General features: G+C 43.1%; 1 protein-coding gene, 1 non-coding gene and 1 pseudogene across 2 annotated transcripts; all 3 read left to right on the top strand.

The window, feature by feature from the left end:
• The first annotated feature begins 6,346 nt into the window (after positions 1-6,346).
• On the top strand, positions 6,347-6,419 carry TRNAR-UCU. Its single transcript has one exon. It is a non-coding gene; the product is annotated as a tRNA-Arg (tRNA).
• A 30,448-nt stretch (positions 6,420-36,867) lies between these two features.
• On the top strand, positions 36,868-38,216 carry LOC118905795 (annotated as a pseudogene).
• Positions 38,217-41,863: 3,647 nt separating this feature from the next.
• On the top strand, positions 41,864-60,175 carry LAPTM4A (lysosomal protein transmembrane 4 alpha). The gene is made up of 7 exons (XM_036873434.1): positions 41,864-42,139; positions 51,433-51,553; positions 54,608-54,684; positions 54,792-54,914; positions 57,547-57,642; positions 58,163-58,261; positions 59,569-60,175. The coding sequence occupies exons 1-7, from the start codon at positions 42,029-42,031 to the stop codon at positions 59,641-59,643; spliced, it is 702 nt and encodes a 233-aa protein (XP_036729329.1). The 5' UTR covers positions 41,864-42,028; the 3' UTR covers positions 59,644-60,175.
• The last annotated feature ends 773 nt before the right edge of the window (positions 60,176-60,948 follow it).

The following is a 60,948-nucleotide window of genomic DNA, read 5'->3' on the forward strand; positions in this document are numbered from 1 at the left end:
ACCAAAATATGGGATAAAACAAGAAAGAAGACCAGGGGACATTAACCCAGGAGAGAGGTGACAGGAATCTCCCAGTGACGGCTGTGCATGGGCTTCCGGGGGAGTTTTTCAGACGGGAGCAGGGACTTCCTAGGAAGACTGAATTGGTAGGTCACCACAGGCTTCTGAACATCTTGAACAGAGATTTATATACTTGACACGAAGTTTGGAGTTTAATTAGTGATGAGTACTTAGAAATTTAAACAACACAAAACAAAGACAATGATGAATTTCAGGAAAAGCACAAAAATAAGCGAGAAAGGAAAAGTTACCATGGTACACTGTATAATTCAGCTTGAATATCACTGATACAGTAATAATGTAAACACAAAATATGTTTCTAACTAGAATTATAGTGTAACTATATTTGAAGGGATAGGAAATATGTTTCTGTATAGTGGGAAGGAGTGAAATCATCTTTTATAGTGAAGATTCAATGAATGGCATTTAAAATCGGAAAATCAAACAGGAGTAATACATGTGTAATATTTAGACCTATGGTGGTAAATACTGAAAGAACTGGCTAAAAACTTGGAGGGGAGGAAAAGGTAAGAGCTGGGCCTGGGGACAAGGGCCTTTAAACCGTGAGGGTGATAACAATTCAAACTGAAGTTAAATACATCCCCTGCCCCCGTCCCCATTCAGTCCTCTTTGTGATTTGGCCACAAGCTTATTTCCACGGCCCTCCCCCTCCCCACATACCGATGATGTTTCAGCCTGACTATATCTGCCATCCAGAAGCTGTCACCTCTGTCTAAAATGCATTCCCCCATTCCCCCCACCCCAGCCCCCGTCGGACTCCTGTCAACTCCCTAACAAAGGTCGCCTTAAGCCCTACCTCATCCATCCGAGAAGCCTTTTAAGATTCCATAGACCCCACCCCCGCCCCCCAAACAGGAATCAACTTTTCAGGTGCACCGAGGTCTGGCCTCTCTCTCCACAGTCCGCATGTCAGTGCCTGAGGCTGCCTCTCCACCAGACCGCGGGATCCTGAACGAGCCAGAGCCTTGCCAAGCTCTCCTACAGGGCCCAGCACACTGCATCTGGCCCCCACTGGACTTGTTGGATCTCAGCTCTCCCCCTCAGAGCCAGACGCATATATACGTGGTGGTCCCAGGAGGTCTGGAAACCCAAACCCTGGCCTTGGAGGGTAGCTGACTGTGACCTCCTCCTGCCCCTCCTTCCCCTGCTGGACTGGTCAGCAAGCTCCGCCCCCACCCACTGGCCAATCCCAGCACTCCCGCTCACAGCCCAGCCCTGTGCCCCTACGATCAGAGACAGCCCTTGCCACTCGGCACAAACCTAAGGCAGGCTGGTACAGGAAGAGGCAGATTCCCTCGGAAGAGGCAGAGGGACAATTCCCTGAGACACTAACATGTGTTCTCCCGGTGCCTTCTCCTCCCTGTTATGAGCCTCAGGGAATTTTACAAAGCAGGCCTGATGTGCCTTTAACAAATGCCCAAGGTCAAGGAAGCGCTTTGCTGGTGTCCTGCAGGGGGTGCCTTTGAGAGTAGTACGGAAGAGAGATTTTCTTCCCCCCCAGCCTGAGGGAGATCACAGAGAGGCCTGTGAACACTAGGCCGGCCCCGAGGTGCACCCGGTCCTCCTGGAGCCCGGGGCCTTCCTGCCCTGCCAGATACTCCTGAACTGGGAACATTGTACAGAAAGCACAGCACCACCTGACCTGAAGGGTCACTGCCATAGTGAGCGGGTGTCCCAGGGGTAAACAGTGCAGGCCAGCGATGGACGAGAGAGGGAAGGTCTCTGAAGTTTCCACACAGCCCTGGCAGGGGTGTAAGGGGGCTGGGGGTAAAGCTGTGAGACAGCGGAGCCTCACGCATTACGTGGATCCCAGGATGTGCCTGGATCTGAGCAGGGGCCAGGCTCTGGGGGGGAGTGGGGGGGGGGGGAAGACTCTCTCCTGGGATGGCCACGCCGAACAGGATGGCCAGCCCAGAGCAGACACTGGGTGCCTGGGTGCCGAGACCACTGCTTTCTTTCCTTTCTTTCTTTCTTTTCTCAGCTGCGCTGCACGGCTTGTGGATCTTAGTGTCCTGACCAGGGATTGAACCCCGGTCCCTGGCAGTGGAAGCATGAGGCCTAACCACTGGACAGCCAGGGAATCCCCCCAAGACCACTGCTTTCAACCAATTAAGATTCATCTCTCGAGGCTGGAAAGGGGTCCTTGAATTTACGGCCGCCTGCTACTGACCAAGACAGAAAGGGGGCGCTGTAGGGTAGGAAGCCACCAGTGTCTGCTCACACCCGTTCCCCTGGGTTCCACCCTGAGCGTTCCTGAACTGTGTGGTAGCTGCCATTACGCTGAAAGGAAGGAAAGAAGACGGATGAACCTGTTCTTTCTGATTCTAGAAGTAACAAGAGGAGGCCAGAGGAACATGTCTGCCCCTAAGCGGGCAGCAGCCAGGTGTGGGCCTGTCTGGGTCACTGGTGGGACCGGCCACCAGATATCTGTCTGCCTGGGGGACAGAGGAGTCTCCGGAAAGCATTAAAATGTGAGGCAGAGTGTATCCTCCAGAAGACAGCCCAGACACGACAAGCTAGACTCGGTAAGGACCCCTCAGCCCTCCCAGGGGAGGGATAATTGAAGGTCAGCAGAGAAGATCACCTGTCACTCAGATGTATTCCCTCTCCCAGCGCCCCCTCGTCCTCCGCAGTTAAGTTAATCCCAGAGTGAAGTTAACATAGAATGCACGGCTTCACTACAGCTCTGCGTGACTGGGGCTTTGAAGCCACCTGACAACGTGTAGCACTTTTCCTGGCATAACGTGGTTTTGAGGACTTCAGAGAAAGCAGAGCCACTATGCACCTCACGAGGGCCCTGCTCACAGGCACGGTGGCGTCCTGCGCTGAAGGCTGTGCCTCTAGCGATGGCAGGGGGGCCTGGCAAACGTGGCCGAGTCCACTGGGATCCAGCAGCACATCCCAGGTGGGTGATGGTGGCAGAGAGGTACCTTCATCTAGACTCGATCCCCAGGGAATGTCAGCCCGGCCTCGGCCAACACATACGGTACCTTTGAGAGAATTACAAACAGGTGCCCCATCTGGGCAGATGAACCATGAAAAGGCGCCCCTCCTCTGTTCTGAAGCAGGGCTTGACCGATGGGGCCCAGGCTGAATTTCAGCCCCTCTCCGAGACCAGGCTCTGTTGGACAATGACCCCGGACGTGAGTGAAACACCGTTGGAGAGTCAAATGTGCAGGAATGGGGGAAGGGAATGGGGATGTCACGGCGAAGCCCTCTGATCGAGCAAAACATTTTTAAAATCTAGGAAAGTATAAAGAAGAAAGTTGAGAAACTCATATTCTCAGTATTTGATGTTCAAGCCTTAGAAAATTTGATAGAGAGAAATCAGATCCAGAGGGTCCTTTAACGCCCTTCCTTTGGACAGTGATGTCGAGTCTCACTGGCCAAACCAGGGCCTTTGCTGGATGCAGGACCCAGCTGCCCCCTCACCAGCAAGGCCCCGACCGTGAGTAACGAGCTTACTGCTTCCTCTGCAGCTTGGATGCAGGCATTCCATTTTTCCTGTGACTCAGAGCCCCTGAAATCCCCCAGCCTCTGGAAAACCATTCACTGATTCATTCTCGCTCAAGAATATTTCTTGAACATCTTCTCTACTCCATTCTTACCCTCAGGGGAAAAAAAAAAATCACAGTGTGTAGAAACGAAGAGTTGCCTCTCTGCCCCTCTCCCTGCACGGGCGGCCGTTCTCATTCCCCCGCTGGCCCTCTGCTCGGAGCCCTGCCTGCCTCTGGCAGTGCCGTCATGAGATGCTTCTGCTGCTTGCCAGAGATCTGTTTTATGTTGTTTCTCCCTGGCAGTCATTCCCGATACAGGTCCCATGATACCCCTTCCCTTCGGCCTACCTTTTGCAATAGCCTTTCTTCTGGCTCAGGACTAGGCCCTGCCGTCATCTTAAAGGTCCCAGCCGATGACAGAAAATGATCACAGTAGAAGGAAGGAAAGTGTCACACAAGGAGGAGGTGTATTTGAAGGACTGTGAGGTTCTCAAGAGGTGGAAATGGCAGAGGGAGGATATTTCAGCGAGAGCAGAGCAGATGGACCCTGGGGACTGGCCAAGGGCGCCTCGTGCAGCCTTTCAACACTGTCAGCCCCCTTCGTTCCTTCCTTCCTCCCTTCCTTCCTTCCTCCCTCCCTTCCTTCCTCCCTTCCTTCCTTCCTTCTTTCCCTCCCTCCCTCCATTCTTCCTTTCTTTCTTTTTCTTCCTTCCTTCCTTTCTTTCTTTCTTTCTTTCTCTCTCCCTTTCTTTCTTTCCTTTCCCTCTTTCCTGCCTCCCTTCCTTCTTTCCTTCATCACCAGAAATAGCCCTTGAGTCCCACAAATATGCCTATTATTCTTGGGGAAAACTGCAAAGCTATTAACTCATAAAGGACTGTCTATGGATGTGCTGCACTGTGTCACCAAAGCTCTGGCAATGTGTGTGGGGGTCAGGGGCGGTCACAGAAGGAAGGGGAGAGAAAAGCTCTGGAAGCTTGTAGCATAGATGACAACACTGTACCTTAATTGTCGCTTGTTCCCGAGGAAAAGGGTGATTGCTGCAATAGGAAATATTGCACCGGACCTCTGTGATTTTTTAAAAAGCTTTTTCTTCAGGAATGTGAAAATTCAAAATACATAAAAACCACATCCTTGGGCTTCCCTGGTGGCGCAGTGGTTAAGAATCTGCCCGCCAATGCAGGGGACACGGGTTCAAGCCCTGGTCTGGGAAGATCCCACATGCTGTGGAGCAACTAAGCCCGTGTACCACAACTACTGAACCTGAGCTCTAGAGCCCATGAGCCACAACTACTGAAGCCCGTGTGCCTAGAGCCCGTGCTCTGCAATGAAGAGAAGCCACTGCAATGAGAAGCCCCCGCACTGCAACAAAGAGTAACCCCCGCTCACCGCAACTAGAGAAAAACCCTCGCGCGGCAACGAAGACCCAACGCAGCCAAAAAATTAATTAATTAATTAATTAATTAAAAAACCCCAAAAAACCAAAAGCCACATCCTTGCTGACAGATAATTGCATAACATTGTTTTGAATTAAAAGAACTGTTTCTGAAAAATAAAAATGTTATACAAGTTGCTCTATCAGCAAGCATGAATTAATAGTTGATATGTGTAAAGATATATTGTCAATAAACGCTGTGCATTTAACTCCTCCCCAGGCCGGTGCTCTGCACGTGTGTGGTGACAGCTGGCCACCCTACGTGGAGAGGGCTCGGGGGGGTGTACAGGATGAGCGGAGGGAAGAGGCCGAGGGGGCTGCTGGGAACACCAAAGAACAACGTTCTCTACACTATTTAAAAGAGTTCATAGTCTCCTTGAAACTCATCCAGGGAACCCCCAAGTTAAGAAAAGCAAAAGCTAACACAAAAATAAACTCAAAATGGCTTAAAGACTTAAATATAGGGCATGACACCATAAAATTCCTAGAAGAGAACATAGGCAAAACATGCTCTGACGTAAGTCATACCAATGTTTTCTTAGGTCAGTCTCCCAAGGCAATAGAAATAAAAGCAAAAATAAACAAATGAGACCTAATCAAACTTACAAGCTTTTGTACAGCAAAGGAAACCATAAACAAAACAAAAGGACAACCTACGGATTGGGAGAAAATATTTGCAAATCATGTGACCTACAAGGGCTTAATTTTCAAAATATACAAACAGCTCTGGGACTTCCCTGGCGGTCCAGTGATTAAGAATCCCCACTTCCATGGCAGGGGCAAGGGTTCGATCCCTGGTCGGGGAACTAAGATCCCACAAGCTGTGTGTTGTGGTCAAAAAACAAAAGAAAACATACAAACAGCTCATACAACTCAACAACAACAACAAAAAACAACCCAATCGAAAAATGTGCAGAAGACAGGAGTTCCCCAGTGGCCTAGTGGTTAGGATTCTGGGCTTTCACTGCCATGGCCTGGGTTCAATCCCTGTTTGGGGAACTGAGATTCTGCAAGCCTCATAGTGCAGCCAAAAAAAAAGAAAAATGGGTAGAAGATCTTAATAGACATTTCTCCAAAGAAGACATACAGATGGCCAGTAGGCACATGAAAAGATGCTCAACATTGCTAATTATTAGAAAAATGCAAATCAAAACTACAACGAGGTACCACCTCAAACCAGTCAGAATGGCCATCATTAAAAAGTCTACAAATAACAAATGCTGGAGAGGGTGTGGAGAAAAGGGAACCCTCCTGCACTGTTGGTGGGAATGTACGTTGGTGCAGCCACTATGGAAAACAGGATGAAAGTTCCTCAAAAAGCGAAAAATAGGAAATTCCCTGGTGGTCCAGTGGTTAGGACTCTGCACTTCTACTGCAGGGAGCACAGGTTCCATCCCTGGTCAGGGAACTAAGATCTTGCATGCTGCACAGTGTGGCCAAAAAAACCAAAAAACAAAAAAACTAAAAGTAGAGTTACCATGTGATCCTGCAATCCCACTCCTGGGCATATATCTGGCAAAACTCTAATTAAAAAAGATACATGCACCCCAATGTTCACAGCAGCACTATTCACAGCAGCCAAGACATGGAAACAACCTAAATGTCCATCAACAGATGAATGGGTAAAGAAGATGTATTACATATATACAATGGAATACTACTCAGCCATAAAAAAGAATGAAATAATGCCATTTGCAGCAATATGGATGGACCGAGAGATTATCATACTAAGTGAAGTAAGTCAGACAAAGACAAATATCATATGATATCACTTACATGTGGAATCTAAAATATGACACACAAATGAACTTATCTATGAAACAGAAACAGACGTAGAGAACAGACTTGTGGGTGCCAAGGGGAGGGCAGTGGGGAAGGGATGGATTGGGAGTTTGGGATTAGCAGATGCAAACTACTATATATATTGATAGAACAGATAAACAACAAGGTCCTACTGTATAGCATAGGGAACTATATTCAATATCCTGTGATAAACCATAATGGAAAAGAATATGAAAAAGAATGTGTATATATGTATAACTGAATCACTTTGCTATACAGCAAAAATTAACACAACATTGCAAATCAACTAACTTCGATAAAATAATTTTTAAAAAATCAGCACATCTAAGAAAAGAAAGAAAAGAAAAGAAAAAGCCAGAGTAAATTCTTTCTCCATGGAAAAATCATCATAAATCATTTGCATCAACAATCCTTGTAAGAAAATAAATGAAAACAATGTTTGGTACTCTTGGTTTTAATTAAAAAATTAAACTTTATGTTGAAACGTTAATCTTGTTCAAATGCTGTCACGTCCTAGAAGTGGTGAAGAAAGCAGGAGTTTAAACATCCATCAGAAAGGTCCTCATTCTACCAGGACAGGACATGCGATTCCCCCATCCTGTGTGACAATGGCAGCTGCAATAAGAATTTCTTTCACTGGAGTAGATTCAGCAAAGATTTCTCGAAAAAAAAAAATGTAAACAAACCCAGGTTATCTGATTCCAAACCCTGATTCTTTTTTTTTCCCCATTTACCACAAGTACCAAATTAGGCGGATCTTTAATTATTTAATAACTATGATTACATTGTTGAACTATAATCAAAGGGTATAATTTAAAAAGAAAATCATTGCATTTACATTCCCAGCACTGTGCTGAGGGAAGGCTTAGAAAAAGAACTTTATACTCTGGTCAGGGAAAAGGGGCACAGAGACAGGCAGCAAGTAGGACAGAACAGCCTGTGATGAAATGGAGAGAGCCATAGTTACTTGTCTAAGGGCAGGCCCGGCAGAACCTTGATGGCTTCCTGGAAGAGACGCGGGTAGGACCTTAAAGGCCAAGGAGGGTTGGTTGGCTGGAAGAGAAGTGGCTTTAAGTGTGTCTTTTCAACCTGCCAAGCCTGATGTTTCCTCTCTGGCCCATAAGGGGGTGAGAACAGATTCCTCTGAGGACCGTTCCAACTCTAAATTCCAAGACTGCCCGAGGGGACAGCATAAGCAAAGGCCCTGAGGCTGCATTGAGCCACAGTGAATTGATGGTTCACCCAGGAGTACTGCCTGCTCAGAGCAGTGAGTGTGTCTCAGGAGCTTAGAGGGGAAAGACTCCCTAATGCTAAAGCATGGAACTTGGTGCTGTAGGCAGTGAGAGTAGTAACTGTAGGTCCTAGAGGAGGGAAGTAGTCATACATTTAATTACTCCTCCTCTTGCCACCCCCTCTGCCCATTCCCTCCTGCCTTGCTGAGCTCTGGCCCTGGGGACCTCCAGCTCCACCAGGTTCCTGGGGGGCATTTCCCTCCCACCGTCTCTCCCATCACCCTCCCCGCCCAGCTGCCTGCTGTAGCTATCCTTGGATGTCCTTAACTTTGTATTGCCAGAAAAAAAAAAAAAAAAAAAAACCAGGATTCCCCATTAGATTTGAATTTCAGAGAAATAACTATTACCCGAAAACTGTGGTTTGCCTCTTGGTGGGTGTTGAGCCAAAAAACACAACTGAGCCAAAGATCAGGAGAAGGAAGGATTTATTATTACTTGCAGCAAGCAAGGAGAACACGGAGATCTTTCCCAAAGCAGTGTTTCCCCGAACAGCAAAACTGGGGCAGTTTTAAACTAAGAGTATACATGTATATTCATGAAGGAGCTTGGGCAGCGTGGGCAGAGTTCAAGCTTTAGTTGATTACCATTGAAATAGAACTGGGAGTCTTTACAACTGATTTGTTATCTTTGCTGTGGTTACTTCTCTCACCTGATAAGTTTGTCCTTTTGTTCTCTTAAGATCATTATCACTGAGACCTGTTCCAGGACAAGCATTGTGGCCAGGCTTAGCTCACAAAGTGGCTTAGGCTAAAATGGCTTCTCTTATGTCAAGAAAGTGACGCTTAGTTCTCTTTTTGGGGGGACCCCCTACCCTATCTGCTTATATAGCAAATAATTTTTTAGTGTATGTCCCCAATATCAGAGCTACAAGTATTCATCCTAAAAGAAAAAATCATTTGTTGTTTAGATGAAATTCAAATTCAACCGGGCATCCTGTATTTTTTATGTGCTAAATCTGGCATTGGAATCCCCCGATCCCGCCCACAGGCTGTACTGGACCCTTCATTAGACCTTTGTTGGGGTCTTCCGTTTCCGGCCATTTCTGACTCACGCCCAGCCGTACGCTTTCCACTGAGGCTCTGGGTGCTGCTGCAACAGCAGCAGGTCCTGCCCTCACGGACGGCGGGGTTCTGCCAGCCCCAGCCCCGAGCCCAGGTCAGCGAGCACACGCTCCCTCCTCCTGCGCTCCTCCCACAATGCAGTTTGTGCGAAGGCCCTGAGGGACCCTCATGTCAATCAAGAGGCCAAGAGGCGGGGCTCCCTTCGTGGGGCCGAGCCCGATCTGCCTGTGCCTGAGGAGGACAGCTGAACAGACTGGAACTGCCCTGCAGTCCTGGATGTCTGGGAGGAGACCCTCAGGATGCCCGAAGCATCATGGCCGAAGGTGGCACAGGGCAGCGGAGCAGCCCTGAACCCATAGATGCGAATCTCGGGCTGGGTGGCCCTGACCGCCGCTCTCAGTGTGTTTCCCCATCGCTAACTTGGAGATATACTCACCCCTAGGGTCGTCGGGAAGAATAGGTATGTAAAAATCTTGGCATGTGGAGGGCATTTCAGAACTAGAAATTATTTGTAAATATCGTTCATCCTATAGGTCTGTCTCCCCTGTGAGACTGTGAACACTCAAGGCCGGGAACCGTGTCTTCTCAGCGTCTGCCCAGGGCCCAGCCGAGGGCAGGGCTTGGAAATGTCAAAGGAGTAGGAGTTGGGCCGCGTTCACCCTCTGACAAAGGTCGCAGAACGAGCAAGAGAATGCTCTTTCTCTGAGTTAAGCTCCTGGGAGGGAGAGCTCATTATCAGGGCCAGATCCAGACTTTTCGAGGCCCTGAACCCTAAGCGTGAAGAACAGAGTTAGCGCGATCATTTGCATGATTTTTTTCCAGCTGTCAGTACCCCCTCCCCCAGCTTTTCTGTGCATGTGATCCAGCTTTGCGGCTGCATTAAGTGTAAGCTTTAGCTACGTATTACATGATCCGGTAGTGGGAGCCGGGACTGGGGCAGGGCATTTCTGGGGCAGGAGACCTCCTGCCAGACAGCAGTCAGGCCCTCGCGTAGCCCTCTGGCACCTCCCGCTCCTCGCGAGAGCCAGGGCTGCCCCTCCAGGGCCGCAGCTTGGCAGGGCCAGCCTGATGGCGGCTGGTTTCCCCTGGCTCACAGCCTGCTCACCAGTTCTCGGATGCCCTGGGCCAGGAGCCCAGGAGGTAGATTATATAAGGTGAAAGAGGTCCATTTACAGAGCCCAGAGGTACAGCACAGACACCCCTACTTTTAGGTGACAATGGGGCCTCTGAGGACCCTAGTTCTACCGCTGGGCCAGCTGACTCCTGGTTTGACGTCAGGCTGGGTGTGGGCTCTATCACGGGCCACCCAGCACAGGCTTCATCTGGTCTTTGCAAAATAAACACAGTCGGCAACACCTGGCCACACAAGGCCAGACCCCTCCTGGCCTCAGACCTCCGGGGCTCCCCAGGCCCACATCTCACTAAATTCCATGCTTGGAGCCACGTCAGGCCAGGACAGAGGCAAACCAGTGGAGACCAGGGAGGATCGGAACCACCTTGAAGATTGGAGGGCCCATCCCTCTGCTATGGGGCCACAAGCCAGAGACCCACCCCCATCCGTATCCCAGATGCCCTTCTGCAGGGAGGCAGGAGGAGGGGATGGAAAGCCGAGAATAAGCTGCCCAAGTGCCATCATCTGGAGGAGCAATTTAAACTTATGCATCAGATGAAATCTCTGGAATGGACTAAAGACGTTTTGCTTTTCTTTCTGTTCCTTGGGTGGTAGCTTATTGGGAAGATTGAATCTACCCCCTACGAAATTTAAAAATCTGTTTTCTTTGCAAGTCTGTGTTGTGGTGTGGATCAATTTGGGACCCTGTGGCAAATGGAGAAAGTGTTTTGATAAAGTCAAGAATTACAGACTCATATAGGCACCGAGGGAACCAAGGGTGTTTTGAGGACACTTCCGAGGCTGGTGTCCAGGGCAGCATACTTTTACATCTGTTGTAAAGTGGACTTGAGCCATGACATAGAGATCTTTTGAGTTCTCTTTGTTTGGTCGTTTTAGCAAAAAGCTGTCTCTCTGTGGCCACATGTCAGGGGCCAGAGGACCTGAGCTCAGGGTGTGACTTCAGGTGGCCACAGCTCTGAGGGCAGCTGTGTGTGGTTATAGACCTGCTGGAGGGCTGGAGGGGGTTCTGCTGACCACGGTTGAAATAACCGCCCACACCCAACCCTCTCCCTGAAATGCATCATCCTGGACCCATTCGGGTGTCTGGTGGGATCTTCGAGTGACATGTTTCATCCTTTTTCGAAGGATGGCAAGGACCCTCGCACAGCCCTTGGAGATCATGCAGTCTGTCTCTCCCCTGCCAGTTTAGGAGCTCTCTCACTCAACAGTGGCTGCTTCTCCTACCCTCCCCATTCTCTTGCATCGGTGGTGCTGGTTATATTTGATGACCTGAAAGAATAGACTGTCAGCAAAAATGGGTTTATTCGGGTCAGCAGAGAATTGCAACTCGGGATCTGCAACCAGACCAGCCATGTGCAAGTCCCTGCACAGCAAGGGAAGGAGAACGCTTTTGTAGAGGGGAAAGGAAGGTGGGAGGGCTCTAGTAAGCAAAGAATCCATGGCTTTTCATTGGCTGAGTCCTTGCCAGGAAAGAGGAGGAATCTTTCTTCTTCCTGTTGAGCTCTGCTACAGTCACAGGATGTGAGAGCTCCCCCTTCTGGTCTCCCGACTCTATTGGTTGAGATTTCTGTTTATTAATTTTTTACATATTCCACTTGCCACCCCTTCTTTGCCCTGATCTTCCCTGGGAGGCTGACAGATAGGACTGCATCACCCATGTGCCCCTGCTCCCTCACTTCTGCTCATGTTTGGGAGGCACTAACATAAGATAGCAGGGCAGGAGGAGAGAAAGAACTAGGTATTCATTCCCACCTTACACACACACACACACACACACACCCTCTTTGCAGGTGACACAGTTCCTTCCCCTGGTCCCTTCAGCCTAGAACCATTCACACTTCCTCTGATGCTGGTTCTAGGGGCTTTTTTTTTTTTTTTTTTTTGGAGTATAGTCGATTTACAATGTTGTGTTAGTTTCAGGTGAACAACAAAGTGATTCAGTTATACATATACATATATCTGTTCTTTTTCAGGTTCTTTTCCCATTTAGGTTATTACAGAATATTGAGTAGAGCTCCCTGTGCTCTACAGTAGGTCCTTGTTGATTATCTATTTTGTGTATAGTAGTGTGTATGGCTCTAAGGGCTTTGACATCCCTTTGGCTCTCTTAACTCCACCCACACCTCTGACCGGTCCTCTAATTCTTTGCAGTTAAACCTTTGCAAGTTCCTGCCAGGAAGGCAGCCTCAGAGAGGCCCTCACTGCTCTTCTAACACACTGGACACCCCAGGGTCTCTACAATCGTTTAGGAAAAGCCCCAGGCTAAAGACTGGGTCTCAGCTGTTGGGCAATGTTGATGTTATCTACTGCATTTCTCAGATTGCCCTCCCCGCGGACCTCTGGAGTCCCTGGGTAACCCTCAGCAACTGACTTCAGCTCTGGCCTCTCAGTCTCTTTATCTGCAAGAAGAACTGAATACAAGAATGGATGCAGAGGGCTTCCCTGGTGCCGCAGTGGTTGAGAATCTGCCTGCCAATGGAGGGGACACGGGTTCGAGCCCTGGTCTGGGAGGATCCCACATGCTGCGGAGCAACTAAACCCGTGTGCCACAACTACTGAGCCTGCGCATCTGGAGCCTGTGCTCCGCAACAAGAGAGGCCGCGATAGTGAGAGGCCCGCGCACCGCGATGAAGAGTGGCCCCCGCGTGCTGCAACTAGAGGAAGCCCTCGCACAGAAACGAAGACCCAACACAGCCATAAATAAATAAATAAATAAATAAATAAATAAATAAATAATTAAAAAAGAATGGATGCGGAGAACCTGGCCCCATAAGGAAACGTGATAAGGGCGGGTGTCCAGCTACGTGAGTCCTAGTGTTGCAAATCCTGCACACAGATAGAAGGGAGTGGTGGCCCCCCAGGAAGGTGTCTGGCAAAACAGTAGATGGACTATTTCGTTGGGCTTTGGATTTGCTGAGCGGAGTACACACAGCCCCAGGTTCAGAGAAGGAGGAATTGTACAGAGCGCTCGCTGGAGCAGATTGGTTGGTGAGGAAAAAGGAGGAGATTTGGGAGGTAGAGAGAGAGAAGGAAGGAGGAGCTTCTCTGGGGAGAAGAACTTGGGGGAAGAATAGATTTATAGCAGGTGTTTCGGAGTGCACGCAGAATAACATCTCCTCTTTGCCAGGAGATCCTCAATAAGACTTACCCTGGGCACCAGTGTCTTGGCAGTGGATATGCTATTTAAGGGGCTACAGTGATGAGCTGAGACTGGCCACAAGGGAAATGTGATGAAGATCACGACTGTCCCCAAAGCCCTAGTCACGTTGGACTACATGGGGCTGGGATGATTGGGAAAGGAGTATAGCAGGCATGTAACAGAGAAGCATAACAGCCCTCCCGCCATGGATTCAAAGCCTGGACCATTCGACACCCCTTCTCCCTGGATCATGGCTACAGAGTAGGGGTCGGACCTTGAGTTTTCTTGCAGACACCTAGACTCTTATACACGGGAGATTCTGCCCAGTCAGTTAAGAGTGAGCTTCTAGGTATAGGATTGAGACTTAACACGTGCAATTCCTCCGTATCTGAGTGTAGGTGGCAAAAATTGCTACAGAAAGAAAAGAAGCCAGTTTCACACACACACACAAAAAGCTCATCCAAGATGAGTTAAGCTTTTGTAGCTCTAGGAGGAGGGAGGATGAAGAAATTCCCATTCTGGGAACTCCCTGGCTGTCCAGTGGTTAGGACTCTGAGCTCTCAATGCTGAGGACCTGGGTTCGATCCCTGGTTGGGGAACTAAGGTCCTGCAAGCCACGGCACGGCCAGAAAAAAAAAAAAAAAGGAAAGAAAGAAAGAAATTCACATTCTCAGAAGGCCCTTAAAAGCATGAGTTCATAACGGTTTAATAAGCTAGGTTATTGCTGATCTGAGTGATAAGAAAATGGTTAATATAGATTTAATTTCCATAGGACCTTGGGAAAGTGTCTTGACAATTGAATATAAATACCCAATATTTGGGAATTCCCTGGCAGTCCAGTGGTTAGGACTCAGCGCTTTCACTGCCATGGCCTGGGTTCAATCCCTGGTTGGGGAACTAAAGATCCCATCAGCTGCGCGGTGTGGCCGAAAAAAAAGAAATCCAATATTTGTGTTCCTGGGAATGGTCTTGCCTCAAATCAAATAATGAAGTCACAATGTAGGGCCAACGCAGAAGGGGTTGTTCTACACCATAGCTCCCTGTGTGCCCACTTATCTCCATCTCTCAGACGGTTTCAACACTCTATGATTTCTGTTCACATGATTCATTTCTTCCCTTTGGCTGCTGACTGCTCAAGGAAGTGAGAGGAACAGTAGTGCTAGAGGCAAGTGAGAGCTAACATTCATTGACTGTCTTTCAGGCGGCAGGCACGGTGCTAGGTAAATTGTCCACGTTCCATGTGTATTGCTCGAGGAAGATGGTGTATTGTCCACGGTTGGGTGCAAGGGTCCACATATCAAGAACTGTGAAGGGTCTCATATTTATCTTACTTGCAGTCCAGTAACTTAGCCTGCTACAGTGTCACGGATGCTGACAGGAGACACGAGACTCCTGGATCAGAGACAAAGACATTATCAGTCAGGGCAGAGCAGGCAGCCTGAGTTTCACGCTTATGCCGATTCTTCTTAGCCCTCGAGGGCGATATGAGGCAATCCTGTGGATGCTGGATGTGCAGTGGGTTTGTTTCACAGCTGAGGAACCACAAGTTTAGGAAGCTCCAATGTTTTATTATGGGCTGCAAGCAAACCAGCTCAAATCTTGTCCTGGAGGGAGACATTAACCTTTATTATACTAGACAGTGGACTGCTCTGGAGGGAGACACTGTCTCTGTACTCCAAGGCTGTCCACTACACAGCCATCCTTGAACAGATGTGCAGAACAAAATCTGCACTCACAGGACTTGGAGAAGCATGAGAGACCAATGGAGAATCGTTTCCCAAATACTAGTGAGTATATTAAATCACACTTGTTAATTACTTTTTCAAATCTCTAACATTTTTTGTGCTTGACATATCAACACTTCATGGCGGTGTGTCAAAATCGCTCATCATTATGGCGAGTTTGTTCATTTCTCCCTGTAATTCTATCATTTTTTAAAATATATATTTTAAGGCTATTTAAATAGGTGGTATGTGGGTTTAGAACTGCTGTATCTTTCTGGTAAATTGAACATTTTGCCACTATGTTGTGATCTTCTTTTTCCCTGCTAATGTTTTTGGTTTGAAAATCTTTTTTGGCCGCTGTCAACTTTCTTTTGGTTACTATTTGCCTGACCTATTTTCCCATTCTTTGATTTTCAACTTTTTTGTACCCTTATTCCCAGGTGTGTCCCATGTAAAAAGCATATAGCTGATTTTTTAAATCCAAGTTGATAATCACAATCTTTTAAATGGAAAATTAAGAACAAATAAATTTATTGTGCTTTTTGATGCATTTGCATTTGTTTTTAACCATCTTACTTTGTGCCCCATTGTTCTGTTTTTTTCCCCCTTCCTGTATTACCTTTGATGGCTTCTTTATATACGTCAGAGAGATTAGAAAGAAAATCCCCAAGGAGGATTGAAGAAAGGGAAATAGCCTACAATGTTCGCCAGAGAAAACAATGCTTATTCTAACAAACCCCAACACTAAGCAGGCTGAGTGACTGGTTTTCATTTGATCCACCAAAATACATGTTAGTCTCAAAAAACTGAATCTGCTTATTCACTGTTCTTGTTTAGTAAAATAAGAAAAAGAAAAGAGAAGAGAAAAAATTAAACTTGCAAAAAATTGCAGTCAGCCAGGCGACAACTATTCATTAAGCACCAGCTTTGTGTAAAGCTCTGAGCCAGAGTTTGGGAGCTTCCAAGCTAAGGGGGAGACAGACAACAGACAAAGACACAGACCCGCTATTTCCACATGTGATCAGCAGCACATTAAAGAGAGTGCTTTAGCGAGAGGGACTGGGACCAGGGTGGGGCGGGAAACTACTTTAAAGGGGATGGCAAGAGAGAGTTTCTCTGGGCTGAGATGTGCAGGAGGGGAGGCGACAGCCTTGGAAAGGGTCAGGAGGAAGAGGTGAAGGTGGTCCAGGCAGTAGGAACAGTAGGTCACAGATTGAGATAAAAATAAACTCGGCCTGGGACTTCCCTGGTGGTCCAGAGGTTAAGACTCTGCACTTCCACTGCAGGGGGCATGGGTTCGATCCCTGGTCAGGGAGCTAAGATTCCAGGAAACTATGATCCTGTATGCGCATGGCACAGCCAAAAAAAAAAAGAAGGAACAAAAAAATTAACTTGTGCTGTTGAAGACAGAACAGAGGTAGGGTGGCTGATGGAAAGGAGTGAGGCCAGGAGTAGTCTAGGTGCACTTGGAGAGAACTTGAGAAGGAGGTGGGATCCAGCTCACAAAGGGCTTGGAGGCCATGATAAGGACCCTGGATTTGAATAAGAGACGTAACATGATCTTATCTTTAAAAAATTTACCATTTTGTAGAAGGAACTTTGAACAAGGTAAACAACTCATCCTAGACTACCTTTTAGGATTAAAAGTCCCACGTCCTAGGAAATCCGTCAGGACAGAGAAAACTGGGAAGACTGGTCATGGTAAGTATATAGTAGGTGTGAATCTTGGTTCACATTCAGATCTTGCCTTATTCTGCCTAAAGGCCTTCCTTCCGGACAGGTCATTATTGAGACTTCTTCCCCTTTCAGGACCATAAGGGAATCCTTATTAGGTGCTCAGAAAACTGGGCGAGGGCATCTAGTTGTCATGGTTACAGCAGGTATCCTGACTGTTCAAGACAAGGGTAGTCCCTTCAATGCCTCTGCCCCACAAGTCCCCCTTGGCACCCCAGGCTGCCAAGTTATCTGACCTGGTGACCTCCTTCCCTGGAGCCTTGGCTGGGCTCCTCACTGCTCTCAGGTGCCATGGAACTGTCTCCCTTCCCAGTCTGAGAAAATCTCATCTCTGGCTCTGCTGCTGGATCCAGACACACTCTCTATCCTTCAGAACCTCTAGCAAAGAAGCATCTGTGATTCAGGCTCCCACAAGTACAGACTTTGTTAGGCTGCTTTACAGCTTTCCTATAATTCCAGGACTTGAAAAATGAAATGCAGGGCAGGGGAGTGAAGCAAAGAAGGGAAAAATAGAGGACTTTTCAGTAAATTTTTTCTGCCATGAGTGAAAGCAGAGAGACAAGTTAGGAAGCTATTGCATATTCTAGGAGACAGAAGATGGTAGCTTGGATTAGAGTGATGGCAGTGGGGATGGAGAGAAAGGGACACTCGTAAAACATATTTTGGTGATAGGACCAATGGTACATACTACTGGAGGTAGGAGATGAGAGAACAGAAGGACCCAAGGATCACAGCTTAAGTAATCCTTTTGGTTTGAGCATTTGGTATAAATAACTTCTGATTTGGCGACTCGGGGCATGTGACCACACACCAGACAAGAATGTATAGCAGGCCCTGTATTTCTGCCTCAAGTGGGAAAGCTCTGGCAGGGGGTGTGGAACTGGGCTGTCCATCCGAGAGACAGCTCTGTCACATGAGGGCGGCGGTTACAGCAATGTGAATGAGCTGCCACCGGCAGTTTCATATCTTGGAAGCTCTAAGAGGCCTTGGTTGTATTTGTCTTGTGGGATGTGGTGCCGGACACATGATGCAAGATAGTGAAGATACAAGCTGTACTTTTCTCAAAAATGCACCAAATGCACTCAAACCTCTTAAAAGAGTTCAGGAAATAAACAAAATTTTAATTACATGTTACAAAGAAAAAAGAAACATTTTTAAAGACAGCTAGACCAGTGGGAAAACTCCATTTTCAACTTTTTCCTTCTGATTTTAGTCGGACTTAGCAGTTGGTTCTTTACTGAGTCCTGAGCCATGAAATGCTGGTCTTCTGGAAAGAAGGGCAAGGAAAAGAAGCAAAAAAAAAATCTATTAAAGAATTCCCGGGACTTCCCTGGTGGTGCAGTGGTTAAGAATCCGCCCATGCGCGGGCCATGGGTTCAAGCCCTGGCCTGGGAAGATCCCACATGCCGCGGAGCAACTAAACCCGTGCGCCACAACTACTGAGCCTGCGCTCTAGAGCCCGCGAGCCACAACTACTGAAGCCCACGCACCTAGAATCCGTGCTCCTCAACAAGAGAAGCCAATGCAATGAGAAGCCTGTGCACGGCAGCGAAGACCCAACGCAGTCAAAAAAAAAAAAAAAGGAACTCCCTTCCCCCTCCTCCCCAAAGAAACTCCAACAAAACAGCAGAAAAACTAAAGGTCTGCTTTAAAATGTGTGTGGGGGGTGGGTGTTGGTTGAGTGAGTGGCAGTGGGACTGGGGTTCTGTTTACTGCTTTGAAAACATCTGACAAAGGAGGGCGTGGGGTGGTCAAGATGAGATGGGGAAGTAGGGAATCAAGTCAGTCCAGGGTTTGGGGGAAATTAGGGGACATGGGAGAAGGAAATAGGGAGGGAGGAGCATGGGAAAGCGGGAAGAGGGCTGGAGGAATTTGGAATCGCACAGCACATTGACAGCACGCCATTAACCACTACCATATGCTGACCATCAAGTTGCAACACATGCTGGCTTTTTTTTCTTTTTTTTTTTTTGAGCAAAGCCCTATTATTGTGGAGTCCAAACCTTAAAGAGCTTACAAAGCAGAGGGTTCACCCGTCCACGCTGTGCAGGGATTTCCTCTGCAGGCACCCTGTCAGGAGGGAGGGTCTCTACATAGATTTACAAACCCAAAATGTCGGGGAGAGTCTAGTTTAGAAAGAGATTTCCTCTGGGTGGGTTTAAAGGCCTGTGGGACCTATGTCATCTTTCCCATCCTTGGACCAAGAAGGGAACAGGCCAGACTTCACTGCAAAGCGAAAAGTAATGCTTGGTGGAGCCATGGTGCTCCTTGGCCAACTCAACCTCATCCCGGCTCTTGCAGCGTCCTGTCCCCCCCTGCTCCAAGCTCCAGGCCCGCCTTCCCCAGCCCCTGGCCTGGGCTGTCCACCCCAGAGCAAACGGGTGAGCTGTACTCTTGAATCCTGTCCACGCCGCTCCGGAGCATACTCTGGTCTCCACCCCCGCCCATCCCCCCTTGTCATCACTTTTGCTCTAAAGTGGCTGCCGCTGTGCCTGCAGCCCCCCGGGAGGAAAGGCTGAGATACAGCTCTGATCTACGGAGCTGGGCTTTAAAGCAAAGGCTTCTGTACACGCCATAAAATTTCAAAACTACAAAAGATGTAGATGAAATTTAAAAAGTTAGTCTATTTCTTTCCTATTCCCTAGACACTCAGTTCCTCTCTTTGGAGGCAACTGCCTTCTCCCCCATAATAATGTCTTGTATGTCCTTTAAAATATGTACTATGCATCTACAATCATAACCACACACATTATTTAAAAACTTTTTAATAATAGTAGCATATTTTACATACTGTCTGCAGCTGTTTTCTTTTTTCACTTAGTAATTTATCTTGGAGATATACTCATTTTAGTACCTATAGAGCTACCTTTCCTTTTTAATGGCTACATAGTATTCCATTCATACCTGTGATGGTTAATTTTATGTGTCAGCTTGGGTGGGCCATTGGGGCGACCTGATATTTGGTCAAACATTATTCTGGATGTTTCTCTGAGCGTGGTTTTGGATGGGATTTACATTTAAAATGGTATACTTTGAGTAAGCAGATTGCCTTCCATAATGTGGGTGGGCCTCATCCAGTTGGTTGAAGGCCTGAAAAGAACAAAAAGCTGACCTCTCCTGAGCAAGAGAGAATCTACAAGCAGACTGCTTTTGAACTTGAACTGCAACATTGACTCCTTCCTGTGTTTCCAGCCTGACTGCCTTTGGACTTGAACTGCAACTTTCCTGAGTTTCCAGCTTGCCAGCCTCCTTCATCAGATTTTGGACTCACCAAACCTCCACAATCATGTGAGCCAATTCCTTAAAACAAATCTCTTTCTATATATACCCACATCCTATGGTTCTAATTCTCTGGAGAACCTAATACTATAATACTATAATCTATTTAACCAGGCCTCTATTAATGGACACTTAGCTTTTTCACTGTTCTGCTATTACAAAGAATGCTGCAATAAATATCCTTGTATGAATGTCATTATGCACATGCCACACCCATGTTTTAGCCACCAGTGGTATTTTGCTTCAGTATAAAGGAATGTAGAAAATCCTCCCAAGCAATAGCCAGGCTAGCTGGAGTAATGTCTCGCTACAAATCTTATTTTGAATGTCATTAGTCATTAGGGTAGTGCAAATTGCAAGCATAATTAAATACTCCTTTGCACCCATTAGAATGGACTAGAATGGCTAAAATGATAAAGACTGACCAGAGTAAGAGTTGGTGAGAATGTGAAGCACTGGACCTCTTATACCTTGTTGGTAGGAGTAGAAAAAATTACAACTACTTGGTAAAACAGTTTGGCAGTTTCTTAAAAAGATAAAAATACACTGATGATATGACCCAGCCATTCCATTCGTAGGAACTTTCCCAAGAGGAATGCAAGCATATATCCCACAAGGACTTATACACAAATGTTCACGGGAGCTTTATTTATAATAGCCACACACTGGAAACAATCAAATGTTCATCAATGGGTAAATAAACATATTGTGGGATAGTCATACAATGGAATATTACTCAGCAATAAAAAAGAATGACCTACTGATTCATACAATGACAGGGATGAGTGCCAAAAGAATTACGCAGAGTGAAAGAAAACAGACAAAACATGTGTAAGTACTATGACTCCATGTATATAAATTTCTAGAAAATGCAAATTAATCTATAGTGACAGAAAGAAAATTGGTGGTTGCCTGGGGAACTAGTGGGAGAGCAAGGAAACTTTTGGGGATGATGAATCGGTTTGCTACCTTGATTGTGATGACCATTTCACAGATGTATATGTAGGTCAAAACTCATCAAATTGTACACTTTGAATATGTACAGTTATTGTATTTCAATATTTTAACAAGGCTATGAAAACCTTGAGTGTCAAAAAGTAAATATGAATGCTTTCTTCCTTTCTGCATTCCTTCTAGAACAATCTTCATCTCATCCATGTAAATGAATGCCTCAGGAAAATTAGAAAATATACATACTCAGAAAGGCAAAAGGGAAAAGCACATTAATATTTTTCCAAAATATCACCCCCAGTGAGTTACACGTTCAAATTGTGAGTATGCCCCCTACGCCACACCCTGCTCATCTCCCATCACACCCAAAAGGCCAGGTAAGCTGCACCACACTGAACCTTCGGCTCCCCAGATACACCAGCTGAGGTCACTGTGACTTGTCGAGCGGGCAAAGCTGAGACCGGCTGCGAAGTGTTCAGAGCAGGAGCTCACTGCCAGCCTTGAAGGCAGAAAGGAGGCCCGAGGGGCCAATGCCCCTCCTTGCTCTGAGTGAGCTCTCCTTGCCTGGCTGCAAGCTGTAGGAGGAGGAAGATGAGTCAGTGCCCCATCGCAGCCTGCAAGAGACCAGCTGAGCTGCTGGGGCACGCCTCATGCTTGGCAGCCTGTGCTGATGCCCTCCTGCCTGGCCCAGACAAGCCCTCAACAGCTGCCCCAGATATAGGGCGGGCTGCCGGCTGAGCAGTCGGAAGCTCCGGTTAGGAAGCAGCCAGTCCGTCCTGCGTGTCCGCACTGGCCAGAAGCAAGAAGAAAATGCATGCACCGAGCGAAGGAGGAAGAGCGGCATGCTCCAGGTTAGGGCTGAAAAGTTTCGACACTAGCTGTCCCGCCCTGCTTCACGGCTGCACACCAGAGAGGGGCAGGAGCCTTTTCAAAGTCTTCTGCTCACTGTAGCTCAGCAAGCCCTGAACCCCGTAGCCTGGGGTTGTCTGAGAGCAGAAGAAGATTCTGGGAAACTTGGCTTGTCTTCTATGTAATTTTCACTGACATCCATTGTTGTCGTAGGGACCCCGTCACTCCCCATCCCAGCCCACTCCTAGCCCCTCAGCCCCTGACAGAAGGACCTACTAGGTGCATTGTGTTTCTCTTGGACTTCAGAGGACAATATTCTCCATTTTATAAACTGTACAAAAAAAGGTCGACCTGTCCTGCTCACCCAACAGGGACAAACATTAATGGAATCTGCATCGTTTATTACTTTTTAAAATTATAGTTCAGATATTTGGTAAGTTTGTATTTGTAGGATAAAGAGAGAGACGCTTAAAAGCTCAGATCTTGAAAACAAAAAGGCAAAGAACTCTGGGTTCTTTAGTTTCAATTGCCCAAGATCCCTTTCCAGCCCCGGATTCCATAGATTCTCCTAATTTGCAGGATTGTTTTAGCTCACAGAACCAGGATCCTTGTATTCCCTGGAGCCTCACATGCTTGGTTATGCTTGGCTGTTTGTCTTCATTTTAGATATTCAAGAATAGCTGTTAAATTGAGCAGTGAGGGTGGTAGAATATTCCATTCTCAGCAAGATATATTTAGAAGGTTCTACCATTAAAAGTAACAGCAGGGACTTCCCTTGTGGCACAGTGGTTAAGAATCCGCCTGCCAATGCAGGGAACACGGATTCGATCCCTGCTCTGGGAAGATCCCACATACCGCGGAGCAGCTAAGCCCATGCGCCACAACTACTGAGCCTGGACTCTAGAGCCCACGAGACACAACTACTGAGCCTGTGTGCCACAACTACTGAAGCCCGCACACTCTGGGGCCTGCGTGCTGCAACTACTGAGCTCACATGCTGCAACTACTGAAGCTCGCGCACCTAGAGCCTGTGCTCTGCAACAAGAGAAGCCACCGCTGGGCAAAACTGAAATCTATACGGAAGGTCATTAGAGAAGGGCAGGTGGAATTCAGGGGCATGGATGGAAGCTACTGTCTACAGGTAGAATTTCTTCTTCCCCAGGAAGCCTAAGCTCTGCATTTGAGGCTTTTCAAGCAATTGACTCAGGCCCACCCAGATTATCTAGGATAATCTATCGTACTTAAAGTCCACTGATTATGGACTTTAATCACATCTATAAAATGTCTTCACTGCAACACCTAGGTTAGTGTTTGATTGAGTAAGTGGAGACTATAAATCAAGCTGACAGGTAAAAAAGTAGTCACAACAGAGTCTGCCTGTTGGCCTCAGTCTAAGACATATCCATGGAGTCCTCCTGAGAAGTCTGGACCAGTAGGTGAGGTAGCAGCTGGGGCATCTGAGGGATGGGTCCTACTGCGATGGGTGAATGGAGGGGCCCAGCACAAATTATCCAGCACCACCCCGGCTATGCACCAGATGGGACTTTACACCATGGGATCCCAGGATGACCAGAGCATCAGAGCTGGGTGAGCCTTTAGACACTCTTAGTCAAACTCTCATTGTCCACTGAGAAAACTGGGGCCCATATCAGTGAAACAGCCAAGACCAGCCAGAAAAAGAACCAAAATCTCCAGCAAGAATGGGGAAAGGAATTAGAAGACTGAGAGGATGGAGAAGCAAGGAAGAAAAAAGGCCTGATGGAGAAGGAAAGGCAAACAGATCCTCAAACCTCTGAGTCGAAAGAAACCCTGGGGCTCCCACAATCCACCCCCTCATTGCACTGATGGGAAAACTGAGGCCCTAGGAGGGGAAGGAACTTCCTCAAGGTCACTCTGTGAGTTCAGGGTATAACTGGAACTCAAGCCAAGCCCATGTCTCCTGGGGTGGTGCTGGGTCCCCTGCTGCCCTCCCAGGCAGCTGGAGCCACTAAAGGCTGCCCTCTCACCCTGGGGCATTTGGAGACTGGCATTCTTAGAAAAGAAGAATCAATTTATTGGTCTTAATAATTAGTTTAGGAACCAGAGAGCTTGGGGACTGTGTCATGAGAACAATTCCAAACTCAGTCTCTGACCTGAAAAAACATAGCCACCTCTGTCCTGTGGCCACAGGTGACATCCCCACCCCTGGTCATGCATGCCAAGGGCACCAGGGAAGGGCTAGGGGGCTTGGTGCTGGCCTGCCCCATCCCACCCTCCTACTTCTCCCAGAGGGACACACGGCTCAGAACAGGTGTCCTGTGGATGGCAGGGTTGGGGCACGCTCCTCTTGCTCCACCGTGCACATGGCAACATGGAGCACAGAGGAATCATCGGCTCAAGGCCAGGCAACAAGCTACTGACTAAAATACCGGCCCTCTCATTCTCAGTTCAGCATCTTTGCTTTTGTTTGTTTTTTTCCCATTGTTTTTCACCCACTTACAATTGATTCCAGCAGGGCAGCCCAGCACACAGGCAGTGCTGTGAAAGTGTCTGAAAGTGTTTTTACTGCATGTTAGTTGCCCGATGGAAGGTGGGCGGGCTTGAAAGGGCCCAATAAGGTACCATTTAGCTGCTCAAACTCTTACATTAGAGGACAAGTATTCAAGTATGGTTTTGAGGTCCCATGCTTCAATAAAATAAAGAAAAAAATCACAGAGAGAAATACCATGGGCCTCTGGGAGAAATGTGAGCCTGGGCCTGCTCCGAGGTTGCATAAACAGTGGTTATGACCATGACTAAGCCAAACCCCACTCAGAGCTTTGCAGAGTGCGTCAGCTCTCCCTGTGGCTCGTGAAATCCCTGCTAAAAACTGAACCCTTTTAGGGAAGAGGAAACTGACCTTAGCATGGGCAGAAAGCCGCTGTGCGTCAAGTCACGCTCCTGCTCGGAGACACCCTGTGTCAGGAAAGGTCACATTGCTGAATGACTAATATCTGTACCAGATGCCAAAGCTGGGCAGAATCGGGTTTGCAGAGCTCTAAAATAGATGCTCTTACAAGACTAAACCGTGCATTTGTCTGTGATTCAGGGTCAATGACCCCTTTTCTGGATTGCCCATCCATCAGCAAATATTTATCAGGCTGGGCTTAGCGCTAGGTGGTTTGGTGTATAAAAAGATTTACAAATCTGTCCTGGCCCACCAGGAGCTGTCTAGCCGAGGTGGTAAGACAAACTCGTACACAGATACTGAACAAAACCAGCCTGGGTCTGCAAGTGAGTGGCGCCCTCTGGAGTTGTGCATCATGGCAGCCCTGGCCACGGTGGTCAAGGCAAGGGAGCTCAGAGGAGGAGTAGATCCCAGTGGGCTGGGCTGGCCGGGGAGGATGGCTGTTCAATGCCCAAATCCCTCCTCTTCCTCTCTACTGCTGGCAGTCACTGGCTGGGCCTTTTGCCAGTGACAGAGGGTAGGAAGGCTGGTGACGGGCCTGGTGAAGCATCTGAAGAAGGAGGGCACCAGCATGACAGGAAAGCCACGTTCAGCATTCATGCAGATTTCCTTGGCATCTTCCGCTGCACCACTCCGTCATGGCCGGCTGGCCCCTTGGCAAGTGCCGTCCAGCAGGCTTACTGGAGCCAGCTCTCCACAATGCTTACCGGGGCCACTTGCCACTTCCCATTCCTCTAACCAATTATGTGATGTAAGGGACCAAAGTAGTGATAGCTTTTCCAAGTACCTCCCCTGATGCCTTTCCAGAGGGGAAGATTTATCTAAAAATTGTACTAAAATTTTACCATGGTAGCTTAATTCCAATGGAGTTAAGTAGCACCCACCCTGGCTCCCTTTTTTTGAAATGCCAACAAGGAGGTGGGCGTACTTAAGTTGCTATTACCTTGGTGTGAATTGTTTGTTCAGCTTTGCTGCATCAATAGAAACTGGGTGGTGGCCGGTGGTCCCCTCCTTGGGTCTGCCTGCTCTGTGCTCTGCTGGAAAGTGTACCTCCTGAGAAGCCCACTGCCCTATGTCCAGCAACTAGGCAAGAGGCACGGAACGGATTCTCCCTCGTAGCCCTCAGAAGGAACCAGCCCTGCAGACACCTCGATTTCAGACTTCTGGCCACCAGACCCACGAGACAATAAATTTGTTGTTTAAGCCACTCGGTTTGTGGTACTTTGTTACAGCAGCCCTAGCAGACTAATGCCTATGGCTTCTCTGTTTAATTATTTGTATAGACCCCTTCCTCTGCTACTCTGAAATAAATCAGGTTCCAGGAGGACTCCTACCTCCAGTCCTGCTACACAAGTCCATGGATAAGAGGAGACACACACCTTCTCTTCAAGGTGACTCCCTCATCTTAGGAGGCTTATGTTTGCTGATGCTTCCTGGACTCTGCTGCTGCTGATTGGGCCTCCCACCGCATCACCACCTCCTTCTTTCTGGTTTCTGTCTGATTGCAGCTGCTGTTAGCAGCTCCGATTCATATTTTGAAGGCTGTGGATCTGCTCCCAACTTTGCTGAACAAAAAGTTCATTATTTGGCCATCGTTCTTGATGCTTTTGTATGACTTGAGAAAAACCAGACAGATGCTAAACCTATGTCACCGCGTTCACCCCAGAAGTCCTGAAAGTTCAGATTTAACTCCACAAGCCCAAGTAGTGATTTCAGCTAAGTGCATGGAAAGTCATTTTCCCACGGTGATAATTACATAGCATTTTTCATCTTCACGGTACTTGGGCAACACTTAACAATTACTCCTTCTAATACCTGGAGCAATTACAAATAAAAATCACACATTTTTATTGGGCTAAAGGAGATAATTACCAATATTAAGAGACAAGGAATACCTTGAGGGACTGGAGGTGAATAATTAAATTGTGGTAGAAATATTTCAAGGCCTGATTGCCTTCTGTTTTCATGAGAGTAAAAAGATTGAAGCTTCATTAGGGGGACTTCCCTGGTGGCCCAGTGGTTGAGAATCCGCCTGCCAATGCAGGGGACAAGGGTTCAAGCCCTGGTATGGAAAGATCCCACATGCCGCGGAGTAACAAAACCCGGGCACCACAACTACTGAGCCTGCGCACCTAGAACCTGTGCTCCGCAACAAGAGAAGCCACTGCAGTGAGAAGCCAACTCAATGAGAAGCCCGTGCACCGCAATGAAGAGTAGCCCCGGCTTGCCACAACTAGAGAAAGCCCGCGCGCAGCAACGAAGACCCAATGCAGCAAAAAATAAATAAATAAAATAAATAAATTTATTTTAAAAATTAAAAAATAAAATATTTATAAATTGATTTAAAAATAACAATGATAAATCCATTAGATGTTAACATAGACAACATAATTTTATGAAAAATAACTATATTTTTCAAAATAAAAAATTATCAAGAAGATTGGCATTGTTTTATATTTACTTATGAATTTCTGTGATTTTTCCTTTTTTGGGGGGGGGGAGGCATGCAGGGTATGCAGGGTCTTAGTTCCCCAACCAGAAGTCGAACCAGTGTCCCCTGCAGTGGAAGCGCAGTCTTAACCACTGGACCGTCAGGGAAGTCCCTGAATTTCTGTGATATATTTTTTTTTTTAAGATTTATTCATTTTTTTATTGATTGATTGATTGATTGCTATGTTGGGTCTTCATTTCTGTGCGAGGGCTTTCTCTAGTTGTGGCAAGCGGGGGCCACTCTTCATCGCGGTGCGCGGGCCTCTCACTATCGTGGCCTCTCTTGTTGCGGAGCACAGGCTCCAGACGCGCAGGCTCAGTAGTTGTGGCTCACGGGCCTAGTTGCTCCGCATCATGTGGGATCTTCCCAGACCAGGGCGCGAACCCCTGTCCCCTGCATTAGCAGGCAGATTCTCAACCGCGGTGCCACCAGGGAAGCCTTCTGTGATATATTTTGATGATAGCAAAGATATCATTCAGTTTGTTATAGATTATTTCCCACTGTTGTTTGCCCTTAGTTAGTTCATTTTCTTTAGTATTTTTCCTTATTCCAAAGCACAATTTTGGGGAGGAGGGGAAAAGAAATTAATTTATAACATAACTTAAATGTTCTACTGACTTTTACTAATAAACTACTCTATGAAGCAGAATTCAAATTTCCAGATTTCTGGGAATTCCCTGGTGGTCCAGTGGTTAGGACTTGGTGCTTTCACTGCCGGGGCCTGGGTTCAATCCCTGGTTGGGGAACTAAGATCCCACAAGCTGCACAGCATGGCCACAAAACAAAAACAAAAACAAATTTCCAAATTTCTTTATCTCTGTTAAACTTCTTTCAGGTATATAATAAATTCCTTAAGTACTATACATATTAACATAGAAGGGAATAACAATTCTATTGAACTGCAGGCTTTGGGCAGACCACTAATTATTTCTATAAAGTAGTTGTGTTGTTTTGAAGCCTCCATCCTGCGTGATTAAAAGGCAAACATTTCAACAAAACCACAAAATGTGCCAAGTGGGACTTTTTAAAGATTCACATGCCATCAAGAATTTATAAGAAAAAAAACATTTGAGGCGATGGTTATGGGAATGATTTGAGCAAATGAAATGAAGTTCTTTTTGAAATATTTCAATAGAATATTAAAGGAAAGCAGCTGTGTTCTATTTTATTAAGGAGTATTTCCAGCCAAAACAATGTTTGCTTTATGAAGATGATGTGCGGACAGACTATCTTGAATATTCCAGCTATATTTTCCAGATGTCTCAGAACTGATAAGATAGTCTAATGAGGAGTCTAGTAGGGATTTGAATTGATGTTTCACTAATCCTTTTATCTCTGGGAAGTAATGAATACATCATATTACAGGTTCATTCATCTGCTTTAAATGCTTTTATTGACAGTCAGATTTTCCTTGGTAGAAGTCTTTAAAAATTATTCCCTTCAAGAAGGCTATGGTTAAAGTTGATAAAGAAGTATAATATAGAAGAACACATTTTAACCATAAATTATGGTGTGAAAGGTCAAATTAAAATAACATGTAATGATTTTTTTTTTTTAATTCATTCATTTATTTATTTATTTATTGGCTGTGTTGGGTCTTCGTTTCTGTGGGAGGGCTTCCTCTAGCAGCGGCAAGCGGGGGCCACTCTTAATCGCGGTGCGCGGGCCTCTCACCATCGCGGCCTCTCCTGTTGCGGAGCACAGGTTCCAGACGCGCAGGCTCAGTAGTTGTGGCTCACGGGCCCAGCCGCTCTGTGGCATGTGGGATCTTCCCAGACCAGGGCTCGAACCCATGTCCCCTGCGTTGGCAGGCAGACTCTCAACCACTGCGCCACCAGGGAAGCCCACATGTAATGATTTTTATGTTTATCTTAGTTCAGTTTTTAGCACTTGTTATCACTGGTGGATTTGTTTATTGGTTTGGTTGCTCCCTTCTTTTTTTTATTTTATTTAATTTTATTTTAATAATTTATTTTATTTTTTATTTTTTATTAAAAACTTTTTTTTCTTTCTTTTTTCCTCCTTTTTCTTCTGAGCCGTGTGGCTGACAGGGTCTTGGTGCTCCGGCCTGGTGTCAGGCATGAGCCTCAGAGGTGGGAGAGCCGAGTTCAGGACATCAGACCACCACAGACCTCCCAGTCCCATGTAATATCAATTGGCAAGAGCTCTCCCAGAGATCTCCATCTCAACACTGAGACCCAGCTTCACCCAACGGCCAGCAAGCTCCAGTGCTGGACACCCCATGCCAAAAAACTAGCAAGACAGGAACACAACCCCACGCATTAGCAGAGAGGCTGCCTAAAATCATACTAAGTTCACAGACACCCCAAAACACACCACCAGATGCGGTCCTGCCCACCAGAAAGACAAGATCCAGCCCCACCTGCCAGAACACAGGCACCAGTCCCCTCCACCAGGAAGCCTACACAAGCCACTGAACCAACATCACCCACTGGGGGCAGACACCAAAAACAATGGGAACTATGAACCTGCAGCGGGCGAAAAGGAGACCCCAAACACAGTAAGTTAAACAAAATGAGAAGACAGAGAAATATGCAACAGATGAAGGAGCAAGGTAAAAATCCACCAGACCAAACAAATGAAGAGGAAATAGGCAGTCTACCTGAAAAAGAATTCAGAGTAATGATAGTAAAGATGATCCAAAATCTTGGAAATAGAATGGAGAAAATAAAAGAAATGTTTAACAAGGACCTAGAAGAAATAAAGAGCAAACAAACAATGATGAACAACACAATAAATGAAATTAAAAATTCTCTAGAAGGAATCAATAGCAGAATAACTGAGGCAGAAGAACGGATAAGTGACCTGAAAGATAAAATAGTGGAAATAAATGCCGCAGAGCAGAATAAAGAAAAAAGAATGAAAAAAATTGAGGACAGTCTCAGAGACCTCTGGGACAACATTAAACGTACCAACATTCAAATTATAGGGGTCCCAGAAGAAGAAGAGAAAAAGAAAGGGTCTGAGAAAATATTTGAAGAGATTATAGTTGAAAACTTCCCTAACATGGGAAAGGAAATAGTCAGTCAAGTCCAGGAAGCGCAGAGAGTCCCATACAGGATAAATCCAAGGAGATACATGCCAAGACACATATTAATCAAACTGTCAAAAATTAAATACAAACAAAAAATATTAAAAGCAGCAAGGGAAAAGCAACAAAAAACATACAAGGGAATCCCCATAAGGTTAACAGCTGATCTTTCAGCAGGAACTCTGCAAGCTAAAAGGGAGTGGCAGGACATATTTAAAGGGATGAAAGGGAAAAACCTACAACCAAGATTACTCTACCCAGCAAGGATCTCATTGAGATTCGAGGGAGAAATTAAAACCTTTACAGACAAGCAAAAGTTAAGAGAATTCAGCACCACCAAACCAGCTTTACAACAAATGCTAAAGGAACTCTCTAGTCAGGAAACACAAGAGTAGGAAAAGACCTACAAAAACAAACCCAAAACAATTAAGAAAATGGTAATAGGAACATACATATCGATAATTACCTTAAATGTAAATGGATTAAATGCTCCAACCAAAAGACATAGACTGGCTGAATGGATACAAAAACAAGACCCATATATATGCTGTCTACAAGAGACCCACGTCAGACCTAGGGACACATACAGACTAAAAGTGAGGGGATGGAAAAAGATATTCCATGCAAATGGAAATCAAAAGAAAGCTGAAGTAGCAATTCTCATACCAGACAAAATAGACTTTAAAATAAAGACTATTACAAGAGACAAAGACGGACTCTACATAATGATCAAGGGATCAATCCAAGAAGAAGATATGACAATTGTACATATTTATGCACCCAACATAGGAGCACCTCAATACATAAGGCAAATGTTAACAGCCATAAAAAGGGAAATCAACAGTAACACAATCATAGTAGGGAACTTTAACACCCCACTTTCACCAATGGACAGATCATCCAAAATGAAAATAAATAAGGAAACACAAGCTTTAAATGATATATTAAACAAGAGGGACTTAATTGATATTTATAGGACATTCCCTCCAAAAACAACAGAATACACTTTCTTCTCAAGTGCTCATGGAACATTCTCCAGGATAGAACATATCTTGGGTCACAAATCAAGCCTTGGTAAATTTAAGAAAATTGAAATCATTTCAAGTATCTTTTCCAACCACAGCACTATGAGGCTAGATATCAATTACAGGAAAAAATCTGTAAAAAATACAAACACGTGGAGGCTAAACAATACACTACTAAATAACCAAGAGATCACTGAAGAAAACAAAGAGGAAATCAAAAAATACCTAGAAACAAATGACAAGGAAAACATGATGACCCAAAACCTATGGGATGCAGCAAAAGCCGTTCTAAGAGGGAAGTTTATAGCAATACAATCCTACCTTAAGAAACAAGAAAAATCTCAAATAAACAATCTAACCTTACACCTAAAGCAATTAGAGAAAGAAGAACAAAAATACCCCAAAGTTAGCAGAAGGAAATAAATCATAAAGATCAGATCAGAAATCAATGAAAAAGAAATGAAGGAAACAATAGCAAAGATCAATAAAACTAAAAGCTGACTCTTTGAGAAGATAAACAAAATTGATAAACCATTAGCCAGACTTATCAAGAAAAAAAGGGAGAAGACTCAAGTCAACAGAACTAGAAATGAAAAAGGAGAAGTAATGACTGACACTGCAGAAATACAAAGGATTCTAAAAGACTACTACAAACAACTATATGCCAATAAAATGGACAACTTGGAAGACATGGACAAATTCTTAGAAAAGCACAACCTTCAAGACTGAACCAGGAAGAAATAGAAAATATAAACAGACCAATCACAAGCACTGAAATTGAAACTGTGATTAAAAATCTTCCAACAAACAACATCAAAACAACAAACAACCCAATCCAAAAATGGGCAGAAGACCTAAAAAGACATTTCTCCAAAGAAGATATACAGATGGCCAACAAACACATGAAAGGATGCTCAACATCACTAATCATTAGAGAAATGCAAATCAAAACTACAATGAGGTATCACCTCACACCGGTCAGAATGGCCATCATCAAAATATCTATAAACAAAAAATTCTGGAGAGGGTGTGTAGAAAGGGGAACCCTCTTGCACTGTTGATGGGAATGTAAATTGATACAGCCACTATGGAGAACAGTATGAAGGTCCCTTAAAATACTAAAAATAGAACTACCATATGACCTAGCAATCCCACTACTGGGCATATATCCTGAGCAAGCCATAATTCAAAAACAGTCATGTACCACAATGTTCATTGCAGCACTATTTACAATACTCAGGACATGGAAGCAACATAAGTGTCCATCGACAGATGAACGGATAAAGAAGATATGGCATATATGTACAATGGAATATTACTCAGCCCTAAAAAGAAATGAAATTGAGTTATTTGTAGTGAGGTGGATGGACCTAGAGTCTGTCATACAGAGTGAAGTAAGTCAGAAAGAGAAAAACAAACACCATATGCTAACACATATATATGGAATCTTAAAAAAGAAAAATGGTTCTGATGAACCTAGGGGCAGGACAGGAATAAAGACACAGACGTAGAGAATGGACTTGAGGACATGGGGAGGTGGAAGGGTAAGATTGGACGAAGTGAGAGAGTAACATTGACATATATACACTGCCAAATGTAAAATAGATAACTAGTGGGAAGCAGCTGCATAGCACAGGGAGATCAGCTCCGTGCTTTGTGACCACCTAGAGGGGTGGGATATGGAGGGTGGGAGGGAGATGCAAGAGGCAAGGGATGTGGGGATATATGTATGCATATAGCTGATACACTTTGTTATACAGCAGAAATTAATGCAACATTGTAAAGCAATTATACTCCAATAAAGATGTTAAAAAAAATAACATGTAATGAAATAATATCAGTTGGGATGGGAGTAGGGATGAGGTAGAAATGGGATTATAAAAATCTGCAGGGAAATATTAAAACAAGAAAAAAAGATAAAAATCTGCAGGGAAGCTTAGAGCAGATGTAAGAAATCTTTTTCCGGGTGCTAATATAATTTAAACAGTCTATATTAAAAATATCATTAGCTTTCTACCTCATACTACTTACACAAATAAATTTCAAATCAATTATAGCTAATATTTATTGAATGCTGACACTAGGCCCTGTTGAAATCCTTAATGTGAATAAACTCATGAAATCTTCACAGTACCCACCAGAAAAGTATTATTATCATCTCCGTTTTATAGTCCATTTTATAGGAATTGGAATCTGCTCCTATATCTTGTTAATCTGCCTTCCATGTCATCACTGCTTATTTTTTCCCTCTTTTGTGCTGGGCACTGGTTCAATTTATCATTGCAGTCTTCTAATTTGCCAATTTTCTCTTTAAAAGACTCAAGAGTTTATCAATTTTGATTTAATTTCTGTGTATGGTATGAGGCAGAAGTCCAAATTCATAGTTTTGCATGTAGATGTCCAGTTGTTCCTGTACAACTTGTTCAAAAAACTATTTTAACCCATTGAAATATCTTGGCTTCTTGGGAGTTCCCTGGCGGTCCAGTGGTTAGGACTCTGTGCTTCGCTTTCACTGCCGATGGCGCAGGTTCAATCCCTGGTCGGGGTCCCCACAAGCTGCACAGCGTGGCCAAAAAAATAAATAAATAAAAAATCTTGGCTTCTTTATCAAAGATCAATTGACCATAAATATAAATATAAAGGTTTACTTCCGAACTCGCAATTCTATTCTATTGACCCACATGTCTAGCCTTATACCAGTGCCACACCCTCCTGACTATACAGCTTTGTAGTAAAATGTGAAAAGTGGAACTCCACTAACCCTGCTCTTTTTTTTTTTTTTTTTAACCCTGCTCTTTTGCAAGAATGTTTTGGCTATTCTGAGTCCCTTGCATTTTTTTTTTCTTTCTTTTTTTTTTTAAATAATTTTTATTTGAGTATAGTTGATTTACAATATTGTGTTAGTTTCAGGTGTACAGCAAAGTGAATCAGTTATACATATACCTATATCCACTCTTTTTTAGATTCCTTTCCCATATAGGCCATTACAGAATACTGAGTAGAGTTCCCTGTGCTATAGAGTAGGTCCTTATTGGTAATCTATTTTATATAGAGTAGTATGTATATGTCAATCCCAATCTCCCAATTTATCCTTCCTCCCTTGCATTTCTATATGCATTTTAGAATTAGCCTGCCAATTTCTCCAGAAAAACACAGGTGGGATTTAGATTGGAATGGCACTGAATCTGTACATCAATTTGGGGAGTATTTCCATTTCAACAATATCGTTTTCTAATCCACAAACAAGGATGTCTTCCCATTGATGTAGGTCTCCTTTAAACTCTTTCGACAGTATTCTCTCTCTTTTCTGTCTGTAATCTCTCCCTCTCTACTGGCACCTTCCTGTCATCATATACTGTAGTCAAGTTTCCATCATGTTAAAGGAAAAGAAAAATAAAACAAACTTTCTGGACTCGAATTCCCTCCAGCTCTCATCCTTTACCCCCTTCCTTGACAAAACGTCCTGAGAATGTGGTCTCTCCTCATTGTCTCCATTTTCTCTCTAACTTCTTACTCTTCAGTCAACTGCAGCTTGGCTTCAGTCCTTACCTCTCCACTAAAATTGCTCTTGACTAGATATCCAAGATCTTGTTCACTTCAACGAGCATTTTCAGTCTCCATCTCACCTCTTACAGCATTTTATACGTTAATTGTTCTTAGTGCTAGAAATTCTTTCCTGGCTTCCAATTAACCACCTCCTCTTGTTTTCTGTGTATTCTCTAGCAGCTCCGCCTCATTCTCCTCTGAAGTTCTCTCTGCCACTGTCCATCCCATAAATGTTGGTGTTTTTCAGGGTTCTGTGTCAGACCCTTTTCTTTTCTCATTTTACCTTCTCCCAATTGTGACATTTACAAAATGACTCTCCCATAAATATCACCAGCTCAGATCTCACTCTTGAGCTTTAAGCCCACTTATCCTGTTGCTAAGTTGACAAGTCTCTTGGAGAGCCTTTAACCATAACGAATTCAACATGCCCATTCCCTAGTTACACCTTGTCTTCCACTCCCAGACCCCAGCTAGTATGCATCTAATCAGTTGCTCAAGCCAGAACTCTAGAAGCCACTTTTGACTCCTCTCTCTGTTTCCCAGTCTCATCCCTTCTGTCACCAACTCTGTCAATCATATCTACTGAATAAAAATAACTAACAGTTATCTATAATTTATGAGTTTTAAATAGCTCCAAAGACAAAGAAAAGCACAGAGACTTTAGAATCAGATAATCCAGAAAGGTGAGTTAGACAGTGTACCCAGTTGGCTTTTGGGTCCATGCCAAAACCTTTCCCAACTTTCCCCTACACTTTTCAGGTCTTCTTGATCTGGTTCAAACTTTCCTGTCTGACCTCAGCTCTTACCCTTCTCTTCCCATTCCTCTCCCAACCCCACATTTCTCTAATTGTACTAAATTTATTTCAGATTGGGATATGCTAGCTGCTATAAAAAACAAACCCCCAAACAGTATTGATTTATCCCATTAACATTTATTTCTTATTTGTGTTACCATCCAGTGTCATCTTGTGGCTTCCCCTTATTTGGTGATTCAAGTGCGCAGGCTCTATCTGGTGACTCTGCCGTGCCCCAGGGCCTCAGAGTTCTCTGAATTCAGCCAGCGGAGAAAGAGGGAAAAGGAGAGTAAAGGTATTATGGGGGGAACTATCCCACCCTTCTTAAAAGCCCTGGTCCTGTTTGACTCATGTCATTTCTGCTCATATTCCATTGGTAATAACTATTCAGACAGCCACCTTGATAAAAGGGATGCTGGAAAACGGATGCTAGGTAATGTAGCCCCTGGCAGGGCAGACACCATTTCTGCTACACAAACATCCCCTACTCTGTCCTCCCTCTCTCTCCACGACACTTTTTCCATAGTATTGCCTCTGACTTGGTTCAGGCTTTCTCTGTCCCCAGCCTAGTTTCCTTCTACTATCAGCTTAGGTATCACTTCCCCTGGGAAACCTATCCTGATAGGTTAGGTATTCTTGTTCCGTGCTCCCATAACACCCTTTATTACCCTGTGATAGCAGATAGCGTGTTTACCATAGTGACCATGATGGCCGACTATCTATCTTTTCCCCTCCAGACTGTAAAAAACTACAGGGGAAGGCACATTGTTTGTCTTGTTCATTCTCGTATCCCCATCATATGGTATATCAATAAAGATGTGCTAAAGTGACATCAGAGGAAAGAACTGTTGTCCTGAGGGGGAAAAATGGGCGGGGAGAGAAAATGGTTACTGGGGACCAGAGAGCTGCAGGAATCAGGCCGTGATAGGGTCGGAGACCAAGGAGCGCTCGCCGTCAGGATGCTGCGAGCCGGGACCAGATGGCTGACCCCACCCCCCACCCCCGCTCTCACCCTTCCCGGTACCACGCAAGGGGGACGAGATTTTTGACATTCATACAACATGGCAGACATCGACAACAAAGAACAGTCTGAACTTGGTCAAGATTTGGATGATGTTGAAGAAGTAGAAGAAGAAACTGGTGAAGAAACAAAAATCAAAGTGCGTCAGCTGACTGTTCAGATGATGCAAAATCCTCAGATTCTTGCAGCCCTTCCAGAAAGACCTGATGGTCTGGTAGAAACACCAACAAGACACATTGAAAGTTTGCCTAGGGTGGTCAAAAGGCGCGTGAATGCTCTCAAAAACCTTCAAGTTAAATGGGCACAGATAGAAGCCAAGTTCTATGAGGAAGTTCATGATCTTTAAAGAAAGTATGCTGTTCTCATGGACATATATACACTGTCAAATGTAAAATAGATAGCTAGTGGGAAGCAGCCGCATAGCACAGGGAGATCAGCTCCGTGCTTTGTGTCCACCTAGAGGAGTGGGATAGGGGTGGGAGGGAGAAGCAAGAGGGAGGAGATACGGGGATATATGTATATGCATAGCTGATTCACTTTGTTGTAAAGCAGAAACTAACACACCATTGTAAAGCAATTATACTCCAATAAAGATGTTTAAAAAAAGTATGCTGTTCTCTATCAGCCTCTATTTGATAAGAGATTTGAGATCATTAATGCCATTTATGAACCTACAGAAGAAGAACGTGAATGGAAACCAGATGAGGAAGATGAAATTTCAGAGAAGCTTAAAGAAAAGGCCAAGATTGAAGATGAGAAAAAGGATAAAGAAAAAGAAGACCCCAAGGGAATTCCTGAATTTTGGTTGACCGTTTTTAAGAATGGTGACTTGCTCAGTGATATGGTTCAGGAACATGATTAACCTATTCTGAAGTACTTGAAAGATATTAAAGTGAAGTTCTCAGATGCTGGTCAGCCTATGAGTTTTGTCTTAGAATTTCACTTTGAACCCAATGAATATTTCACAAATGAATTGTTGATAAAGACATATAGGATGAGGTCAGAATCAGATGATTCTGATCCTTCTTCTTTTGACGGACCAGAAATTATGGGTTGTACAGGGTGCCAGATAGATAGGAGAAAAGGGAAGAATGTCATTTTGAAAACCATTAAGAAGAAGCAGAAACACAAGGGATGTGCAACAGTTCGTACTGTGACCAAAACAGTTTCTAATGACTCTTTAATTTTTTTGCTCCTCCTGAAGTTCCTGAGAGTGGAGATCTGGATGATGCTGCTGAAGCTATCCTTGCTGCAGAGTTTGAAATTGGTCACTTTTTACGTGAGTGTATAATCCTAAAATCAGTGTTATACTTTACTGGAGAAGCTATTGAAGATGATGATGATGATGAAGAAGGTGAAGTGGATGAGGTAATGTTTACCAAATGAGCAAATAATTCTGTATAACACACTGAGAAGCAAATTGAGTGACTTATGTATTCCTTTGCTATAAATCATTACTCCGTGATATGGGATAAAAACGTTTTTGGAAAAAAATATGATTTTAGAATTCTACAGCCAAACAATGTATGTATGAGGTTTCAATAAATAAATTGCAAAACTCAAAAAAAAAATGTGCTAAAGGCATGTGAATAAACTGAAGCCATTATTTTAAAAAGTAGGTTAAACTTTGCTATTTGAAGAGCTCCAAATCTGCCCTAATTTCTTTTATTGTGGATGTTTCTATATGATTTTCTCCCAGAAATAACCAAAAAAAAAAAGATAAGCTGCTAATAATACCTTAAAATTATTTTCTCCTCCAAAATGGTGTGCATATTAGATAAAAATTCAGACAAAACTTCCATAATCATATTTTTCCCCCTTAATCAACAGTATGTATGTTCTCTGGTGATTGACACTTAGCCACCATCTCATGGTCCAGAGTCCTAGCACAGGGAAAGCAGACCTTAAGAGCTGATGTGATGCCATGTTAAATATATTTAATTTGGAATATGGATTGATTTTGGCTCATCTAGATAAACCAGGTAACTTGCCCCCATCTTATCTTTCTATCCTATCTTATTATTTTTGTTTGATTGTATTGTATTTATTTTTGTCTGCCACATTTTATATCAAGACAGAATAACATAATGCTGGTCATTAGAATCACCTGGAGAGCTTTTGTGGTGACCTAAATGGGAAGGAAATCCAAAAAAGAGGGGATAGATGTATACATATAGCTGATTCACTTCACTGTACAGTAGAAACTAACACAACATTGTAAAACAACTATACCCCAATTTAAAAAAAAAATTTAAAAAAGAACTTTTAGCTGGTTCTGTCATCTTCACTCTGAAAGGCAAGTCCATTCTTGTGCTGCCCCAAGGTAGGGCTGGTGACTGAAAACAAGGCACGGACAGGGAAGATGTTATTACCAATTGGCAGGTCCCAGAGGACACACAGACATACCTGGACAGACCCAGAGTTAGCCTCCAGAATGACTGGAGGCACACAGAGTTGTCTTCTGCCCCAGGGATAGCTGGTTGGGCAGAGAGAGCAGGGAGAGGCAAGTGCACCTGGGCAGGGGGTCCACATCTGTCCAGTGTTGGTCATCACCCCCAGTCCTGTACATCCTGATGACTGTGTAGAAAAGCTCACGCTCAGTGAGCTAGAAAACCCCACATTGCCCTGTAAGCTCAGACTTCTCATATTCACAGGTCAAACAGCCCCAGTAAATTCTTCAGTAGAAAAAAAAAAATCACCTGAAGAGTTTTAATGCCCAGGTCTGACCCCATAACAATTAAATCATAATGTCTGGGGGTAGTAGCTAGGTCGCAGTGGTTTCTAAAGATCCTTAGGTGATTCTAGTGTGCCACAAAGTTTGGAAACCACTGGTGTGGTAGGTTTTAATCTAAGTTCTGACACATGCTGGCCTTCTAACTTTGGACATGCAATTTAACTTCTTTGTGGAGTTAAATTATGTAAAAGTGGCTGCCTTATAGAGTTGTTTTAAGGATGAAATGATTCAAAATAAAGTGATGGGGTCCAAGCATAGAACACAGTAAAGGCTATGGAAACTTTTTTTTTTTTTTTTGGTGTGTGTGTGGGTATTATTAGTCTTCTCCCTACCAAGTGGAGAAACATCATAATTCATTCTGAGTTAAACTTCTACCACCCCATTCCATTCTTCAGTGTAGCTTGGCTTAACTATGGCCTCCTAGATAGTTTGAGAGTATTATCCAAACCAGGATAATTGTCCACAGACAATTCCTTCAGTGTTGCAGAAGTAAACAAAGTCTCTGCTCTTCTACAATTTATATTTTAGTGGGGGAGATAAATAATCAACAAATCAATATATAATTTCAGGCAGTGTTCATTGAAGCCATGCCAATGCAATAAACTTTACACTGAATTCACTGTGGTTTTCAGCTAAGAATGGCAGAGGGGAAGGCATTTCTGTTCCCTAAAAGGAAGAGTACTTTCCAAAGAGTGAAACGATATATTTTCTTAAAAAGGTAAAAGTCATGTCTCATACAAATACAAAATGAACATGTGTCAAAGATTTTGTTTACTCATTAATTAACGACGGGACCAGTAAAATCTTAGAACCGGTTTAAAGCACATTGTAAAGTACCCACTTACATTGTTCAAATCAGGATTGGGAAATGAATTTACAAATAGCTGCAGAATGGCTTTTTCCAAGGAGGGGGATTCAATATGAAGTTCAATGGACACGAGTACTTCCTCTTGCTATCTGTTACCTACATTTAGAGTTGAACAGATGTTGACTGAAAAAAATACACACAAGCTGTAAGTTGAGAATTATGTTTTATTTGTCGTACTTACTGAGGATTTAAACCCAGGAGACATCCTCTCAGATAGCTCTGAAGGCCTGTTCCAAACAGGTAACAGAGGACCCAGGAGATACAGGAGTTTTTGCAAAAAAAATTCCAGGCAGTCAGAACATCAAATGATTACTGTTAATTAAAGAAAACCAGATATCTCAGGTCAATGAATTTAGCGTTTTTCCATGTATGGGAAGACGCCAAGAGTCTGGGCTTATTAAAATTATTCCTTTGATATGCACTATAACCATCTAGGGCCAGTAACCTATTTCTCTCCATCCTGAATCACCTCAGGATGCACCACTTGTGGTGGTTGCAGAGGCTGATTGGCTCCACCGCCACACAGCCTTTGTTTATTGAAATAGCAGGTTACATTCTTTGTCCACACCTAGCTCCACAAAGAAAGATGGAGAGCTCCTATAGATTCAGAATACCCTGAAAGGTGAGCCAAACTATGGCTGGTTTTTCACTGAAAACACCCGGGAATCTTTTAGTACATTGCATCGTGTTTCACAATTTTTCCCTATAAAAATCACTCTACCTGTAAACACTCAACAGCTAAGCAGTTCTTCCGCTTTACTTTGCTTTCATTTTCGTCAACCCTTTTGCTTCCATTTTCGTCAACCCTTTTGCTTCACACTTGCCTTTGGCAGGGCTGGATGGTACTTCTTTGCTCCCACCAAAGAGGCGTCAGAGTGAGTGAGAGTGGAAAGCTAACCCTTTCCCCCTCCAGTAAATCCCCGATTCCCTTAGCCTGGAAGGCCCCAGAGCAGGGGTTAGCCCCGCCCCCTTTCCCTCAGGCACCGCCCCTGGCCGGCCCCATAATTGAGCTATGCGCAAAACTCACGTGAGCAGTCGTGGTCCCGTGTCGCCTCCGAAGCAGTACGTGGCAGATGTCACTCAGGAAAGTCCTTCGTTCCCGGTTTCTGCCATCTACTCCATCTCGACCCTCTTTTTTTCCCCCATTAAATGCCTCTCTTCTTGCCGCTCTCATCTCGGGGATGCTGACCACCCGGCTCCCCTCAACCCGAACTACCCTAGGCCTACGAGCCACCCCTCGCCCTCAAGTAAGAGGCAGGGATCCATTAGCGCTAAGGCGGGTTGCGGTTCTGATTGGGCGTGAGATCTTGTCAATCTCCAAGTTTTTCCAATCAAGGGCCGGGTCCACCTAGCTTTCCGCTCTTCCATTGGCCTGTGTGCGGGGAAGGTGGAGGAAAAGGGTAAACCGAGCTCGCGCGAGAGCAGCGCTGGGCCTTCAGTGCGCAGGTGCGAAGGGTCTGGCTGGGGCCCGGGCCGGGGGCGGGCTAGAAAACGCGTCGTTTGATTTTGGACAGTGACGGAGTTATCTGGGTTCAACCGCTGGGCGGAAGGAGTTTGTCAGGGCCCCGGCCAAGAACGAGGCCCGCCAGATTCCCAATGGTGTCCATGACTTTCAAGCGGAGCCGCAGCGACCGGTTCTACAGCACCCGGTGCTGCGGCTGTTGCCATGTCCGCACCGGGACGATCATCCTGGGGACCTGGTACATGGTAAGGGCTGGCGAGGCGGGAGGGTAGGGGCGCTGGGGGGAATGCGCCAGGAGCGGGAAGGGGGGGTGGTCCGAAAGGGGGGATCCACTGGGAAGGGGTGGGGCGGGAAGGCGTGGGGGACCTTCTTTTTAGGGGCCTCTACCTTTGAGGGGGCTGACTTGTGTCCCGGAATCGGAATGGTGGTGGGTGGGAATAGGGAGATGGTTTTTGGGCGAGAGTAAGAGGAGGAAAGCGAGACTGGGAAAAGCAGAGGCGCTGCAGGGGGGCGTGGGGGGTGGGCGGCGGGATGAGGGTGCTAGGTTTTGGTTTGGGGAGTTCTGGAAATGACCAGGTTTCGGCATCTTTTTGAGTGCTTCCGTGATCTGAAAGAACTCTCCCTTCCCCCAGTGCTTTCTGGATTTTTTTTTTTTTTTCCCCCAGCGAAACAAATAGGAATGCACCTTGATAGATGCAGCCTAGTTTTAACATTACTTCTTGCTTGAAGGGAAGGCGCCATATCCATTTTTAACGCAGTTGTCTGTGGTTCCTGGACCTTATTTGTTACAGTGTGTTTGTGATGTAGGCAGAAAGGCCTCTGATGTGAGTCTGGAAGTACGCTTGGAGGTAATACCATTTGCCAGGATTTACATACACTCGATTGCCTTTTCCTAATGCAGTAGATCCCCTCACTCCCCCATCCCGTGCTCATGAGACGCTTTTCATAACAGACCTATTCCGCTTTTTGAGACCTTTGTTGAGGGCTTACTCCATTTTGGTCACATATGCTAGCATTCCCTGGGGGCCAAGATCTATGTAATTCTATGTCATAACCAAGTTTACAGTATTATTGATTGGTGGTTCACTAGTAATACCTTTGTGATTTCTTACCACCATCTCCAGTATCCATATACATTGAATCTAACTTGTGACTTGTAAATATGTACTTCTGTTTAAGTAGTTTTAGGTTATGATGACTTTACAGAAGTTTTGACAAAGTTCTCATATTGTCGACTTGGTCATGTTCGCTAAAGACTTTGTGATTTTTTAAATTTTTGTTTTTGGTTTGGGAGGTTGTGGCATTAGTGATACTGCAGTTTCTGATAACATCTGTGAACTGCGAAAAAGGAAAAGCTTTATCACAGATGTATCTTTTTGCCTTTGTTTGTTCTCATTTCTTCCCACCCCAGAGGTTTGATCGAAATCATCACCATTTGCCAAACACCAGATGAGAATCATCTTCAGTTAGGCAGATACAGTTTCATGCCCCACCCCCAGAGGACTACTGGAACTCCACGTTATTCCTAATTGCCATGTTGTTACTTACAGTCTTGCTTCATTAATGTACATTAAAAACAACAAAACTTGAATGTGTAGGCTTATTGGGTTGTTTCTAAGCTTATTTTAATATTTCCATTGTTTTTATATTCAGAAACATCATCTTATTGCTATAATTATATCACATTTCCCCACGAAGACCACCCCCCCTTTGTATTTTAACTGATTTGTAAAACTGGACGTTGATCAGTTCAGGACAACAGCAGCATTGTATTTCTAACTTTTTATTTCTTCATTTTGCTAAGGGTCTGGGTCTTCAATTTCTTTGTTTGTCCTTAGCTCTGCCTTCCTTAACTGAATAATTCAAATCTTCAGGGTCCTCAGGCCTCTTAGTCAAACCTGCTTCCCTCATCCCTAGAAGATGACCTTCCCTCCTACTTAATTGAGAAAGAGCTCAGCAGCCTGGGACTCAACCTGCAAACTTACTCTTCCTGTTTCTTCTCATATCCTTCCCTCCATTCACAGAACAAAGGATTTCTAACTCCTCAAGAAGAAAATAAACACCATCTCTGTTTCAACCATCTGAATGTAATTGGCTGTATTTCTTTCCAAGGCAGATTTTTTTTTGATGCTATGGGCTCAGCTCATAAAAATTAAGGGAATAGCAAGGAAAAGTAGGAGTTATAAACCATGGAACTCAAAATGCAGAGAGAAGAACTTTAGTAAGGGCATTTATTCTCCCAAAATAGGGAACAGGGAGTTGTAAATCTGTTTCCCACTGGAAGGACTTGATGTGAAAACATTTTGCATGGCATCCTTTTTGCGTGCTTTAGTTTTATAAAAAGATGCCGTAGCTGTTCTTTCTTTGCATGGATTTCTCTGGTTAGTAGAATATTATAAGCTGCTTACATCAGTTAATCTGTTTTAAGAGATATATTGATTATCTACAATGTAAATGGCTGTGGTGCACATACAGAAAGAATAAATCACAGAGACGTGTTATTCGTCTTTTGTGTTCCTATTAGCTGCCACACAGAGGCTCTCAAGTGTTTCTTGTCTTGGCCATGGCATCTGCCATTAAGATACTGATGGTATTGCAAAGAACTTTGGAGCAAAGATACAAAAGTGAAACTTAATGGTACGTGTCAAGGGAGAAGGAGAAGGTGATCAGTAATATCAGATTCAAATTACGTTAAGAACTGGAAAAGGCCATTGGTTTTCTGGATTACAGTATTGTAATTGTATTGGTGACTTTAAAAAGTGTGGGGGCTTCCCTGGTGGCGCAGTGGTTAGGAGTCCGCCTGCCAGTGCAGGGGACACGGGTTCGTGCCCCTTTCCGGGAGGATCCCACATGTCGCGGAGCGGCTGGGCCCGTGAGCCACAACTGCTGAGCCTGCGCGTCTGGAGCCTGTGCTCCGCAACGGGATAGGCCGCGACAGTGAGAGGCCCGCGCACCGCGATGAAGAGTGGCCCCCGCTCGCCGCAACTGGAGAAAACCCTTGCACAGAAACGAAGACCCAACACAGCCATAAATAAATAAATAAATAAATAAATTTATTAAAAAAAAAAAAAGTGTGGCTTCAGGATCCTGGCACTATAAAGACACAATATCTGTCTAGTTGGGGAGACATGTAACATTCAGAAAACAAGATCACCAAGACACAAGCAAAGAGGAGTTGTCTGAACAGTGCATTTTTTTGCCAGAACTTCTTTACTAAGAGAAATAATATGGGAGTGGGTGAACTGGAATGTCACTTCCCTCTGCAAGTACCTTGTCAGGATACTCTTCCTCCTCTGTTCCAGGTGGGAGAATATGATTCTCTTTAGATTGCCCTGTGCTGTTTGGAACCTAGGGGTGCAGTCCTCCCTCCTGCTGGGTGCAGACACTGTAGCAACGACTTTGTATCTGATACAGTGTCATTGCCTTCTAGAAATGCCTCTACTGGTCTCATGTTAGGCGATTGCACACTGTAGAGTAAAGGATTAATTGTATGGTATTAAATAGTGCAGTAGGACACAGAGAAGCCAGAGCCAGTTGAAAGAAGCATGCCTGGCTTAATACCTGGTTTAAGTAATATGAAATTTCAGAATGAGCTCCAGTTTAAACTCTGACGTTGATAAGTTGTTTTTTCTATCATTTATTGAAAAATTTGAAGCCACATGATTTTAAACAACAGTTTCTTATGTGGTATAAGTTCAGATGCTTATTGAACGATTGAAAACGAGCTTAAAAGTCTGCTGCAGGGGTGTCCTCTTTCATGGTTAATGGTGTACTACAAGAAGACATTTTGAGCATTTGTTATAATTTTAGGTCTTGGAAAGATTTAATATATGGCTAATTTTTCATGAGTGTCTTCACCATAAACAGTCTAAAAGTTAGGTAGCTGGGGTAGAAGTGAAGACAGGCTCCCTCAAGCTGTGTTCCTTTCCAGTCCTCACCCCAGACACCTTTAAATAAGTATAGCTTGTGTATATTTCAAAGTTAGTATCTTTCCTCAAATACCTTTTTTTTTTTTTGCCTCAGTGCCTTTGAATATGCTATTCCTGCTCTCCAAACTGCTCTCCCCCAAGTCACTTTTTAAAAACTTTATTGAGAAAAATCTCAAATACACAAAAATAATGAAATAGTATAAAAACCTTTCATTTACTTATCATACAGCTTCAACCATTAACAACCATTTTGCCGTATCCAGTTATTTATTTATTTTTTAATTGGGGTATAGTTGTTTTACAATGTTGTGTTAGTTTCTACTGTACAGTGGAGTTCCCTGTGCTATACAGCAGGTTCTTATTAGTTATCTATTTTATACATTATTAGTGTATACATGTCAATCCCAATCTCCCGATTCATCCCACCCCCAGCCCCCCACTTTCTCCCCTTGGTGTCCATATATTTGTTTTCTACACCTGTGTCTCCATTTCTGCCTTGTAGACCGGTTCATCTGTGCCATTTTTCTAGATTCCACATATATGCGTTAATATATGATATTTGTTTTTCTCTTTCTGACTTACTTCACTCTGTATGACAGTCTCTAGGTCCATCCCTATCTCCACAAATGACCCAATTTCAGTCCTTTTTATGGCTGAGTAATATTCTATTGTGTATATGTACCACATCTTCTTTATCCATTTGTCTGTCGATGGGCATTTAGGTTGCTTCCGTGACCTGGCTATTGTAAATAGTGCTGCAGTGAACATTGGGGTGCATGTGTCTTTTTGAATTATGGTTTTCTCAGGGTATATGCCCAGTAGTGGGATTGCTGGGTCATATGGTAATTATATTTTTAGTTTTTTGAGGAACCTCCATACTGTTCTCCATAGTGGCTGTATCAATTTACATTCCCACCAACAGTGCAAGAGGGTTCCCTTTTCTCCACACCCTCTCCAGCTTTTGTTGTTTGTAGATTTTCTGATGATGCCCATTCTAACCAGTGTGAGGTGATAACCTCATTGTAGTTTTGATTGCATTTCTCTAATAATTAGTGATGTTGAGCATCTTTTCATGTGTCTCTTGGCCATCTGTATGTCTTCTTTGGAGAAATGTCTGTTTAGGTCTTCTGCTCATTTTTGGATTGGGTTGTTTGTTTCTTTTGCTATTTAGCTGCATGAGCTGTTTATATATTTTGGAGATTAATCCTTTGTTGATTCGTTTGCAAATATTTTCTCCCATTCTGAGGGTTGTCTTTTCGTCTTGTTTTTAGTTTCCTTTGCTCTGCAAAACCTTTTAAGTTTCATTAGGTCCCATTTGTTTGTTTTTATTTCCATTACTTTAGGAGGTGGGTCAGAAAAGATCTTGCTGTGATTTATGTCAAAGAGTGTTCTTCCTACGTTTTCCTCTATGCAGTTAGTTTTTTAATAGTTCAGTTGTTTTCTTTTTTTTTTTTAATAAATGGCTGGTTCTTTTTTTTTTTTTTTTTTTTTTATGGCTGTGTTGGGTCTTCGTTTCTGTGCGAGGGCTTTCTCTAGTTGCAGCAAGTGGGGTCCACTCTTCATCGTGGTGCGCGGGCCTCTCACTATCGTGGCCTCTCTTGTTGCGGAGCACAAGCTCCGGACGCGCAGGCTCAGTAGTTGTGGCGCACGGGCCCAGTTGCTCCGCGGCGTGTGGGATCTTCCCAGACCAGGGCTTGAACCCGTGTCCCCTGCATTGGCAGTGAGATTCTCAACCACTGTGCTACCAGGGAAGCCCTCAGTTGTTTTCTTGATGAAGCTTCCTCGACTCCCAGCCAGAGGGATCTGGTTTCCTCACTGTGTACCTGGAAAAGTTACTGCATACCTCTTGTATGTACTTATTAAGTAGTACTAATTACACATTAGTATGATTGTCTTTTTAAAAATTTTTACCCCCTACAACAAGATGTCCTCCTTGAGGGAGGAAGATGATATGCCTTTCTCTATAAACTGTGTGTTTGATAGTAACTTATTAGAGCATTTGAAGTACTTATTAGACATTTATTAAATGAATTATCTCCTCCAAAAATAGTAGGAATAACTCATTTGTAACTGCACGTAATGGTAAACAACAACCATATACATACATTTAACTATATATACATTTAACAACATTTTTAAAGATAGTCCATTTTGGTCTCTATCTGATGACGGCTCTCTGACTTGCTTGAGACCCTTATCAGGTTGCCCTAAAACACTGTTCTAATTATAGTCTTAGCAGATATTGGGTTGTGGCAAAATAGGCTGTGGGAAAACTAAAGAATAATGATTAAAAAATAAAACAGAAACAAAACCGGTCCTCAAGGGTCTTCTGGGATGGGTGTGGCCTTGAAATGAGAAGCAAAGAGGAATTACTCTCCCCAGGCTGAGTGTGTCCAAGGATCTGATACTATTCCTTTGAAACAAGTGAAATCTAACACATCTGGTCTTCGTTGCTGTTTGTTTACTTATATAAAGTGTGCACTAGGTTTATAACACAAACCACATTGTTTATCTCACTAAATATAATACCGCTCCTACATTGGTGTGTCCATTGCCCATGCTGTTGACATATTTGCTGCATTCTATACCTCTCCATATTACTAGGTTTAGAAGTTGATCATTATTTTAATTACATTTTTACTAATTTTCTTTCGTGAATGCAGTAAAAGGGAAAAATGAATCAGGAATAAATATTCTGGAATTGTTTGTATATAGTTGCTCTCTTCATAGAAATTTTATATTACAAAACTATAAAGTTTTATGTGTGTTTTAAAAAACGCTACATGGAACTTAGTAGAAATATCAACTGTAATCAAAAGTAAGTAGGATAGGGCCTACATATGAGCACAGGATAGGTGCTCAGTGATGTATCTTTTAAGATCACAAGGATGGGTTTTCCAGATTAGTACTTTAAAATGTTAAGTTGGGGTGCTATTGAAATATAATTAATTCAATGAAGATTTGAAAAATTGAGCGTTTAATGAAATAGTGCTGAATTTATTTTACCATTTCTTGGTCCTTTTGATTAGACTTATATTTATTTTGTTTAATATTCGGGGGTATGACTCACAGTGAAAAGAAATTTGAAGTGTCACTAATACTAGAAGATAATAATGGGTGAGTCTGTGACTTACCCATGGAAGAGAAGAAAAGAGATTTTTATAAATCCTACATGTGATACAAATATTTAAGAAGGGAAAATTTAACTCCTAAATATTTTTGTTGTGTCATTTCCTTCACTTAGTAATTGAGTTTGCACGTTTTTCTTGACATGAAAGTGTTTTTCTGTACAGTGCAGAGCTTTTAAACTATGACCGTATTGTGCTTAGCAAAGAAGAGTTTGGTGAATTGATTTCGAACTCATTTCCATACACAGAATATACAGTGTTTTAGTAGATATATCTGATTGTTCAATAATTAATTCACGTGATTGTATTAACTCATACTCATACACCACATATACTGTCCAAAACCCATTGCAATAAAAAAAAAAATCAGCCTTCAACTGGGGAGTCACCTTGCAAATATGACTGTCCCTTGTAAGACCTTTCAAGCATTGAAGGATAAAATACCTTGCTTTTGAGCAGTGCAAGGAAAAAGGCATGTTACTGAACCTATTTATTTAGAGGGTAAAGTATAAACATTTTATAGCCTCAAATAATGGTTTATTTTGGAAAGATCTCAAAACAAGGGTTGCTTAGGAATGGTTGTAAGTAATCCTATAGTGGTAAGCAGAGGATGCCTTAAAAAGAACCAGATTTGTATCCTAGCTCTTCAGCTCAGTGAACTTAACACAAGTTATTTCACTTTGCTGAACCTTAGTTTACCCATCTGCAAATGGGCGTAAGTAATGTTTCACGAGATTGTTGTGAGGAATAAGTGAAGTAATATATGTGAATTTACTTACAGTATATAGTAAGAAGTATCAGTTGATTCTGAATTAGGTATTGTGACATTGTTTATCTTATTTAAAGATAAAACTTGGGCTGCATGTCTTATAGAATGTGAAGTGCCTTCAGCTGATAAGCTGTGTTATCATTCAGGGTGGACAGGAGAGAGCTACATAATAGAGATTGTTTAAAACACTGTTGGTAAAGCTCAGATATCCCTTGAAAGTATCAAATGTTCACAAAGGGAAGGAAGACAGATTCTGTGAACTTTAGATAGGGAAGCCTACTCCAATCCTCAAATCATTAGGGTTGTTTTGATCACTTAAAGGAAGTGGTGCCTCCTGGGATAACTGTGCAGTTCACTAACAACTGGAGGCCTAGAGAATTTCCTTTTTGAATTGGAGTTACACCCTGGTAGACTAAGAAAATTCACCAGATACCAGTGATGGGATTTCAGCAAGATGTTTGACAGAGTCTCAAGATGTTTCTCTGGACTAAAGACTTTTATTCAAAGGTTGCTGGCTAAGGGGAAGAGAACAGCCTCTGTCTGGCGGCTTTGTCATCAGCCCTGTTCTTTTGCTTATGACTTAGATGGAGGTTCTCATTACATGATGATCATATTTTCAAATGCAGGAAGCTGAGAGAGAGTAAGTCTATCCGCAGGGTGTCAGAATCTAGATGGAGAAAATCTTGATAGGCAAGAATGTTAATAAGATGAAATTTGATTGCAAATATATATAAGGGCTTACGCTTGGGCCTCTGAATCCAACTCTACAGGTAGATATAGGTGGTAGCTTAGCAGGATCAAATGTGAAAAAGAACTGGGAGTTTTAGGGAGTCACTCATGTGACATTCAAAAGATTTATGCAGCCAGTGCCCTTTCAGGCTGCGTTAAGTGAAATTTGTTAGCCTAGGATATGGGAACTGAGATCCCGATGTGTTGTGACCAGGCTGACCTTCTCTCATTTTAATAGTATGTTGAACAAACTGGAACGTGTGTGTGGAGGGGAGCAAAGAGGAACTAGTGAGCTAGCTGGAAAGTATGCTGGTTAGAAAACTGCTTTAAGTACTTGAGTGTTTATTCTAGAAAAGACAATATTTGGAGGCATATGTTGGCTGCCCTTAGGTGTCAGAGGAGCACTTATTCAGAAGGGGTAGCAAATTATCTCAAACTGTAGAATTAAGACCAATAGGTGAAAGTTAAGTGGCACAGTCAAAATCTTTTTAAGCATTTGAGTGTAGCTCAAGAGTTTATAGTTCCCTATCGCTGGACAGGAGATAACTGTGGAGGGGCTTTAGGCTTATCTGATGGATCATTACATACTTAGCCCATGGAAATTATATTTATCTGATCGATTAGCTTCTTCAAGTCTGGAAATTCTGAGACTGGGATATGAATAAATATGTGATTCAAATGAACAATTTGTGATGATCTCTCATTTTTCATTATTGTGCCTTCTTATTCTGTTATATTGACACAGGATCAGTCAAACATCTTTTCTCTGAAATGATAAAGTTTGTACTTTCACTTTATGAAATATTTACTTTAAAGTATTCTTAAAACGGTGTTGTGTATTTTGTCTCACAGGTAGTCCCCTTTTTGTGTCTCTGTTACTTCAGGGAAAACAATGTTAAATAGGGGAAGACATCTAAAGATTGTGCTGAGGACTGCTCACTCCCTGGTTAGTAGTATAATTGATAAACTGTTATCTTTCACAGGTGGTCAACCTGTTGATGGCAATTTTGCTGACTGTGGAAGTAACACATCCAAACTCAATGCCAGCTGTCAACATTCAGTATGAAGTCATTGGCAATTACTATTCGTCCGAGAGAATGGCTGGTATGTTTTTAGTTGAAAATATCTCCTGCTAATTACACACATACAGTTACTTAGAGGAGGATTGATTAAATTATGTTTGTTATACTTGCCGAGGCACAAAATGTTTTTGTAGGTTTTTCAAAAATTATAATTGAGCATTATAATTGAGAATTATAATTGAGCATTTGTAGCCAGAAAATGTAATAGACTGCTGGAAGATTTTTGAGAAATGTGTATTGTATACATTGGGGTACTGTAGAGAGAGGAGGGGAGAAGGAATTACAAAAAAGACTGAGCCTTTGAGGGTCAGCTGACAAGTTGTAGTAGAGGATGGATTTGCTCATGGAGCAAAAATCTTACAGTAAAATATAAAATGTGAATTATTTGAATATTTGGTGGTATCTTTTGCCCAGGGTCTCAATTCTTAATATATTTTTATTGTTTAGGTGGAGATTTGATATTGGCGTTAAAAATAGAGTACTCCTAGAACATTCATGGAATGAATGTTCATGGAAATTACCTTTTTAAACCTATTTATTCCCTGATAGCAGTATTTTTCATTATTTATCTTTCTCTAAAATACAGGTTTAATTTTATATTAAAATTATGTTAAACATTTAATATTTGAACAGAAAATTATGCTTCAGACTTTTTAGTGTGAACAATTTCTTCTTCAGAAAAATTTCATTTCAGAAAAATGTTCCCAGTTCACATGTGTGTTGTATTTATATTGTAGGATCTTTTTAGATTAGCTTTTATCATAAAGTTCTGTACTTTTGTACATTGTGATCTTCTCTGATCCATTAATGAAGTTTTTTTAAAAAAAATTTGGTCATTAATTCAAATGATTCATTGTCCTCAGGGCTAACCTATTTTAGGAGCCAAGTAGAGTTTTCTGGCCATCTGTTATACATTGTAGTGTGATAACACTAACAATTGTTCATACTGTGTTTTTAAAGTGTGTTTTTTTTTTAAAATGAGTTTCCTGGTTGTCTTTCCAAATACAGTATAATCCTTTAATTTTGTTGTCAAATTGATAGCAGAAATACCAAGAACATACAGAAACATACTTTCTGGCATTTGATTTTTTTTCTTCTGAGTAATCTGTTTTTATTTAGAAGCCAGAATAGAACAATAAATAAAACTTTAGCTTCCAGTGACGATTTTTTGGCATTTATAAAATTTTACTTTAGGCTGTAAAATTTTACTGAACCTGCTAATATCAGCGTTTTCCCTTGTCATGTGTGTTTCTCTTAAAATTGAGGTGTAGAAAAAGACTTACGGTTATTGACATTCTCGTAGGTCTGTACAACTGACTATTTTGTTAGAGCTGCAGGGAAGAAGTCACAGATTCATTGCATGTTGCGTGAGTGTTGTCGCTGCTATAGAGAAAATCAGGTCTATTTATTGTCATATTTTTGTTGATTATATTCTACTGAAGCCCTGTTATTGAGCGAATATAAAAAAAAATACATAGTTCTTAGTCATACAGTAGTTGGTGTTTCTGTGGAAGGTAAAATTTTACTTTCCCACAGACCCAGTATTGCAAAGGTAAGTTAATTTCTAATCATTGGCCTGAAAACTGATTTTTTTAAATGAGGTTTGTGATTAGTTATTTTTAATCAGCCAAATAGGATGTGACACTCAGTTTATAGGAAATACTTCTGCAGCATATGCAAGCTGTTTTTCAAATATGAATTTATCCTTATTTATACTCACTTTGGAGATGGGTGAACACTTGGGGCCTCCCAAAGGAGGTGCTGAATGTAGTGGTGGGTGGGAACCTGAGGTTCTTCTCTGGCATCTAGCCTCTCATATTTTATTTGCCTTATTGATTCACACATACTGGAGTGTCCCTTGTTCCAGGCATGAAATATGTTTCCCACCCACCACCCCATCTCTCCTCTGTTTTGCTATTTGTTGCTCCAGCGGAAGACCTTGAGCTTCACTTTAATTATTCCAATACTTTAAGAAGCCAAAATCAACTCCTAGTCTTCCAGTAACAGATTTTTGAAAGCTGATTGTTTGAATGATAATTTTGCTTTCAAGTTTGTTTATATTTGAATTCTTCCCTTTGAGTGCCATTTTGCGTGCTGCAGCAGGGAAGTTCTTTATTCGTGCTGCAGCAGGGAAGTTCTTTAAGTCCTTAACATTTAGCTATCCTATATTCTCTAGGAAAATTTAAAGAGGGCTATTCTTACTTGGTTTAGTGCCAGATATTGATGCTGTTTGCATTGCCAAGTGACAAGATGATACATAACATTTATCCAGTAGTGTGAACATTCAGCAGTTAGTCTAATCATTCATCATTGTTAGTGCCTTTCAGGTTCTTAACTAGCCAGAGTCAGAGAATCAGCTTTAGATGTGTGCTGAGAAACTCATCAAGTCGAGTGTGGGTGCTTTTTTGGTTTGTTTTTGTTTTGTTTGAGATGACATGAGTGCTTTGTGAGAAAATTTAGTGAACATGGATTAATGTAGAGAAAGGCAGCAATCTGAGGAAGGGTTGAGGAACAAAGAGGAAAATAGACCAGGATGTAGCAGAGAAGCCATGGTTGAAGGGATGCGGAGCGGGAATTTTAGGTGTTGAAATGGGGGTGGGGGATTAAGGGAGAGCCTTGAATTTCAGGCTGTGTATTTTATCTAAGGCAGTTGGGGGCATCTGTATAACTCTATGTTTAATACATCTGTCTCTTAAGCAAATACCAGCCTTTTGCTCCAGTCGAACCCTGCTTATCTCACAAGACCCAAATTGTACCATTTCTTCCATATTTTTTCCCTGATTCTACAGGCAAAACTAATCATTTCTGCTTCTGTTGTAGCACTTGCCACACTGAATTATAATTATCTGTTTCATATCTTCAGAAGTTAGACTCTGGGCAGAGATCTATCGCTGGCAGAGTACCTGCTTCATGTGCCATCCTAAATAAGTGGCAGTGAGTTGTGGCCATTTAACAAACAAGAAAAAGGCATGGATTTCTCAAACTTCATTACTTAATAACATTATTTTGTCATAAAGAGTTTTATTCTTTTTGTTATGTAAGTAGATTAATTAGATTCTTGCTTTTGTTTTCTTAGATAATGCCTGTGTTCTTTTTGCCGTCTCTGTTCTTATGTTTATCATCAGTTCAATGCTGGTATACGGAGCAATTTCTGTAAGTATTCTATGATTTTAACTTCTGGAGTTCTGAGTTTTACTGAATGGTACCCAGTCATTGCATATACGTGACGTGATGTTGTGGTTGCTGTTTCTTTCCTTCAGTATCAAGTGGGTTGGCTGATTCCATTCTTCTGCTACCGGCTTTTTGACTTCGTTCTCAGCTGCCTGGTTGCTATCAGTTCTCTCACTTACTTGCCAAGAATCAAAGAGTATCTGGATCAGTTAGTAAGTGTGTATGCTAATTAAACTTCTTTTTCATTCATTGAAATTCAGAGTCAGCTTTTGGGCACTATTTTTATTTTAACCTCCCCTGTTTATTTTTTAAAATGTTTTAAAGCAATTATCATTACTACTCTTAATGACCATGTTGAAACCAAAAAGATGAAAATAGAATATCTTCTTGCCGTACCACGTGGATAATCCAATATTAAAAGTCCCTAAAGATGGATATCATAGAACTTCAGGAGTAGTTCAGCTTTTGTTTGGGGTATATGAAAAATATAATAATTTGACTGTATTTGGCACTCATTGGAGTTGTAGCTTTCTGTCTTTGCAAGCATCTGTAGCAAATATTTGAGTGCCTTCTATAGCCTTCACTCTATTCTAGGCAAACTGTTAGTGAATGGTATAAATAGAAACATAACTTCCTTCTCTTCAAGGAGCAAACCATGTATTTGGGGAGTCAAGACATGAAGATCTCATTTGTGATAATAAGCTAGGGCTGTCCCATGACAGCAGTAAATGAGCATAAGTTAATGCCATGGGATGGAGGGGCAGGGAACACTGTGGGCTGAAGTAAGGTCTGGACGGAGGTGTAGGATCCAGATAAATGGAAGTTTATTTCAAAAATGCTGTCTTCTGGGAATTTTCTCGAAACCCACTTCAGATAGTCCATTTTGCATACCACAAATTTATTATTCATTCATTCAGAAAACATTTGTTGATGGCTTCCTATGTGCAAGGCACTCTGCTCAGTCCTAGGGCTACATCAGTTAAAACTTACTTTCTAGTGAAAGAATTGGGAAGTTGACGATTATTGAATTAAAATTGTGATAAAGACGGTGAAGTAAAAGTGTCGGTTGCTTTGTGAGTGGGTGTCACACGGATACCACACCTGGGCTGGGAAGTGAGCTTTGAATTGCACTCAAGAGTCTGAGTAGGACTTCAGATAGGAAAAGTACAGAAGAAAGTTCCAGGTAAAAGAGACACCTTGATGCAGGAAGGAACGTGGCATAGTCAGGGAACTCAAAGGTGACCGCGGTGGCCTGGCAGACATGGTGGGAGCAGCATGTGATGGGGCTGGAGAGAGGTGGCCCGGGGCAGGGCCTGCTGGCCTGGTCAGCCATGGTCAGCAGCTTCCTGAGCATAGTTCTCTCTGATCATGTAGTCCTTGGCTGAAAATTTGCAAGCCTTCTGAATAAAATTTATAGCATTCCCCCGGGAGCTGGTCCCATTCAGTTTTTGTCCTTTTCTTTATTTATAGATGAAGGCTTAAAGAACAGTTTTGTTCCAAGGAGACACTTCGTAGCTAGGGTTTGGGGTTGGTGTGTGGATACGATTTTCTTCTGGTGCTTGGGATTTCTGTGTGCTTTTTTTATGAAAATGTAAAATTATTTGGGCCTTTGTGTTGTTATAGAAGAACATCAAAAGGAATTTACTATTCCTTTGGCAGAACCCCAGTGGTTTCTCTGTTCTGTTATTCAGTTGGTGTCCCAGACTGGAAGATGCTTTCTCTGTTGGCCAGCTTGTAAATCCTAAATTAGTTTGTAATGCCCTTCTCCCTGAACCTAGCTCATTGCCTTGCACACAGTAAATGCTAAAGAAATATTTGAGTAAATACAGCTGATCTTTCTCAGCAGAACATTTTATGTGTCCAGTAAATAGTATAAGCTTGCCTGGCTTCGTAACCAGGGACGTGCCTTCTTTTGGCCCCTTTCTGATGAGCGTTGAGACTGACAATTGGCTTTTTTTTTTTTTTTTGGCCACGCCTTGAGGCTTGTGGGATCTTAGTTCCCCGACCAGGGATGGAACCCCGGCCACCGCAGTGGAAGCACGGAGTTCTAACCACTGGACCACCAGGGAATTCCTGACACTTGGCTTTTAAAAAATCATTTTCCCCATGTAGGACTGAATAGCCCATGAAACTTAGGTAAATCTCAGCATCTCCTGACTTAGTGACCCAGGGACAAATCTGGGGTCATGTACAGGAGACTGTGTGTTCCCAAAGGCCAGGAAGATGTAAAATAGTGAAGAGTAAAGAGAAAATGAGCTCAGTTTAGACTCTTAGGAGTATTCTGGGTATTCAAACATATATTTTAAGTGATCAGTAGCAGGCATTAATGATGATGAGGCTTAGAAAGCACTTTGAGTTAAATTCTGCTTATAAGTTTTTATTAGAATATCAGTTCTGACTTGGGTGCCTTTTGTTTGTATTCTTAAGATGCTTTCTAGTTTATCACAAAGTACAGGTGCCAAGGCTGAATTATAAGTGTGTGTGTATATGTTTAATTAATAAACTTTATTTTTTAGAGCAGTTTTAGGTTCATAGCAAAATTGAACAGAAAGTACAGAGTTCCCATATACCCCCTCCTGCCCACCCAACCTCCCTCACAATCCATATTCTGAACCACAGTGGATATTTGTTCCAATTGATGCACCTGCACTGGTACATCATTATCACTCAAAGCCCGTGGTTTACATTAGAGGTCACTTTTGGTGTTGTGCATTGTGGGGATTTGGACAAGTGTATAATGACATGTACTACTCATCATTGTGATATCATAACAGAATAGTTTCCCTTCTCTAAAAATCCTTTCTGCTCTGCCTATTCATCCCCCACCCCCCTTTTTTTTTATAGCCTGATTTTCCCTATAAAGATGACCTCCTGGCTTTGGACTCCAGCTGCCTCCTGTTCATTGTTCTTGTATTCTTTGCCTTGTTCATCATTTTTAAGGTGAGTTGCTCACTAAATATTTGGGGGGCCATTTGGACTGTGACACGATCCGTCTAAAACCTTCTTGTTGCTGTGTCTCCTTACAGTTCTCCTTATTCTGATGTAGTAGTAGAGACAGCTTCCAGGGAATGTCCTCCCTCTTGTTTCCAGGCAGTGGTTGGAAATGCCAGGATTCTTCCTAAGGAACATCATTGTGTTTTTGGATGTGGTTCATGATTTGGATTGAAAACCTGTTAAAATTCCCAAGGTTCAAAAATAGAATTTCTTCTGCAGCACAATGGTTGTCACACTTGAATTGGAACCCCAAACTCTGGTTTCTCTGTAAAGCAGTGGTAATAAAACCTGTGACATTTAAGTGAGGGTAGGTAGGGAAAGCGCCTGGCCTGTGCTAGGTCCAAGTGGATGCCAGTTTCCTTCTCTGTGGAGAAAATGTGGGGAGAGCATTGTAAGTCACCTTAATTTTAGAGCAGGTGGTCTGTTGAGTTTCGAGCATATGTAAATTTTGTTTGTATTCTTTTAGGCTTATCTAATCAACTGTGTTTGGAACTGTTATAAATACATCAACAACAGAAACATGCCAGAGATTGCTGTGTACCCTGCCTTTGAAGCACCTCCACAGGTGAATGATCCTTTACAGTATTAAATCTTCACTAGCCTTTATCAATTATTCCAAAGAGAAGAACCTGGATCTTGACTTTCTCTTCAGTGCCATAACTGTGGTTTAGGGATAATCCTAAACTTGTGGATAGCTTGTATCTACAAGTTTCAGCCTTTCCCACTTGGAATCCTGGGTACATGGGCTAGAGGCACCCTGCACTGCTCATCTCATTCTGTTTGGCCGATAGGTTTGATTCGTAATCGGTCTCCAAGTGTTACATTTTGAGGGGGAGGTCAGACAGGGACCAGCAGTGTGAGCGATGCCAGGCTCTTGGCTTCTGGAACTTCTAAGGATAGGGTACCATCAGCTGAAGCTTGTGTTGCTTTCCAAAAACATCCATATGATCCAAAGGGGAAGCTGCTTTTCCTGTGGGGAGATGAAAGCAGTGGATTCCATGAGTCTGTTGGGAGGCCTACCCCTCAGGCCCTCTAGTTGCTGCTGTACTGTTTTCCCAGGTTTCCAGCATGTAGAGTATATGTGACCCATGTAGGGCCAGCCTGTCACATTGGAGTCACTTAGATTAAAAATGCCACTCTTCTACATAGATGTGCCCTTTACCTTAGAGCAGAGGACACAAGTGCTTGATCCTTTGCCTACAGATTCTGATGAAATACAGCCTCATAATGGAGCATTCCTTTAGCATGGTTCAGCGGTACCCTTCACCGAGATCCTAAGTTCCTGAGGTGTACTTGGCACTGCTGCTTTATCAGTCACAGTGGAGCGAGGGGAAGGTGGCGGCACATACCGCTTGTCAAGGTGGCCTGGTGGCCTCAGGGTCAGTTCAGAGGCAAAATTTTGTCTGCCCTCCCTCCTTCCATCATCCATCTCTAGTGATCTTGGATCAGACATCTCACCTGTGTGTAAAAGCTCCAGGTTATTAGTCATCTCTCCTCTCAGGAGCTATAGTTGACCCTCGGACAACATGGGTTTGAACTGTGAGGGTCCACTAATATGTAGATGTTTTTCAGTAGTAAATACTACAGTACTTTACAGTCTGCGTTGAATCTGCAGATGTGGAACTGCAGATACGGAGGGCCAACTATAAGTTATATGTGGATTTTCAGCTGTGCAGAGTGTCGGCGCCCCTGATGCCCACATTGCTCAAGGGTCAGGTGTACTCAAGGGTGAAGTGTACTTAGCTAATGGTTTCTTCAGCTCTTCCGTTGGTTTATATACCCCTATTAAAGGTATTAATTCTGAAAGCTGAATTATTCAGATAGAATTTTAAAGGAGAGTTAAGTCTAATATAACTTTTTGTCTCTCTTCAGTATGTTTTGCCAACCTATGAAATGGCAGTGAAGATGCCCGAGAAGGAACCACCACCTCCTTACATACCTGCCTGAAGAAATTCTGCCTTTGTCAATAAACCCTATACCAGCTTTTTGTCTTGTTTATTTTACAAAATGCTGCAACACAGGGCTCTTCAAACTTGTTGGATATAAAGTACATTTTCCTTTGTTTAAACACTAACAAGCTTTTTGGATAGCTATTAAAAGTCAGATTTTGTTGTTAAGTGTATTACATTTTAATAGTTTTTGAAGACAATCTAGGTTAAGCAAGAGCAAAGTGCCATTGTTTGCCTTTGATTGGGGGGTGGGTGGGAAGTGGGCATTCTCTACACATATTCTTTTTTAACTGCACTTTCTTTATATAATAGTTTGCATTTTGGTTATTTGCTGCCCTGGATACTTCCAGGAAGAATGAATTAAATATTCAGGGTGAGCGAGTTCGGTATAAGATCTGAAGTTTTCAGCTCTGAAAACAGAAAAAATATATAACATTTTAACTTGACTGTGGAAGATGATGGTTGCATGTTTCTAATTTTGTATGTGTTTCCATCTTTGTGATAAGATGCTTTAATAAATCTCTTAAATAATTATTGGTTTTTTTTTTAAATCTGTTATCCTTTTTTGGTAGGTGAAACCCAACATTTTCTATTGCAATAAACTCAGACTGCCAGGGTTTTTTAATACTTTGGGAATAGCCATAGCCAAGCTCGGTGGACCCAGCTGGGCACTGTTCCTGTTCCTGGGGTGGATATGTGGACCATCACAGCTTCTGATCACTACTTCATTCGAAGCAGGTTTGTCTTCTGGGAGAGGACACAGGCCTTAGACTTTTAACTGGAGAACAGTCATAATATATTAATCCCAATTATTTCCACCAAGGAAGGGGAAAATATTGTTAAGGGATCATTTTCCATCAGAGGGAAATCTGTTGTCACATAACAGTTAAATATCCTAGTAAATATACCCAAACTGTTTGCCTTTAAAAGTTAATTCTTTTCGTTCTGCTAGTGCTAGAGAAAAACTAGTTTACTTAGTATATTTGATTCTGAAATTCAGATAGAGGTAACACTGAAAGATAAATGTTTAGCCCTGTTTTTTAAAATAAGAAGCAACTTCACTGTGAGTAGCTCATACATTTCACCATTCTGACTCCTAAGTTTGATACTCTTCACATTCCCACAGAAATGTCTCATGAGATGCTGATGCCCTCCTAAATCACACAGTTCTGTTATCCTTTCTAACTTCATTTTTTTTTAATCATCCAGTGTTACCAACTACCTAACCTTCAAAGTCACTCTTCTCTTGGCCTTCAAAATATTGTATTGAGGTTTGCCTGTCTTTTTAATTATTCAGTTTCCT

The sequence above is a fragment of the Balaenoptera musculus genome, chromosome 13, assembly GCF_009873245.2.
Source record: "Balaenoptera musculus isolate JJ_BM4_2016_0621 chromosome 13, mBalMus1.pri.v3, whole genome shotgun sequence".
NCBI classification, from domain to species: domain Eukaryota; kingdom Metazoa; phylum Chordata; class Mammalia; order Artiodactyla; family Balaenopteridae; genus Balaenoptera; species Balaenoptera musculus.

Coding starts and splice junctions, on each gene's coding strand:
- LAPTM4A (XM_036873434.1), top strand. CDS start 42,029: ATGGTGTCCATGACTTTCAAGCGGAGCCGCAGCGACCGGTTCTACAGC. Junction 54,685..54,791: donor TGGTATACGGAGCAATTTCT/GTAAGTATTCTA, acceptor TCTTTCCTTCAG/TATCAAGTGGGTTGGCTGAT. Junction 54,915..57,546: donor AAGAGTATCTGGATCAGTTA/GTAAGTGTGTAT, acceptor TTTTTTTTATAG/CCTGATTTTCCCTATAAAGA.